Source organism: Hyperolius riggenbachi, chromosome 6 (assembly GCF_040937935.1).
Source record: "Hyperolius riggenbachi isolate aHypRig1 chromosome 6, aHypRig1.pri, whole genome shotgun sequence".
NCBI lineage: Eukaryota > Metazoa > Chordata > Amphibia > Anura > Hyperoliidae > Hyperolius > Hyperolius riggenbachi.
In genome coordinates, this window is record NC_090651.1 from 362,211,075 (window position 1) to 362,283,163 (window position 72,089).

The 72,089-nt window shown below is 45.5% G+C and overlaps 1 protein-coding gene across 1 annotated transcript; it reads right to left on the bottom strand.

The window, feature by feature from the left end:
* Window positions 1–16,944: 16,944 nt before the first annotated feature.
* Window positions 16,945–50,141, bottom strand: LOC137522268 (sacsin-like). Its single transcript, XM_068242297.1, is given in 13 exon segments — window positions 16,945–17,735; window positions 17,737–20,390; window positions 21,318–24,067; window positions 24,070–24,477; window positions 30,900–33,833; window positions 33,836–34,084; window positions 40,613–40,701; window positions 43,888–44,006; window positions 44,008–44,204; window positions 44,207–45,277; window positions 47,237–47,383; window positions 49,794–49,905; window positions 49,998–50,141. Coding segments are annotated over 13 exon segments (11,508 nt in total). The 3' UTR covers window positions 16,945–17,101.
* Between the last annotated feature and the right edge of the window lie 21,948 nt (window positions 50,142–72,089).

Sequence of the window (72,089 nt, forward strand, 5' to 3'; positions counted from 1 at the left end):
TCTCAGCCTTGGGTGCCGGAGGACCTTGTACTGGCTCTGAGTACATGTATATGTGTGCATATACAGTATATGTGTATGTATATGTACAGTATAAGATGTGCAATTGTCCCAGAGTTTAATGCACTATCACATACTTTTTTCCGGAGCCGGGAAAAAAGGGCGCAGGCCGCTAGTGGACAAAAAGGGCGCCGCCATTCACTCTCATAATAAATAACGTTTAATGGGCGCCGGGCAGGAAAAAAGGGCGCAGGACATAAATAACATTTACAAATGGCGCCAGGAGATTTTTAATAATTTATAAGTGTGCTTGTGGTGATTTACGTTTATAAAATGCACCCGTGCAGAATAACGTTTATAAAAATACTAAACATATTTATCTTATTTAACTAATTAAAACATTATTTAAAGTTTTATCCCTTACTGTTTGTAAAACATTATTATTCACAAAATAAAGCGATCAGTATGTAACGTAAATTGCTAAATATTTTTTGCATCCACAATTAGTAAAACATTATTATCCACATAATAAAGGGGGGTCTTAGGTTTAGGCACCAACAGGGGGGTCTTAGGTTTAGGCACCAACAGGGGGGTCTTAGGTTCAGGCACCAACAGGGGGGTCTTAGGTTTAGGCACCAACAGGGGGGTCTTAGGTTTAGGCACCAACAGGGGGGTCTTAGGTTTAGGCACCAACAGGGGGGTCTTAGGTTTAGGCACCAACAGGGGGGTCTTAGGTTCAGGCACCAACAGGGGGGTCTTAGGTTTAGGCACCAACAGGGGGGTCTTAGGCACCAACAGGGGGGCCTTAGGTTTAGGCACCAACAGGGGGGTCTTAGGTTTAGGCACCAACAGGGGGGTCTTAGGTTTAGGCACCAACAGGGGGGTCTTAGGTTTAGCAACCAACTGGGGGGTCTTAGGTTTAGGCACCAACAGGGGGGTCTAGGGTTTAGGGGTAGGTACAGGGAGGGTTACTTAGGCACCAACAGGGGGGGGTCTTAGGTTTAGGCACCAACAGGGGGGTCTTAGGTTTAGGCACCAATAGGGGGGTCTAGGGGTTAGGGATAGGTACAGGGAGGGTTCTGTGTAAGAGTAGGCTTAGGTATAGTTTTTGTAAAATTTTAGTAATAATATCTATATATATAATAGACTAAGTGCCTCAACCTTCAAACAAGAAGAAGAAGTACTTTGCATGAGAAAATTTATGCGTGATCAAACACCAAGTTTAAGGCCTCTTTTCCACGGACTGTTGAGCTGTGTGCTCAGCAAGCAGTTACCAGGCAGCAGTGAGCAGATACCAGGCAGCAACAAGCAGTTACCAGGCAGCAACAAGCAGTTACCAGGCAGCAGCAAGCAGTTATCAGTCAGCAGTGAGCAGATACCAGGCAGCAACAAGCAGTTACCAGGCAGCAGCAAGCAGTTGCCAGGCAGCAGCAAGCAGTTATCAGGCAGCAACAAGCAGTTACCAGGCAGCAGCAAGCAGTTACCAGGCAGCAGCAAGCAGTTACCAGGCAGCAGTGAGCAGATACCAGGCAGCAACAAGCAGTTACCAGGCAGCAACAAGCAGTTACCAGGCAGCAACAAGCAGTTACCAGGCAGCAGCAAGCAGTTACCAGGCAGCAGTGAACAGATACCAGGCAGCAGCAAGCAGTTACCAGGCAGCAGCAAGCAGTTACCAGGCAGCAGCAAGCAGTTACCGGGCAGCAGTGAGCAGTTGTGAGAGTTTGAGAGCCATTTCACTGCCTATTCACAGTCCATGGAAAAGAGGCCTTACCCTAGCAAGTCTGACATTGCAAATCTGGCCTAATTGGCTATTCATGAGGCAATGCTCATGCAAATGCATGCACAAACCAATACCACAAAGCAGTCACCCTGCTACATGCTACATTAGCACTATTCGGCTTAGTGCACACCAGAGCGGTTCGGCAGCGTTTTGCGATCCACTTGCGGCTGTGGATACGCTTGGGTAATGTATTTCAATGGGCTGGTGCACACCAGAGCGAGAGGCGTTTTGCTGAAACGCATACTTTTTTTGGATTTCGGATGCGTTTCTGCCTCAATGTTAAGTATAGGAAAAACGCAAACCGCTCTGAAAAATGGCAGTTCAGAGCGGTTTTGCAGGCGTTTTTGTTACAGAAGCTGTTCAGTAACAGCTTTACTGTAACAATATATGAAATCTACTACACCAAAAACGCTTTACAAAACCGCAAAATGCTAGGTGAAATGCTACAGAAAAATAAGAAAAAGCGTTTCAAAATCTGCTAGCATTTTGCGGATCTGCTAGCAGTTTTTGGTGTGCTCCAGGCCTCCAGGAGCGCCACGGGGAGGATTCCCAATGCCCCCTTTTTATACAACTGGGGGGACCGCTCTCTCACTGCCTGGAAACCACAGCGGCACCCCGGAGGGGGAGGCTGGGTGGCGTGGACGCCCCCCCCCCAAGTTTGGCCAGCGCCGGGGAGAGCCGTCTGCACCCACCTCCCAATATTAAAAACAGGCACTTACCTTAACGTCCATTGCGTTCTGCTACATGCGCATTAATTTGGGGGCACCACATGAGAAAGGAGAGAAGCATGGGTCACCCCGAGCTTTAGAGCTCAGGGCTGGCTCACATACAGCACTCCAGAGGGGGGGGGGGGGGGGGAGGACAGGCGCACTCACTCCAGGGTTCACACCACCGGAGCAAGCCATCCACCACCTGCCTCCAAAGGATACAAACTGCACAAAATCCTTTCCATGAGAAAATTAATGCGCATGTAGCAGAACCCAATGGATGTTAAGGTAAGTGGCTGTTTTTAATATTAGGAGGTGGGTGCGGACGGCTCTCCCCGGCGCTGGCCACGCTTGGGGGGGGCGGCTGCGCCACCCAGCCTCCCACTCCGGGGTGCCGCTGTGGTTCCCAGGCAGTGAGAGAGCATTTTGCAGTATTGGTTTTTTGACCCTGCATAGTTTGGCATGCGAAAGCAAATGCATATTTGCATGAGCATTGCCTCATGAATAGCCAATTAGGCCGGATTTGCAAAGCCAGACTTGCTAGGGTTAAACTTGGTGTTTGAGCACGCATACATTTTCTCATGGAAAGCCTACTTCTTCTTGCTTCAAGGTTGAGGCACGTACTCTATTAGATAGATAGATGCGGCGTATGCTACGACGCGGGTTGGCTAGTTACTAATGTTTTACAACACTTATTACGAATGTAGTCATATATATATCATCGTTATAAATAATATTTTCAGATTTTATTATAAGAACAAACCATAAATGAAGATTATTCACAATAATATACAATTATAACAATTAAACATATATTATTGTTTTTTTAATAAACGTAATTATAAGTTTAACTTTTGAAACAGGGAAGATTAACGTTTTCACAATTTCCGATTTTATAAACATTATTCAATGATTTATAATTTTGTTAAACTTTATTTGTAAACGAAATATAGCACACTATTTTTATAAACCCTATTAATGATTCATTATTATTTAGAGTTTACACCCCGCGCCCTTTTTGTCCGGGCGCCCTTTTTGTACGTACGCGCTAGCAGCACCCATTGTGCTATCCTGTTTTGCATGGTAAGTATTTAGTTATGCATATGTTTTGCATCTGTCTGATTGCTGAGTGTGTATTTGAGCTATATAAGCGGTGCATATGAGGTGATGAGTCATTCAGTTGCAGCCCATGTTGGTGAGCGCTTGCTTTGTTTTCTGCTTAGCTACAGTATAGTTTAGGTTTGGGAATAGGATTACTGTGTTATTGTGTAGTTAGTACTGTAGTACTGCAGTCAGTGCTAGTAGTTGTTAGAGTAGTAGTACTACTGTGTTAGCTTACTATAGAACTGCTGTGCTGTGAGCAGTGCCAGTGTGACAGTTAGTGTGCACTAGTGTCTTCTCCACTGCTGTCTGACTGTCACTCGGCACGTGGCACTTTGCACGTGGCACTTTGCACGTGACTCTTTGCACATGCCAAGTGCAAAGTGCCACATGCAAAGTACCAAGTGCAAAGTGCCACGTGAAAAGTGCCAAGTGCAAAGTGCCACGTTCAGCATGCTCCTGGCAGACGTTACACCTGCTGCTGCTGCATTGCCCTGCTCCTGCTGCCTTTGCTGCTCCCACCACCAGGGTGACACAGGCCACTGCTGCTGTGCTGATACCACCTATATTTAACCCAAAACACAATTGCTGCATAATTTTTTGGAGGTGTCTGGGCTGAAAACAGCCATGTCCCAGATGTGCACAATGTGGACACAATGTGGGCTGCACGACCGCTGTCTGGAACCTAGTCCTGATGTTCATTGACAGCCATTTTTTTCGGGGGGGGGGGGGGGGGGGGGGAGGAGGGTGATTTTTAAGTCTCCACACCATCAATTTGTGTTTCCCTTTAAAAAAACATGATGCTACATGCCTCATTTACCGTTAAAAACGTTTTAAAAGCAATATAAAGGCCACTTACGGTTTCCCTATCCAGATTTCCAAATCCGCCCGGATAACCCGGATACTGAGATTTTATTCAGATACCCAAAAGTTCGGAGCCGGATATCTGGATCCAGATCAATTCGGATTTTGAAAAGGGATATTTGAGCACCCTTGTATGTATCGTGTAGTGCATGTATAGGGCCAATTTAGGGGGAAGCCAATCAACTTATCTGTATGTTTTTGGGATGTGGGAGGAAACCAGAGTGCCTGGACGAAACCCACACGGACACAGGGAGAACATACAAACTCCTTACAGATGTTGCCCTGGCTGGGAATCGAACCAGGAATCCGGCACTGCAAGGCGAGAGCGCTAACCACTATGCCACTATTTCCTTTTAAAAAATACCAGTTGCCTATGTCATTCAGACACTTCTGATGACAAAAAGAGCAGCAGGCCACTGGCCTTATTGGCATCAGAAGTGTCTGAATCACATACCTGAAACGAGCATGCAGCTAATCCAGTCATCATCTAACGTGTACAAGGCTTTACCCAACACTTTAGCAGCAGAGGAAATGTCATTTACAGTCCTGGATTCTTAAAGAGACACTGAAACGACATTAAAAATTGCTTTGTAACTTATAATCAACATGGGCATGTGTGCTCCTGCTAAAACGCCGCTATCCCGCGGCTGAACGAGGGGTCTTTACCCCCCAAATCCCCCCCCCCCCCCCCCTGCAAAATCCACGACCAACTTGGTCGTAGATTTTGCTGTTCATGGAGGCAGAGCTAATGGCTGTAGCTCTGCCTCCATGCGCGTCTATCAGCGGCGGATCTCCGCCTCTCCCCGCCCCTCTCTGTGAAGGAAGACTGAGAGGGGCGTGGAGAGGCGGAGATATGTGCTGATAGACGCGCTGAGTGGCAGGGCTGCGGTCATTAGCCCTGCCTCAACAGGAAGCGCTGCCTGGGAACAACGGAGGGGATTTGGGGGGGTAAAGACCTCTCATTCAGCCGTGGGATAGCGGCGTTTTAGCAGGGGCAACCATGCCCATGTTGATTATAAGGTAAAAAGCGATTTTTTAATGTCGCTTCAGAGTCTCTTTAAAGGGATCCTTAAAGTGTACCAGAGCTGAGATAAACTAAAAGTTTTATACATACCTGGGGCTTCCTCCAGCCCCATGTGCACAGATCGCTCCCAGTCCTCAGTCTTCTGTACCGCCGCAGGTACCGGGTCCCGTCACTTCAGTCAGTCGCGGCAAGTCTGCTCAAAAGAAGTGCGTCCTCTACGTATCTCTCTGGCAGCCGCCGGTAGCTCCACAGATTTCCAATAGACTCATGCTGAAATCATGTGACAATCCGTATACAGTGCATAGGCATCTAACATGCGGGTCAATTCTGGTGCTCGATTCTGCGCCCAAACGTTTTGCCCGCTAGTTTCTCTTATCTTCCACTCGTTTTTCACCCTGTGCTCCACGAAACACATTATCGTTCAAGTGTTTATTAAAGTTTATTTTGGTGTTGCCCCTTCTTTTAGAGGTAAGTTAGTCATCTTTTCTTACTATTTATTATATTGATTGTTAGTTTTGGAGTGCCTCCTCTCTCCCAGTTATAGCCTAAACAGCCCTTCAGTTTATTGGGGGTTTTCACTTGTTTTTGTTTTGTGGTTGCTGGTTTTGCAACCTACATATGTGAGTATTCTTGACTAATCTCTACTATTTTAAGGTATCATCCTGACATACTACACCATAAGGGGCTCCTGTCCTGGTGTCTCTGATTTTTTTTTGTATCCACTAGATGGTTCTTGGACTCCTCTGGACACCATACACCCCTTGATGCGGAACATGGCTGCATTTCTACACCCACAGGAGCACTGCTACAGCCGGTTCTATGCTGCCGGTGGCAGACTTGTGAGGATGCGCAACCCCCCCGCCCCTTCCGATTTGGAATGATTGCATAGGAAACCGGGTATAGGTGCCCCCAGTATAGCTAGCCAGGTATCAGTGCCACCAGTATAGCTAGGCAGGTATCGGTGCCCCCAGTATAGCTAGCCAGGTATCGGTGCCACCAGTATAGCTAGGCAGGTATCGTGCCCCCAGTATAGTTAGCCAGGTATCGGTGCCCCCAGTATAGTTAACCAGGTAGAGGTGGCACCAGTATAGCTAGCCAGGTATCGGTGCCACCAGTATAGCTAGGCAGGTATCGTGCCCCCAGTATAGTTAGCCAGGTATCGGTGCCCCCAGTATAGTTAGCCAGGTATCGGTGCCCCCAGTATAGTTAACCAGGTAGAGGTGGCACCAGTATAGCTAGCCAGGTATCGGTGCCACCAGTATAGCTAGGCAGGTATCGTGCCCCCAGTATAGTTAGCCAGGTATCGGTGCCCCCATTATAGTTAACCAGGTAGAGGTGGCACCAGTATAGCTAGCCAGGTATCGGTGCCACCAGTATAGCTAGGCAGGTATCGTGCCCCCAGTATAGTTAGCCAGGTATCGGTGCCCCCATTATAGTTAACCAGGTAGAGGTGGCACCAGTATAGGAAGCCAGGTATAGGTGCCTCCAGTAAAGGAAGCTAGGAATGGATTCCCTCAGTATAGATAGCCTGGTGTAGGTGCATTCAGTATAAATAGCTTGGTATAAGTGCCCCCAATATAGGTAGCAGATCTAGGAGGGGAGCTGACATAATTCTTACCTCCCTCTCCATGGACCCCCTTTCTGCCCCCCTGAAGAGCTGACGCACTGGTGTGCTTTGTAATTAACTTGCCTGCTCACTCACTCCATGCGGTGTCCCTGCTGGCAGCGTCTCCTCTCTACTTCCGGTTTCCCTGCATGACATGTGATTATGCGCATCATACAGAGATCGGACGGACAGAGAGGAGACAGCTTCTGGCGGGGACACATCGTATAGAGCCAGTGAGCAGGTGAGTTAATTACAACCCGGACCACTGCACCAGCTTTGCAGGAGGGACAGGAGAGGCACACAGAGGGAGGGAGGAATGATGTCGGCCCCTCTCCCCACTTCTGGCAGGCACCCCAACCCCACAGAAGGGAAATGAGCAGTAGCCAGAGAGGGAGGGGAAATGCAGCCCTGACGCAGGTTTGCCTTCTAAGGAAGAGCCGTCACCTGGCGTCATGGGCGGCCCGGGGCTGGCCATAACAGCAGATCCAACAAGCCCTTGCTTAGAAGGTCCCAGACAGTGGCGCTTCTAGCCACAGCTATTCCAGGCCCGTGTCTGGAGCGCCACCAGAATGAAATGGTCTTTTGCCCCTGACTGCATTCTCCTCTCCCACCTCACGTGTTTAATTAACTCGGCCAGCAAGTTAGAGTAGAGGATGTGGAAGTCATGGACATGCATTTGAGAAAGTTGGTGACTCGGCATAGGGAAGGGAAAGACAAGCCACCCTGTACTGTGCCCAGCCCAGGTGGTACAGACAGGTACCTATAATTAAGCCGCCAGGAGATTTGGGTACAGGGTGAAGCAGAAAAACATCTCACCCTGCTCCTGCAGAGGTCCCAGCGGCGTTAATTACTATTTCCCCTCCAGGCCGCCATGGACTCATGCGGTAAGATGTCATTTCAGATTCCAGCTATTGCTGGTGGCTGAATTATGCCACTTTTAAAAGTAGTTAAAAGACGGCGCCCAAATTTCTGCTACTATAGCAGTAATTCCTATTATGGCCTATGGCGGCGCCGAAATCTCCGGTGCCGTTTTCCTTTGCTTCAGTACAGACAGCTGTGTGATGGGCTGCTGGCATTACTGCCTCTCTTCTGCCATTAGTGAGTCGCTCAGAAATATACGGGGTGGAGGGAGCCGGGAGGAGAAATGGGCACCAGCTGCAACAGACTGGGGTATAGGTAAGTTAGGAGAGGGCAGTGTGCGATTGGAGGGGGTTATGGTGCTTGGGTATAGAGGGGGGGGGGGGGGGCAGGTGATATATAACAGGAGAAAAACCCATTGCTTCTAGGTACACATGTTGTATACTACTATACTATCCCACCTCTAGTTTCTTCCCTATTTGTTACATTGTAAGCTGGCAAGGGCAGGGCTCTCTCACCCTTTTGTGTGTTGGAATTTGTTATACATTTTATTCATCATGTTACATTTGTCTGCCAGTTCTGTATCTTGTACCAGGGTCTATATTTGGTGTATACCATTGTCTAGATTATTATGTACCCCATGTACAGTGCCTAAACTATGCTGGCACTTTATAAGCCAATAATAATGGGGAGGATGTTAGGCATTAAAACCATCTGCATTTTACCACCCACTGCAACATAAGATCCAACTTAAAGAGGAACTCCAGTGAAAATAATGTAATAAAAAAGCGTGCTTCATTTTTACAATAATTATGTATAAATGATTTAGTCAGTGTTTGCCCATTGTAAAATCTTTCCTCTCCCTGATTTACATTGTGACATTTATCACATGGTGACATTTTTACTGTTGGCAGGTAATGTAGCTGCTGCATGCTTTTTTGGCAGTTGGAAACAGTTGTAAACAGCTATTTCCCACAATGCAAAGAGGTTCACAGACAGGAAACTGCCAGGAGTACCACGGTCCTCAGAGTTTCTTGTGGGAGGGGTTTCACCACAATATCAGTCATACCTGGTGGTCTGTTTGTGAAAAAGAATAGTTTTGTCATGTAAAAGGGGGTATCAGCTACTGATTGGGATAAAGTTCAATTTTTGGTTACGATTTCTCTTTAAAAGCGGGAATGACTCCATAAAAATCAATTTCAACAGCAACTGGTCTGAGTGTATTAAGTGATAAAGATGCTAATCCTGCATTCAAAACTTTCTGCTGTTATGGTTTGGAGTTATCACATACTTAAGGAGCACTGGCCCTTTAGTAGTCAGTGCCAAACAGTTGCATGCTGGGGGTTCTTTTTATCTATAATATATTCATTTCCCTGCATGCTGCTTATCTGAAACTTGATCCTCTGCTCACTTGTGTTTACAAGCAAGGCTGAGGTGACACAGCGATTGGAGGAGAAAAGAAAAAAAGTAAAGGGCAGAAATAACATCAGGATTTAGCCTAAATTGTGGGCAAAAGACATGGCCCCCACCAGGAACAGAATTCTCGTCATTTACTATATAACATTCACTGAAATCAAAACGTGGACAGTACAATACATGTGTTATGTAAGTAGATCAAGTATTTATCTACTTCTATATGTGTTTTTTTCCCCTGGCATAGTATGGCTGATCGTACCGCTTTAAGTTGACAATCATAACACGTAACTATCACCACCATGATCTTGGGGGGGTCCAGGACCAGTCAACCATAAACATTTACTTTAAAGGACACCCAAAGCGAAAATAAACTGATTAAATAAACGATTGTATCTATCTTCCTTCTCCTAAAAATTACTTTTTAAGATATGCCACAGTTTTATTTTATGTTTAAATCTACTTTTTAAGTTTTAACTGGTTTTATTGTTTTTCCTCAATGACATGTTCATTGAAGTATGCCAGAGCTAATATATATATATATGAACTATTGATCCTCGAGAGGTATGAAATGCGTTGCCGGAGCATAATAAATTCTTATTGTCACATTCGGCTGTCTTTATTGAGATAAGCCACCCCACACTTTTCTCATTTTGGGATCAGTGAATAATGGTGCACAGCGCCTATGCATAAAAATGGCGCCGCATTAAAAAGATACGCTTATCGCTATTTATCGTTAGTACTGCATAATAATGGCGCACAGGGAAAAAAAGAATAAAAACGGTACACACTAACGTTATTTATCAATAGTGGCACACACTAATGTTATTTATCAATAGTGACACACACTAACGTTATTTATCAATAGTGGCACACACTAATGTTATTTATCAATAGTGGCACACACTAATGTTATTTATCAATAGTGACACACACTAATGTTATTTATCAATAGTGGCACACACTAACGTTATTTATCAATAGCGCCCTACATAAGCCAGACTGCAGACGTTATTTAACTGCAAAACTGTGAATGGATTTAATGTAACACTGTCAAGGTTAGGGTTAGGTACAGGGAGAGTTCTGTGTGAGAGTAGGGTTAGGTATAGTTACAGTACAATATACACCACCGGCGGTGGTTAGGGTTAGGCACCACCAGGGGGGTGGTTAGGATTAGGCACCACCAGGGGGGTCTTAGGGTTAGGCACCACCAGGGGGTGGTTAGGGTTAGGCACTACCAGGGGGGGTCTTAGGGTTAGGCACCACCAGGGGGGGTCTTAGGGGTAGGCACCACCAGGGGGTGGTTAGGGTTAGACACCACCGGGGGGGTTTAGGGGTTAGGGATAGGTACAGAGAGGGTTCTGTGTGTTAACGCTAAATAACGATAAGGCTTTAACGTTAAAGAGACACTGAAGCGAAAAAAAAATATGATATAGTGAATTGGTTGTGTACTATGAATAATTACTAGAAGATTAGCAGCAAACAAAATATTCTCATACTTTTATTTTCAGGTATATAGTGTTTTTTCTAACATTGCATCATTCTATAATATGTGCAGATTACACAACACTCAGCATTCAAAATGAGTCTTTCTGAGCAGTCTGTGAAGTAATGACCTCTCATCTAGCAGAGGAAAAGTAAATAGTCCAGGAACAGTTGAGATAATAAAAGTCAGATAACAGCCTTCTCCATGACTAACTTAGTCGGAGAGCTTAATGGCTTGTTTGCATAGAGATAACAACTGGAGTTTCTCAACTCTTCCTGTACTGGAAACAATTACACTGATGTATCTGATCTTAATGTTTTATTTCGTAGCTGTGCTACACATATAAATCATAATATCATCATTTTTTTTTCTCTTCAGTGTCTCTTTAAATAGCGATAAGCGGCAAACGGATTAGCGGCAACACTGTGCGCCATTATTCAAAGGCGCCATTTTCAGATGGATGCTCTCATTTTATCCTGTTTCTAATCCAATGATATTATAACCTGGGCACCTCTCTACCATTATAATGTGCCTCACACCCCCATCGCATCATTGGAGGGGACCCATCCTTTCTGGTACCACATGGTGGACGCCACTGTGATTCCCAGTTGGGCTTTTTACACAAGAGAGCAAATGCATCCAGCCCCATAGGTACCCCCGAGTGGAGTTGGGTTCATTGTCTCCACCTGCCTTAAAGAGAACCCGAGGTGGATCTTCAGGGGGCAGATGGGACACAATGTCCTCTGCCTAATGACATGGCTCTGTGTCCCCCAACCACCGCTCTCTGCCCTCCTAACTCTGAGGTAAACACAGGGGAGAGGTATTCCCTGTTCAAAACACCCACCAGGGGCGTTCCTGCAGGGTTTCCTGCAGCTCTCCTGGCCACGCCCCCTGCCACTCCCCGCACACTATGTATGAGAGACACAATCTCTCCTTACAACTCAGCCCCGTGGATCAGGTAGCCTACTTTTTTTTTTTTTTCTTCATTTTTGAGCCCACCTCGAGCTTTCTTTAAGTGGTTGGTTACCCATTCTACAAAGGTAAGTTACCTTTGAGAGTAGCCCTTTCTAACTACACTCACTATTAGTTGCAGACACAGAACATTTATATTGCGCTTTTCTCCTGGTGAACTTAAAGTGCCAGAGCTGCAGCCAATAGGGCACGCTCAGTAGGCAATAGCAGTGTTCGGGTGTCTTGCCCAAGGACTCCTTACCGAATAGGTGCTTGGTTAGTGAACAGGAAGAGCCGAAATTGGAACCCAGGTCTCCTGTGTCAGAGGCAGAGCCCTTACCCGTACACTATCCAACCATCAGCCATTAACGAGCTGCACCATTTGGGCTTCCGTTGACTCTGTGTCCTTTTTTCCCTGGGATATCAATACACCCCCACTTTTCTGTGCTGTATGCAGAAGGTTGATGAGATGCTAATCATTCTAGCTTGCATGCAAATGTAATGCACATTGTAGGCGGCTTAGAATTGGGCCAATCAAATCCACTTCCTGCTGTTTTTTGATTGGCTCGATTCCGAGCCTGATGTAAGCTGCCATGCAAGCCACAATTGTTTGCATCTCATTCATCATCTCAACTGCAGGGAAATCATTGGATAATGTGTGTATGAAGAGAGGGATCAGCGGTGTTCCAGGTGTTTATGTATTCATAAAGCTTTAGCTGCTTTTCCAGATGCTGTGCAGGAACAGATGCCAATTTGTATCCATCTTCCAGTATATTGTTTTACCCATTCTTGTTTCACTGGAATGGCCCAGAAGTAGGCCGTCCTGTTATTTATATATTTATATAGCTCTGACATCTTCTGCAGCACATTACAGAGTACATAGTCATGTCACTGACCATCCTCAGAGGAGCTCACAATCTAATCCCACCATAGTCATAGTCTAATGTCCTACCATATTATTATTATATATTTATATAGCACTGACATCTTCTGCAGCACATTACAGAGTACACCGTCATGTCACTGACCGTCCTCAGAGGAGCTCACAATCTAATCCTACCATAGTCATAGTCTAATGCCCTACCATATTATTATTATGTATTTATATAGCACTGACATCATCTGCAGCACATTACAGAGTACATAGTCATGTCACTGACCGTCCTCAGAGGAGCTCACAATCTAATCCTACCATAGTCATAGTCTAATGCCCTACCATATTATTAGTATATATTTATATAGCACTGACATCATCTGCAGCACATTACAGAGTACATAGTCATGTCACTGACCGTCCTCAGAGGAGCTCACAATCTAATCCTACCATAGTCATAGTCTAATGTCCTACCATATTATTATTATGTATTTATATAGCACTGACATCATCTGCAGCACATTACAGAGTACATAGTCATGTCACTGACCGTCCTCAGAGGAACTCACAATCTAATCCTACCATAGTCATAGTCTAATGCCCTACCATATTATTATTATGTATTTATATAGCTCTGACATCTTCTGCAGCACATTACAGAGTACATAGTCATGTCACTGACCGTCCTCAGAGGAGCTCACAATCTAATCCTACCATAGTCATAGTCTAATGTCCTACCATATTATTATTATGTATTTATATAGCACTGACATCATCTGCAGCACATTACAGAGTACATAGTCATGTCACTGACCGTCCTCAGAGGAGCTCACAATCTAATCCTACCATAGTCATAGTCTAATGTCCTACCATATTATTATTATGTATTTATATAGCACTGACATCATCTGCAGCACATTACAGAGTACATAGTCATGTCACTGACTGTCCTCAGAGGAGCTCACAATCTAATCCTACCATAGTCATAGTCTAATGTCCTACCATATTATTATTATATATTTATATAGCACTGACATCATCTGCAGCACATTACAGAGTACATAGTCATGTCACTGACCGTCCTCAGAGGAGCTCACAATCTAATCCTACCATAGTCATAGTCTAATGTCCTACCATATTATTATTATATATTTATATAGCACTGACATCTTCTGCAGCACATTACAGAGTACATAGTCATGTCACTGACTGTCCTCAGAGGAGCTCACAATCTAATCCTACCATAGTCATAGTCTAATGTCCTACCATATTATTATTATATATTTATATAGCACTGACATCTTCTGCAGCACATTACAGAGTATATAGTCATGTCACTGACTGTCCTCAGAGGAGCTCACAATCTAATCCTACCATAGTCATAGTCTAATGTCCTACCATATTATTATTATATATTTATATAGCACTGACATCTTCTGCAGCACATTACAGAGTACATAGTCATGTCACTGACTGTCCTCAGAGGAGCTCACAATCTAATCCTACCATAGTCATAGTCTAATGTCCTACCATATTATTATTATGTATTTATATAGCACTGACATCATCTGCAGCACATTACAGAGTACATAGTCATGTCACTGACCGTCCTCAGAGGAGCTCACAATCTAATCCTACCATAGTCATAGTCTAATGTCCTACCATATTATTATTATTATGTATTTATATAGCACTGACATCATCTGCAGCACATTACAGAGTACATAGTCATGTCACTGACCGTCCTCAGAGGAGCTCACAATCTAATCCTACCATAGTCATAGTCTAATGTCCTACCTTATTATTATTATATATTTATATAGCACTGACATCTTCTGCAGCACATTACAGAGTACATAGTCATGTCACTGACTGTCCTCAGAGGAGCTCACAATCTAATCCTACCATAGTCATAGTCTAATGTCCTACTATATTATTATTATATATTTATATAGCACTGACATCTTCTGCAGCACATTACAGAATACATAGTCATGTCACTGACCGTCCTCAGAGGAGCACACACTCTAATCCCACCATAGGCATAGTCTAATGTCCTACCATATTATTATTATATATTTATATAGCACTGACATCTTCTGCAGCACATTACAGAATACATAGTCATATCACTGACTGTCCTCAGAGGAGCTCACACTCTAATCCTACCATAGCCAAAATCTAATGTCCTACCATAGTCAGTCACTGTCTAATTTTCCTTTCGTAGTTTTAGGTCACTTTTGGCGAGTCCGGTGACCCTATCTGTATGTCCTTGGCATGTGTGAGTAAACCAGGGTGCCCAGAGGAATCCCACACAAACACGGGGAGGACACGCAAGCTCCATGGAGATAGTGTACTGGCCCAGACTGAACCCTAATGCTGCAAAACAAGAGTGCTAGTAACCTGTATGCCACGGTGCAGGAACAGCTGCTGAAGGATAACAATACAATTAAGAGACGCTCTGCGCAGAAATGGAGAGCGGGCTCACACTAAGGATGACAAAGCATGGTTTTGCACAAGTACATTTATTCACACAACACGTTTCGCCGGACGCAGCCAGATAACTCAGATTCTTAACAAGACATTCAGGGAATTCAGTTTCACAAAATAACACCTCAAAGCACATCCCGAGAGGCACACGGTGGCTGCCATATTTATTCCCTGTTAAAGAGGACCTGAACTCTTGCACTGGACAGGAGGAAAACAAAGAGAAATGCACCCTGTATGTATTTACAGAGTTTAGCCTTTCTTATTCCCCCTCATATGTGAATAATCACAAGTGTAATTTGATCTCAGCTGCATCAGCAGGAAGTAGACACACTGCAGATTTATTGCAGGATATGTATCAGCTGTAATAAAGAAATTTTTTTTCTTTAAGGGGATGTTGCTTACCTTTTAGAGCCAAGATGAAGTTCTAGATTCAGGTCCGCTTTAAACAATATCAGTTGCCAGGTGGTCCTGCTGATCTCTTTGGCTGCAGTACTGTGTGAATCACACCCCTGAAACAAGCATGTGGCTAATCCACTCAGAATCACCTGATCTGCTGCATGCTTGTTCAAGGACTATGGCTTGTATTACACAGGGCGACTTTTTCTCAAAGTCAGCAGCTCCATTCAGCAGAAAAAGTCGCCCTGTGTAATACAATGTAACTATGGGAAGATGGATATCATTTTAAAGCTCTCTTTCTCCTCTTTCTGACAACTCCTAAATCGTCACCCTACGCCTTTTAGTTTTCTCTATTTTCGCAATCGAAATCGCAGCCACGGCAATTTCAATCGCGAAAATAGCGAAAACTAAAAGGCGTAGGGTGGCGATTTATATATCATTGGAAAAAGGAGAAAAAGAGCTTTAAAATTATATGCATCTTTCAATAGTTTCTGCACTGCTCGGAGTCCCTTTAAAGTACTAGAGACAGAGGATCAGCAGGACGCCAGGCAACCTGCTTAATATAAAATGAAATAAACATGTCAGCCTCCATATTCTTCATTAACATATAACATCCGAGAAACTACAAAAACAGTTAATAATATCAGTTATCTTGAGTACTTCCTTGCTCTCTTGGGGCTTAAAGTGGGTTTATACTCTGAAAACTAAAATTTCAGTAACTGCTCTTCGGTACATAAAAGAACATTTGAAAGCATTCCCTGTGTGTAAAAAAATCTTTACTTTCACTGCCAGAGAAGTACAGGCTTGCTTATCTCCGGCTAATCGGCAAATGTAATCATAGCTGGCTGAAGCTCTCAGTCACTTCAGCAGAAAAGGGGGGTGGGGAGAATCAGAGTGAAGACACCGGGCGGTACTGTTTATATTTTCTGATGACCAGAGATAAGCAAGCCTGTACTGCTCTCTGCAGTGACACTACACATTTTTACTCACAGAGAATGCTTGGAAAGGTTTTCAAATGTTCTTTTATGTAGAGTAGTTACTGAAATTTTAGTAAAAATGCTGTCATTTTGGTTATCGGTCATGAGGTATGAAAAAACTATGGGAAAAAAGTTAAGGCTGTAGATACACTATGAACTCTTTCTGGGTGCTTTTCTGACCATCAGCGCTTTCTGAGCATTTTTTTTTAACGCTCCTGTTGACTTGCATTAAAATCACGGTTAAATATCAGCAATCGTGATTTTCCAAAAGATCGTGATTGTGGCAATTTTACTGCAAGTTAATGGGAGCGTTTAAAAAAAAAAAAAAAACACTCAGAAAGAGCTGGTGGTCAGAAAAGCACTCAGAAAGTGCTAACAGTGTGTCTACAGCCTAACAGTCATTTTGTAATTTAATCTCATTAAACATTTTCAGTTTTTTTTTCATCTCGTAACTAGCTGTGCGGTCTTAAAGGATCTAGATGCTTAAATTGCATTTTTATTTTTATTTTTTGCAATGCATGAAGTTAGTGCATTTCAGTGTTTCCTTCAGTGCTCTAGGGCAAGATATCTTGATCTTTTAGGAAAAAACATAATCCTTTATCTTCTGCAAAATGCGGTCTGCAAGTGTAAGAACTTCCACTATTTTGTCTGAAGGAAAACTTCCATTGGGAATTTGGGGTGGAGGGAAACTGCTCGGATATTGGGTTCTCTGGTCATCTACACCATGTCTTGTGATTTGTAATACCTGATCAAGAAGACCTTGAAGACCTTCACTGTAGGAAGATACCTTTTCAGCTAAGGTGGCTAGGCCTTCATTCCTGTCGACATTTTCCCCCTTCATATACTGTGCTGCAATGAGAGCCTTTTTCATAGCTTGGTGCACTTTGTAAAATACCCATTCTGTTTGTCGGTCAATATCATTCTCGGCAGCATCCAAATCGGATTTGGCTTGCCTCAGTCACCTCTCGGCCTCTTGAGGTTTTGGTTGAGCTGTGCGGCTATAGCCCAAATAGCCATAATGGTGCGTAGCTTTTCTTGGAGAGCTTTGTCTGTATTGTTTGTGTTGGAAAGCTTCTTGATCCCATTTTACCCAAAATGTAGTAACTCCTCCCGATTTGTTGGAATGATGACTGGATGTTGTGCAAAGTTGAATGCCCTCACCAGCTTCCATTTCTATAACCTTCTGCTGAGAATATTTGAAAATCTCTGTTTTCCTCGTGACCTAGGTTTCTGTCTGGGTGGTACGTTAAGTAGATTCGTCTTGTGGCTTTTACCCTTTCAGTTCGAGGCAGTTGCTGTATTCTGATTAGATCCTGGTCAATTTCCGCTTTAATTTTTTCGAAAGAATTTGTGTGCCATCTTTCAGAACTTTGCTGTGGCGTTCCTATGCTATTATGTGGGATAAGAGCTTTTGAATCAAAGTTTGCAGACCTTTTAAATTGATATAAATCAAATACACTAACATCAATTAATTTTTCTTGACCAATGTCTATGCGATACACCTCATCTTCTTCTTCAGGAACCTTGTAGCCCACATAGTCCCCTACTTTAAATGTATTGGCATTATTCATTTCTAAGCTGTCATACCACTCTTTGTCAATCACTTCTCCAGGTTTTTTGGAGGAGTTTTTGCTTTCCTCCTTATTGATCCATACGTCATTATCCTTCAGTACTTCCTGTATCTCATGAGGATTATCACAAGCAAGCATTTGTTCAATTATATTTCTTGATTTTTTTGTTAATATATTACCAATTAAGTTGTTAATTTGGCTTGCAAGAGTTTTCAGTACCTGAATAAACTTGTAGTTCTTTTTTAAATCAGTGTGTTGGACGTAAATCTCACAACAGCAGTCTCCTTGTTTTAGAGCAAAAACTGGTCTCTTCATAATGGAACCCTTCACTGTTTCATCTTTATACACAAGACTCGTTAGGAGTTTACAACAACATATGACCTCTAGTTTTCCAAAGATATTGGAGCAAATTTGCTCGCCTTCCTCCTGGCTAATCTTACCATTGCTCTGGCTCCGCAGAAGGCAAACCAGGCCATCAAGAAAAGATGGAGAATGAAGATGTTCCTCTAGAGTTCTTTTGACCACGCACTCTTCAAGCGCACACCTTTCAAAATCGTGGATAGCCTCAACTGTAATGTCAGAAAGCAAATTTGGGCGAATCTCCACAGGTAATAGTTGGAGAAGGTGTTTTGTTTTATATAGGTCAAAATCAAGGTGTAGAAATAATAATTCAGATGCAATATTCCATTCCTTAATTTCCCCCTCAGGTTGACAGTCATTTAGGATCAAACTGGAGGACATATAGAGTTTGCCATTAATTGCTGGAAGATACAGAGGTCTGAGATTCTGAAGATGTTGTTTTGGCACTTTGCTTTCCAGAAGCCTGAAAAATTGCTCTATAGCTTCAGAGACAGTCTTTTGGAGATTAGGATGCAAAGACTCTTTGTCTTCCGTGTCCGCATGAATAGATAAAAGAACGTTTGCAAAGTGAATCACGGAGGCCTCTGCCTCAACTCCTACTTTTTGAAACAGATTACTGTAACATGCCAGCAGTGGAGGCAATTTGTAAAGATATGGTCGAAAAACATCAGAATTTTGAAGGTTAAATACAATTTGTCTGGGTATGGCAAGGTCATTATCATCTACTAAAACAAATGAAACATTCTTGAGGGAATTGGGATCCACATCCGCAATGTGATTCTGAAGAAACCTGTAAGTTTTTTTTAAGACCTTCTGCCTGCTCGTTTTTAATTGTTTGTTGTCACATAGAGTTTTACAAACGTTTCTCACGTTTTCAGTTACTCGAGGAATGGGTGGTTCTGGAAGGACTCCACAGTTGTGCAGAATAAGCCATTGTTCTTTAGTATATATGTTTTTTTCTATTAGTGGCATAGTGGTCCAAACCAGATACTGATAACCGTTACATTTTAGCAGTGATCCCTGGAGAGGAATGGTCATAATGTTTTGAGTACATGAAGGATGTAAAGCTTCTAAATGTTCTTCAACCTTCGATGGGAAGACAAATGCAATTTTTCCAACCCTGGTTGTGAAACTGGAACTTAATTTGTCTAAATTCATAGATAGCAAATAATCAAATAACTCCTCAGCTCTTGCGGACAGAGTTTCAGTTGAGCATCTACTTTTTGCATCCTCCTGTATCACAGTGGCAAATTCGATAAAATCATCTTCTGTAAGCTGGTTTTTCATGCCGAGCTCGTGCAGTAGGGTGCGCAACGGTGTTTTGTGCAACTTACACATTTCCCAAAAATCGCTAGGGATGAAATAGTCCTGAAGTCCAAATGAGTTGAACAGATTTACAGCATCGTCATAAAAATATGAGGCGTGTTGCAGTTGTCCTTGTTTGCTTCTGATAAGCTTAACTGGTCTGAGAAAGGATAAAATGTAGTTTTCTTTCTCTCCAAACCCTTCAAACTTTTGCAGATCTAAAACTAACTTTAGAACTGCCAACAACTGATTTTCACTGAGGTACTGTACTCTTGGGAGGAGGAATTCAGTAAGCAGTTCAAGGTCACCAATTAGTGGAATGTTTAAGAATTTACAAGCTTGTCTGTTAAGGCTGGCATCTTTAAGGAATATGGTTTGCGAATCAATTTCAGAAAGTTTCAGAGCTTCCATGTCCAACCTTGAGCCAAGCAGATATTTTGTCTGATACTCATTCAAGCTCTGTTTTTTTCCATCATGTCCTTCAAACAGGGGTAAACACTGCAGGTTGTTTATAGATTTTGGCGTTCTTTGTTTATTAAGCTTTGATAAGATCCATTTTAGAAATACAATACAATACAATACAATAACATTTGTAAAGCGCTTTTCTCCCATAGGACTCAAAGCACATAGCTGTGTCTCAGATTAATACAGGGTTTCAGGCTGGGTTGTGTTACAGAGGAGATAGTCAGATGTTCATGAATGCCAGACTGAAAAGGTAGGTTTTCAGTTTAGACTTAAATGTTTCCAGGGATGGGGCTGTCCTGATTGGGTGTGGCAGGGAGTTCCAAAGTGTAGGGGCAGCATGACAAAAGGCTCTGTCTCCAAAGGTTTTGAGGTGGACTCTGGGGGTGACCAAGGTGTTACGTCCTTTTGATCTAAGATTGTGGGGGGTGTGATGTAGTTGCAACAAGTCCTTCAGGTATCCAGGGCCCAGATTGTGCAAGGATTTGAATGTCAGTAAGCCAATCTTAAACAGAATTCTCCATTTTATCGGTAGCCAGTGGAGTGAGCTCAGGGTTGGTGTTATGTGGCAATGGCGGGGTTGGCTCGTTAACAGCCTTGCGGCGGCATTCTGTACTAATTGAAGGCGGCGTAAGTCTTTCTTATGCAGGCCTGTGTAGAGGACGTTGCAGTAGTCTAACCTTGATGTGACGAAGGCATGAACTAGGGTTGGAAGATCCTCTGAAGGAATTAGGTGTTTAATCCTTGCGATATTCCTTAGGTGAAAGAAGGAATGTTTCACAACAGCTGAGATTTGATTCCTGAAGCTTAATTTCCCATCAATCAGTACTCCCAGGCTGCGCACACAGTCTGAGTTGTTCAGGTCTGAGCTCCCTATCCTTAGCGGTGTTGGTTGAGACTGGAGCTGCTTTGCTGTTGAGCCCTGGCCCTCGATAACAAGAACCTCAGATTTGTCAGCATTAAGTTTTAGCCAATTATTATTCATCCACTCCTGAAGCTCAGCTAAGCATGCGTTTATTTGTGGAGTAGGGTCTGTGATGCCAGGTTTGAATGACAAATATAGCTGGGTGTCATCAGCATAGAAATGATATGTCAGGCCATGTTTTTGTATGATTTCTCCAAGTGGCAGCATGTATATGGTGAACAGTAAAGGGGAAACACATCATGCTCAAGATCATCCATCAGCTCCCAATGAAGAAGATCTCTTCTGGAGCTCAGATGTTGAAGAACAACTTCAACATCTTCGGTGTTCAGTAGATAGGGCTGCAAGTAAAAAAGTATTATAGCAGGAAATAAATGGCATTTTAACATGGCAAATCCCAATTTCAAGAAATATTCAGCAACACCGCTTTGACTTGGAAGCAATATATTTTCTATATGAGCAAATGAAAGGATTTTGGGTTCTTTTTCATAATAACACACAGGTAAAACTGCCCAGTGATCGTACAAAGAGATAATGGACTCAAAAAGTTCAACCTTTTCATCTTGTTCCTTCTTGCTTATCTCACTTTCAAAGTATTTCCATAAATTTTCCAGCCACCCGGCCTTCTCAGTGGTAAGGATAGGGCAAGGTTTAGTTGAAGACATGTTATGCAATTCACCCAAGTAATTCTTTACAAAAGCAGCAGAATTTGTGATAGTTAGCATTTTCAAAAAGCCAAGTTGGATCAATAAAGAGTGAATTGATTGTATTGTAGCAAACTGGCTGCTGTGATCAGGGAAAAGCTCATAGTATATTGATGAAAATTTTGGATTACTTCTGTCAAAGATGTTGAGCATTCCGTCTATGGTAACTAGTAAAGGAACTCCTTGCAAATCAGTTACTGTCTTGGCTGACATTCCTTTCAGGCAGTATTCTACAAGGACCCTGCAGGTTTCCTCATCTCTGAGAAGAGTCTTGCACACAGAAGTAGGAAATTCTTGACCATGAGGGACTAGCGGAGCATGTCTCATGAACTCACACAAGGACTGAGGACTTAGTTCCTGAACAGGTACTCCAGCTGATTTAAATTCCTTGCATAGAAAATTGGAGAACCCTCCAAATGCTAAGTGCATGTTAATCCTTTGCAAGGCAGATCCAATAGATTCATATTCTTCATTAGTAAGGAAGAAAGGTTCTTCTGTGAGGTTGGTCTTACCAACACTTGTCCACTCAACATGAATACATGTTTTCTTTACAAGCTTCCCTTGAATTTCCTGTTCCTTGCAAATTGGAACCACTTGCATTTTCTTGTCAAATATAGTCAAATATACCTTCCTAACTAATGTTTGCCACTGAGGAGACACAGACTTTGTCACCTTTGGAAAAAAATGTAAACATGTGGTCAAAAAAAGCTTGCAGGAGTCTAAATTCTGGAACTTGAGTGGTTCCCCTTGCTGCTTTGTAAATATTTTACACAGATATCCGAGAAGACAGCTGTACTGTGGAGCTAAAACATCTGAAAACAAAAATGTGTTCCACTCAGTCTTTGGGCTGTTCCCATCCTCTTGGCAGATGCCTCTCCGTGCTGAATCCACAACAAAATTGGCATTGACATGTACGGGAAGACCAGTTTCAAATGGAAGAGGCAAGGTACAGAAAGCTCTTCCATGTATATAATGGCTGAGACAGGCAGCTACCGCACCATGGGGGACAACTGTTTGATGCAAACGGCCTGAAATTGTCTTCAAATTGTCCAAGCTTTTCTTGCCTTCTGTACCCATTTGCTTAAGTACAAGCCAGTGGCTACCCTTACTTGAGTTGCTGTGTGCAATATCTATAGTGTAAGGTACTTGAAAGAGTGAGGTCTCCAACAAATGCTCTTTCTTCCTAGAAAACTCATGGAGTCTTTGTTGAAAGGAAGACAGCATTTCTTCATCCTTACAATCTATTTTACATTCAACTGAAAAGTTTTCAATAAAGTCACCACTAGGTCTAATTTCAGAAAAACGTATCCTTCTAATGTTGTTCAAGAAGAGGATCATGTTTTCTGCCTCTTGACTCAGTTCCTCACACATGCTTCTGATGTCCTGTACTGATGAAGTTTCATTACTTATTTTTGACCTCAAGACAGTATTCGCCATCCTTAGTGGTAGTCGGAATAGTGTGCCTTCTTGCAGATCAAATTTAGAAGGTAAAAAGATGTTGTACACATCCTCAAATGTGTCCTCGAATTCATTGTTCACAGTAAACAGGTTACCTGGACTGGCTTCGTTAGAGATGTCCAAAAACAAAATATTAGGGTCAAAGACGCCCAAGGTGTTGTCACCAGTCACAAAAGATGGGCAATCAGTTATGTGGTACACAGAATTGAAGCCAAGTCCAAACTTTCCAGTGTTGTCTAAACGGTCCTCTTTGCTACCTATGCCCAGCTGCTGAATTCCATCAATATCTTTTGACTCAAACTTCTTATTGTTGTAAATGCACAGAGCTGGACCTTGCAGTGGATGCCATTCTTCTCCGAAAGTTCTCGTAGTGGGATGGGTTCTGCAATCCAGTACAAAGTGTATTTCAGTCGCCTCAGAATCATCTGCATTCTGAATAAGTTCCTTCAAAATGTCTTTTTTTGAAGAGTACTCTTTTATAATGTTCTTGATTCTGGTGGTAAGTTGTTCCTTTGCACCAAACTGTGAAACCCAGTTGGAGAGATTGGAAATTTTTAGATTCTGAAGTATATGATGGGTTTTTGGTGTAACACCAAATTTTGATACCACCTCTCGTGGAATTCTATCATGGCAAAAATATTGGTCTTCATTATAGGGAATCCAGGGCGTGTCATAGTAAAATATATCACTCACATGACGCAATATGCCTTGCTTGTCAGGTATATATATAAGCTTTGCTACAGATGGTTCATATGATGCAAATCCAGACTTTCTAAGCTGTGATTTATCAAGTTAATGGCAAGTTGTAATTCTCGAACCGAAAGTTCTTGTTCTCCAATCTGATTAGCCATCTGGCTGAGAACAGAAAAGTAATCTTGGGCTGAAAATTCTTTCCGTACTCCAATACAAGCCCAGAGTTCATCAAATGGTTCGTAATCTTTTGGAAGTTTGTGCAAATAAGGGTGCGCATTAAAAGGAATTTGATGGGCGACTACCTTAAGTGAAACAAATTCTTCATCCACATAAACAAAATTCATAGCGGCAGCTTCCCTCTTTATCTCCAGATAACGAAGGTTTTTGCGATTTGACATTTGAAAGGGAAGGCCAGAGGACACAGGCAGGGGAAGTGTAAGGAAACGCGGAAATGCCGCCGTCTCTCGAGGTGAGGCGGCTGTTTCCGCGTCCAGCATGGCGTCACAACGCGGAAAAAACGCCGCATGCCGCATAGGCAGTGCGGCGGAATCCGCATTGGTAACGGCGGAATCCGCATCAGAGGCGGCCCCCGCACTAGATACATTGCAAGACATTACTGGTGTGGCTGGGACTGATAGTCCACCAAGATTCAGACTTACACGTGCGCGAGCACAGAGGCAAAGTTTAAATAGCTGTTAGAAGGGAGTCGGCTGATCAGCTGGGTCAGCTGACAAATTCCACTGCTCTCATTGGACCAGCAATTAGGGAGGTCCTGGAAAGGTCCTAGAGTATATATACTGCTGGATGTTCACTTGCTCTTTGTCTGGCGTGCGATCACATATGTGGGAGCACCCAGATCCGTAGTCAGATCCGCAAGTGTGCCGGGACCAGCTGGAGCTGTAATCCTACACTTAGCTAGATTCTGTTGATAGCTAAAGTACTAGTTTGATTGTGATTATCTGTTATGACTTTTGCCTGCCTTGACTATCCTCCTGAACTCTGATCTTGTACCTCGATATTTCTGATACTCTGTTGCCGAACCCCGGCTCGTTCCTTGACTCTGCTTCTGCCTCCTGATTTTGTACCCCGATATATCTGATACCCCGTTGCTGAACCCTGCCTGTACTTTGACTCCGCCTTTGCCTCCTGATCTTGTACTTTATCTGTCCGTGTGTGTACGACCTGGCTTGTCCGACCTCGAGAACCGACCTTACTGTTAGAGGCGGTTCCTCGCTCTGTTAGTAATCCTTCCTCCTGAAGGTTACTTCCAGTCTGTCCTTCCTACTGTCAGTCTGACTCCTCCCGTCTTGGAGAGCTCAGGTCTGCGGAAGGAATCTGTGCAGTACTCCTTGCTGCACTGAGGCCTAGTCCTCTAAGTGTTACTGTTACACCTAACACTACACTCTACTCAGGCGAACAGAGGTTAGTTTGTATATCGGATTATCGGTGAGACTGCAGATCACTTATAATCTGGTATATATCTGTATTTCCGGTGATACTGCAGATCACCGGTAATCAGATACTCTCTGCGCCCACCGATCGTTACAGAACGCCAGACCATAAAACAGATGGAACGCGCTGATCCTCTGACTGTGCTTGCCACTTCGGTGGATAGCATTCATCAAGCACTGGGCCAGCACAAAGCTTTGATTGATTCCCTATCGGGCTCTGTGCGAACCCTTCAGATGTCAGTTGATTCAGTGCGATCCCCTCCTAGTGATGACATACGTATGCCTGTACCTGATAAATTTTCCGGCCACAAGTCTGACTTCCGGAATTTCAGGAGTAGAGTGTTGTCATACTTTGAGTTGAGACCCCGATCCTCGGGGACTGAGACCCAACGGGTCATTTTTATTAAAACACTGTTAACTGGGGATTCCCAATCCTTGGCATACAACCTGTCTCCCACAGATACAGCTCTGACCTAAGTAGAGGAATTTTTGAAGGCTATGGCCGTGATATACGACGACCCTGACCTTGCAGCAACTTCTGAGCGGAAGCTCAAACTTTTGCGGCAAGGCAGAGGGTCAGTCGAGGATTACGCGGCAAAATTTCGTAGGTGGTCTGTTACCACCAGATTTGACAATTTTGCTCTGATGGATTATTTTCTGTCTGGGTTGTCGGAGGAGGTCTCTGACTTGATGTTAACCTTACCCGAGCCCAAGACAGTCGATGAGGCCATATCATCAGCCATCCGAGTCGATCGTCGACTACGCCATCAGAGGCAGACTAGGGGCAGTCACCGGGTCAGGGTGACTTCATATGTGGCACCTTCTGCTACATCCGCAGTAACAGCATCTCCGCCTGTGTCACCCTCTCCGGCCTTACCTCCACCCGAACCAATGCAAATTGGTCGATCTAAACTGACCCAGGTGGAACGTAGGCGGAGAATAACAGAACAACTGTGCCTGTATTGTGCAGAAGCAGGGCATAGGGTGCGAAACTGCCCTAACAAGTCGGGAAACGGGTCTGCCTAGGAGTAGTGGGGGGTGACACCCTAGGCACACCATTCTCACCCCAAAAAGAGAAGAAGTTACTTCTCCCCTGTACTATTACATGGGATAATAAGTCTGTAGCCACTGAGGCTTTTATTGATTCCGGCTCAGCGGCCAATTTTATGAACCTTGAATTTGCTCAGGAGTTGGGTATTCCTCTCACTCCAGTAAGTCCCCCCATTCAGGTCACGGCAGTAGACGATTCCCCTCTGCAACGGGATCGTCCCCTGTCATAGACTCCGCAGGTGAAGGTCACGATAGGGGTACTGCATGGGGAACAACTACAGTTTTTCGTTTTACATATGTCAACCTCCACCATTATCCTAGGCATGCCTTGGTTACAAGCCCACTCTCCACAAATCGACTGGGCTACGGGCCAAGTAACCAGATGGTCCGATCATTGCCATCAGCAGTGTCTGGGGAAGGTGACATTGGGTCAGACCAAGGTTTACGTGGAGGGTGTTCCCGAGGTATATTCCGATTTTTCTGATGTTTTTTGTCCCAAGTCTGCTGATCAATTACCTCCTCATCGCCCGTTCGATTGCCCCATTGATCTCCGTGCTGGTTGTATGCCCCCTAGGGGTCACCTGTATAACTTGTCCGGTCCCGAGAAGTTGGCTATGCAGGAATACATTCGTGACAACTTGGCCAAGGGGTTTATTCGGCCCTCTCGGTCACCTGCTGGGGCCGGTTTCTTTTTCGTTAAGAAGAAAGACGGGGGTCTTCGACCTTGTATCGATTACCGAGGTCTCAATAAAATCACGGTGAAGAATCGCTATCCGTTACCATTGATAGACGACTTATTCACGCAGGTCACTACTGCTAAGATCTTTTCTAAGTTAGATCTGAGGGGGGCATACAACCTAATCCGCATTAGAAGGGGCGATGAATGGAAGACGGCCTTTAACACACCCGACGGGCATTACGAGTACTTAGTGATGCCCTTCGGGTTGTGCAATGCGCCAGCCGTCTTCCAGGAACTAATCAATGAGGTATTCCGGGAGGTATTGGGTAGATTCGTACTGGTATACCTCGATGATATACTAATTTACTCCAATAACCTCTCCGAGCACAGGGTCCACGTGAAATTTGTCCTAAACAAATTAAGACAGAATAGGCTCTACGCTAAGGTGGAAAAGTGTATATTTGAAGTGACCACGGTCACGTTTCTGGGATACGTAATTTCCACCTCGGGCCTCTCAATGGATCCTGCCAAGGTCACAGCCGTGTTGGAGTGGCCACAGCCAGTGGGGTTGAAGGCCCTGCAGAGATTTTTAGGGTTCGCGAACTATTACAGGAGGTTCATTAAGGGATACTCCACGTTAGTTGCCCCCCTTACCAGTCTCACGAAAAAAGGGGCGGATACCAACCACTGGTCTCCTGAAGCCGTGGCGGCATTTGCGCTATTGAAAAAATTATTTTGCTCAGCACCAATTTTGAGGCATGTTGACACGTCCTTTCCCTTCATTGTGGAGGTTGATGCCTCAGAAGTTGGGGTGGGGGCGGTGCTGTCTCAACGGTCTGGGTTGCAGGGCAGATTACACCCATGTGCTTATTTTTCCGGCAGGTTTTCACCTGCAGAAAAAAATTATGATATAGGCAACCGGGAACTTCTGGCTATTAAGTTGGCATTTGAGGAGTGGCGCCACTGGTTAGAGGGGGCAGAGCACACGATCACTGTTTACACTGACCACAAGAACTTGGAATACATCGAGGGGGCTAAGAGGCTGAGTCCCCGTCAGGCCCGGTGGTCCTTATTTTTTACGAGATTCAGGTTTATAATCACGTACACTCCAGGCTCAAAAACGTCAAAGCAGATGCCCTCTCCAGGTGTTTTGAACCTGAGACAGCACAGCCCCCCGCTCCTGAATCCATCATCCCGCAGAAACTGGTGTTAGCCGCCACGGAGACTTGGGAGGATTGGACAGAGATTTTGGGTCCCTTTCAGCGGGATGTTCCTGAGGGGAAACCCGAAGGGGTCTTGTTTATCCCACTGCCATTCCGGTTACAAGTTCTGCAACTCTTTCACACCCACAAGAATGCTGGTCATCCTGGAGCGACCAGAACGCAGGATCTGATTGCCAGGTGTGCTTGGTGGCCTTCCTTGGCAACAGATTGCAAGGAGTTTGTTAAGGAGTGTGCGGTATGTGCCAGGAGTAAACCCTCCCGGCTGGCACCTGTAGGAAGGTTGCAGCCTTTGCCCACCCCGAGTGAGCCATGGACCCACCTGTCCATGGATTTTGTGGGGGAATTGCCCAGGTCTGAAGGCATGTCTGTTATTTGGGTGGTAGTCGACCGGTTTAGCAAGATGGCCCATTTTGTGCCCCTGAAAGGACTCCCCTCGGCTCAAGAATTGGCCGAATTGTTTATCATTCACGTCTTCCGGCTGCATGGCATTCCGGAAGACATTGTGTCTGATAGGGGAGTCCAGTTTGTGTCTGGATTCTGGAGGGCATTTTGTCACCAAATGGGCATGAAATTGTCGTTCTCGTCAGGCTACCTCCCACAGACGAATGGGCAGACAGAACGCATTAACCAATCTCTGGAGCAATTCCTGAGATGTTACGTTGCGGAGGCACAAAGTGACTGGGTGATATTTTTGCCCTTCGCGGAATTCGCCCAAAATAATTTAAAGAATTCCTCGTCTGGGTTTTCCCCATTCCAGATTGTAACAGGGAGGTCACCCAAATTCTCCCCTTTTCCAGTTGTCTCGTCCCCATTTCCTGCACTGGAGGATTGGCAGAGGTCACTCAGGGACAATTGGGGAATTGTTAAGGGGAATTTGCAGAAGGCGTTCCAGAGTCAGAAGGGTCAAGCAGATAAGAGACGGTCCGTGGAATGGAAGTTTCAGCCAGGGGATCTAGTCTGGGTGTCCACACGTCACTTGACCCTGAAGCAGCCATCTGCCAAACTGGGTCCCAGGTTTGTGGGCCCATTTTCCGTGACCAAAAAGATTAACAATGTTACGTATACAATTTACCTTCCCACCAGCATACGGGGGGTAAAGTCCTTCCACGTGTCCCTTCTTAAACCTGCAGTCCAGGTGGGTCCTACTCCTCCTCCTCCCGTGTTGGTAGATACCCAACCCGAATATGAAGTGGAAAAAATATTAGATTCTCGCAAGGTACAAAACTCGGTACAGTACCTCGTACATTGGAAAGGGTATGGCATCGAGGAGAGGCAATGGGTACCTGGGAACCGTATGCATGCGGATGAGTTGGTGAGGGCGTTTCATGCCTTACACCCCGAGAAACCTGGTGGGAGTTGTCCGGAGTCCACTCCTCGGGGGGGGGGGGGGGGTACTGTAAGGAAACGCGGAAAGGCCGCCGTCTCTCGAGGTGAGGCGTCTGTTTCCGCGTCCAGCATGGCGTCACAACGCGGAAAGAACGCCGCATGCCGCATAGGCAGTGCGGCGGAATCCGCATTGGTAATGGCGGAATCCGCATCAGAGGCGGCCCCCGCACTAGATACATTGCAAGACATTACTGGTGTGGCTGGGACTGATAGTCCACCAAGATTCAGACTTACACGCGCGCAAGCACAGAGGCAAAGTTTAAATAGCTGTTAGAAGGGAGTCGGCTGATCAGCTGGGTCAGCTGACAAATTCCACTGCTCTCATTGGACCAGCAATTAGGGAGGTCCTGGAAAGGTCCTAGAGTATATATACTGCTGGTTGTTCACTTGCTCTTTGTCTGGCGTGCGATCACATATGTGGGAGCACCCAGATCCGTAGTCAGATCCGCAAGTGTGCCGGGACCAGCTGGAGCTGTAATCCTACACTTAGCTAGATTCTGTTGATAGCTAAAGTACTAGTTTGATTGTGATTATCTGTTATGACTTTTGCCTGCCTTGACTATCCTCCTGAACTCTGATCTTGTACCTCGATATTTCTGATACTCTGTTGCCGAACCCCGGCTCGTTCCTTGACTCTGCTTCTGCCTCCTGATTTTGTACCCCGATATATCTGATACCCCGTTGCTGAACCCTGCCTGTACTTTGACTCCGCCTTTGCCTCCTGATCTTGTACTTTATCTGTCCATGTGTGTACGACCTGGCTTGTCCAACCTCGAGAACCGACCTTACTGTTAGAGGCGGTTCCTCGCTCTGTTAGTAATCCTTCCTCCTGAAGGTTACTTCCAGTCTGTCCTTCCTACTGTCAGTCTGACTCCTCCCGTCTTGGAGAGCTCAGGTCTGCGGAAGGAATCTGTGCAGTACTCCTTGCTGCACTGAGGCCTAGTCCTCTAAGTGTTACTGTTACACCTAACACTACACTCTACTCAGGCGAACAGAGGTTAGTTTGTATATCGGATTATCGGTGAGACTGCAGATCACTTATAATCTGGTATATATCTGTATTTCCGGTGATACTGCAGATCACCGGTAATCAGATACTCTCTGCGCCCACCGATCGTTACAGGAAGGTAACAGAACACCATGCCTTGGAATTCTTCCAAAGCGGGGGTCCATTTCTCATAATTGGGACATTTCTTTAGAGGAAGGGCAATTCCGGCAACTGGCAAACTGAAGATATTTTTATCTTCTACAAACATCTGGTATGATTCATTGACACCAAGACTGGATTGCGTTAGATAATACTTGCTCTCAATGGCTGTAATTTGTTCAGTCAGTTTTATGATATTTGAAGTGGTAAAGTCCAAGATTAGTAGCGGTGTTTCAAGCTTCTTAGATGTTTCAATCTGTTCTTTTTGCAAGGACACCTCCAGGGGCACAGCCAGTGTTTGGACTATTTCTTTTTGAACGTGCACTTTTATAATCTTCTCTTTAGGGTCACAACCATCAGAAAGGACATTTAATTCTACTTCCCTCACATGTTTTAAGAAAATGAGAAGTGTGTCAGCAAAAGCCTCAAAATCATTCATGAGCGTATAGATTTGTTCTTCGCTGAAGGCTTGGTGACAGATTTTTGAGTCATTAGCTTCTTTTTCAGTCCGGAATGGCAAGCGAATAAGAGTTCCATCAAAGAAGAAAGGTTGTTCAAATTCACAGCCAAACACACCGAGGAAAGGCTGGAATTGGTCAGGAAAGGCATGAAGAGGTTTAGAATTTTTTTGGAGATCCAACTTCATTCCTGGGTTATTGCTTAGAATGTGTTTCTGTAAGTGATTGACATTGGGATCAAATACGAGTATGGTGGACCTACTTAGAATTGCAGGCACATCCGTAATATGGTAGACAGTGTTAAAACCCAAGCCAAATTTTCCAATTTTGTGGGCCTGTGTTTCTTTAGTGGCTGCACCAATTTGCGTAATGTTTATAAAGTCCTTCTGTGTGAATGTGCTGTTGTTGTAAGACCACAGTGCAGGTCCATGACAGCTAGCCATGCCTGGATCTATGAGAGTTTGTCGATTATCCAAGTTCTGTCTCATATCCACCAAAAATTTGCACTCTGTTGCATCTGCATCTTCTGAATTTTGTATGAGTTCTTTAAAAATCTCTGCGAGTTCACTGTATTCCCGAAGGATGTTTCTAATGCGAAGAGTCACTGGTTCAGATGGTCCCCATGGCTCAAAAAACTCTGGCTTTAATACCTTAGTGCTCAGAAGCTGAACCTTCAAAAATCTTGCCGTTGCCACAGAAACTTCTTCATGTACAATAGATTAGTCCATGTCATTAGCAAAGGTACTTGATAAATTCTGTTTATCAATATCACAAAACAAAGTTTTGGACAGTGGCTCTAATGCAAATCCATGGCTTCGAGACTGAACTGGTATAGGAAGGTCATCTGCTCCATCTACAGAATTTGCTTTCATCCAGTCCAAGATCAGAACTGCAAGTTTTAAGTCTTTGTATGTTCCAAGGCCTGAAGAAACACCTTGTAGGCGCTCTTTTAATTTGTACAGCACTTCAACTACCTCTTGGTTTGACAAGGTTTTCTTTACACCACATCTTGTGAAGAGAGGCTGGTAGGCTAGGTAACTCGAAGGAATACTTTTGGCAAAGGAGCTGAGATCCAAGCCATCAGGATAGGACATAACAATCTCAAGTGGGGACGAAAAGCCATTTCCATTCCATATTAGGAGTTCAGAGAGAAGATGATCATGGAACTGGGAAAGATTATCTTGCATGTAAGCATATACCTTCTGCAGCTTCCGTTCAAAGGAGTTTTCTTTTGCACCATTTTTGTACTGTTTACAAAGAGCTTTAAGATGTTCAATTACTTTTGTAGGAGGTGGCTGCTTACTTAAGCCAAGAGTGGCATTTGACTTTTCTGAGAAGTCACTTGTAAAAGCCATTGAAAATCCAACAATGTCACGATACACAACAGTTCTCACATTTACTGGTTGGCTGAAAACCAACTGTGAATTGTAATTCTTAGCTGGAACCCAGGGAAGGTTGCAGAGTTTCTGTAAGCTGTGAGGAGGAAATCGAGATAAAACACTAGTTTCATTGCAAACTTTGACCAGTGCTTTGGCCTTTGCAGCAGAGTGTCGAGATCCATTTTTCCTTACAGTTTCAGCAATTTGTAGAACCTCATCAGGTGTAAGATCCTCTATGGAGCCCTTTAGCCCCAACTGCTTCAGTGAAGCCAACACAGAATCTTCATGATAATCTGAGGGTGGGAATTTTTCAAGTGCAAGCAGCTCCTTTAGAATGTCTATTTTTGGATCAAAAAGAGCACACGGTTGGGTAAAATGACCATTGGAAGGTATGAAGTTCAGATCTCTGCATAGGTTCTTCAGCTGGCCACTCTGAGTAAAAAGCACTTGTCCATTTCTCAGTATCCACAACATGGCACTTTCGGCTTTGTTTGGAAGAGCAGCATATTTTTTATTTTGGATTGCGGTCACGGTCATCAAAGCCACATCTGCCGCATTCAGCAGTCTGATTTGCATTTGCTGGAGCATCCTTCGGTCGGATTCATCTCTGCATTTTATTACTATGTTCGGCAAAATCAGGTCATGAGGGACAGCTGGGACAGTGTCCTTCTGGATGGCATCTAAACCACGTGCAGCCACCTGTTTGGGGTTTGTAGCTGCAATAGATGGGGCACTGCAGAAGATTGGTAGTTTGTGCAGAATATCCAGCTCTGAGGGCGTGAAGGAGTAGGCTTGAGAAAGGACTTCACAAAGCAGCTTTATATGTTCTTCAGGAGCCTCCATGAATACTTTTGAGATCTGATTTACATCCAAGTGGGTGAAAGCTTTCAGGATATTATTTGATGTTGGTGCCAGAAGGTACAGGTCCAGGTTTTTATGCCACAACCAAGAGTTCTTATGTCGTAGGACAGTACAGCCGGCTTTCTCCAGGATTGCCGAGATGCAGTCAGCCAGGCTGTGGCGGTCGCAGTTTTGTAGAAGTAATGTTGTCTTTCTTTTTTAAGCTGAATTTCAGAAGAACTTTCATCCACCAGATTTAAGGGCACAATGGGCTGCTGTTCAAAGGAGTCCAGTGTAGGATATCGTTGGAGGAAGGTCCACAGTGCAGTAATCCATTGTAGTGGTGGATGGTCCCGATTTTGTGGATACCAGGTGACTTTATCAGGACAAAGAAGCCAACTTCCTGGAAGAGCTTCACGTAGCCGTCTACATACTACATCTTCGTTTAAGCATACCAGGTTCTTGAAGGTTTCTGGGGAAGAAAAGAAAAATCAGGATATTATGGTCTTATTAAGGCTTCACTATTAACTGCCTAGTAAAGAAATACAGCCAAATTTAATGGACATTTTGCATAACAAACCAGTTCTGCGTCCACTTGTACAGAATTATACCCTCACATCTCAAAATACACTTTAGATCTGTATTATCCCTTCAACCAACCTCCTCTATGGTCATACAGAATGACAAATAGCAAAAATGGTTAATACAATGTAATTTTGTGTAGATGCAAAGCTTATGTTAATTTTATGCAAATGCATGCAGCTTGAGATGGAACAAACCAAATGCCATAGCTGGTGATGCTGATACCATCTATATTTAACCCAAAACACAATTGCTGCGTAATTTTTTGGAGGTGTCTGGGCTGAAAACGGTCATGTCCCAGTTGTGCGGTCGGACTTTGGACACAATTTGGGCTGCACGACCGCTGACTGGAACCTAGTCCTGATGTTAATTGACAGCCATTTTTTTATTTTAACTCCCCACATAATAGTTTAGTGTTTCCAAACATGATGCTACATGTCTCATTTACCCTAAAAAAATTTTTTAGAAGCAATTTAAAGGCCACTTCCGGTTTTCCTATCCGGATATCTGAATCCGTGCGGATATCCCGGATAATGTGTTTAGATATCCGCGGATACCAAAAAGTTCAGATTCGGATATCGGATTCGGATCCGGATATCTGGGTATCCGGATCCGAAATCAATTCGGATTTTGAAAAGGGGTATCCGAGCAGCACTGATTGGAAGCCTCTTAAAGTAAACCTGAGACAGGCAAAGTAAGAGATTTTATACTTGCCAGGGGCTTCCTCTAGCCCCACGAGCACCAACGCGTCCCTCGCCCTCCTCCTCAGTGGTTCCGTTCACCCGATATTGATCCCGGTAATCTGTCTCAGCCGCACCAGTCAGCTCTTCTGTGCATGCGCAGAGGGGCCGACTGGCACAGCTGAGCCAGGTTACCACGTGAACGAAGGCACCCGGGAGGATGGCGAGGGATACATCAGTGCTCATGGGGCTGGAGGAAGCCGTGGATAAGTATAAAATCTCTTACTTTGCCTGTCTCAGGTACATTTTAAGGATCCAGGAGGAAAAGTATTTAACTTTTCCCTTTTGGAAAGTCATAGGTTTGCTTCAATATTAATAGAAATGTTAAATCATCTCAAAATTATGAGCATTTCACTGACCATCTCCATTAAAGGAAACCTGAAGTGTGAAGGGTATGGAGGCTGCCATATCTATTTTCTTTTAAAATTATACCAGCTGCCTGTCTTCATGCTGATCTCTTTGGCTGCTGTAATGTCTGAATCACACACCTGAAAAAGGCATGCAGCTAATCCAGCCACACTTCAGTAAAACATCTGACCTGCATGCTTGGCATATCTATGGCATACATGTCAAACTCTGGCCTGCAGGCCAAATCTGTCCTGCAGAGCCATTACATTTGGCCGCAGGTGGTTTTCCCACTTTGCATTATGTTTGGCCAACTCTTTGGCCCACCATTGAAGCTATATTGGGGTAAAGCCTTAGATCACCAGGGAAACCATATGGGGGAGGGAGGGGGAAAGCACTAGATGCCAAGGAGCTGTTTTGGGGGAGGGGGAGGTCTCTGGATACCAGGTAACTGTTTAGAGGTGTGAGTGAGGACCACTAGACACTAGGAAACTATTGAGGGTAACCACTAGACACCAGGGAATTGTATAGGGGAGGGGGCCACTAGACACCAGAGAACTATGTAAAAGTGGGATGGAAGGGGCCACTAGACACCAGGGAACTGTATGGGGGGGAGCATTAGACAACAGAGAATGTTTTAAGAGATAGAGGTAACCACTAGACATTGAGGTTGGCCCTTGTGACCTTGTCCTAGTGTTCAGTTTCGGCCCACTTTGTATTTGAGTTTGACATCCCAGGTCTATGGCTACAAGTATTCGAGAGAGAGATCAGTAGGACAACCAGGCAATCTGCATAGTTTAAAAGGAAATAAACAATGGCAGCCTTTTCACGTCAGGTGTCCTTTTGGACCAATTCTACTCAGAATGTATATTTTGGTATTGGATGATCATAATAATAGGTTAATATATGCAAGCTGTCCACTCTCCAGAAATAATAAACATCTTCCCATGGTGGGGGCAAGCACCCAACACCTTCAAAAAAGCACTCAAAACCCACTTCTTCAAGGAGGCCTAAATCAACTCAACACTGCCCTAACCCTCTCTGCCAAGAACTTCTTGATGCACCCCCTCCTTTCGTGTCACCACCCCCTCCCTCTAGACTGTAAGCCTTTGGCAGGGCCCTCACCCCTTGTGTATCATACTTGACGGTGTGCGCTTTACCCAGAATGATGGAACTTATGGTATTTTTACCACTACCACTCCAGTGTATGATCTGGCATTGTATTACTATTTGCATTGTGTTGTGTATCTTATTGCTTGTTACTATTGTTGTATCTATTGTCTATTATCTGTATTGTGCTGTCACCCCTGTTATTGTCTGTAATCCTATTTATTGTACAGCGCTGCGTAATATGTTGGCGCTATATAAATCCAATACATAATAATAATCTTCACAGGTAATTAATCGTGCAAGGCCATGACAAAAGACTAAGGCTGCTTTCACAGTGGGACGTTACAGGCGCACGTTAGAGCAGCCTGTAACGCAGCCCAACTCACAGTAATGAAAAATCAATGGGCTGTTCACAGTGCCCACGTTGCGTTACGTTGTAACGCAAGACGTCAAGACAACGTACTGCATGCAGTACTTTAGACGCGGCTAAGCCGCGTTAGACTGTTTGCACATGCTCAGTAATGTTGGGGAGGAGCGGAGAGCGGCCAGGCACGTGGCTAATTAATATTCACTGCACTTTGTGACGTGTGCAGTGTTTACTTCCTGGAGCGGCCGCTCTGTGCGGCGATTGGCTGGCGGGACAACGTGATGCCGCATGCGTCCAAGAGTACGCATCACGGCATCACGGACGCCAGAGTGAGCTGCACAACGCGGCTCACTCTGACGTCCACATCAAAGAGCACCAGGCGTTGCGTTAGGGGCACGTTATGCGACCATAACATCCCCTAAAACGCAACGTCCTGGTGTGTAAGTAGCCTAAAGGGTCAGTCAATGTAGTTCTCCTGGAATGAAGAACCTACTGCTAGGGATTTTACATGCACAACCTCAATTTAGTAGAAACCCACTGATGTATGGTGGCAATCGTTTACAGCCCTCATCTGGGTCATATCATACCATAGTGAGGTCTATGAACTCAACGCAATGTCATCTTCCTAACATGTGCATTGCCAAAGAAAGCTATAGTGGGCCTCAAGAGAATAAGATTGGCAACAACTGCACCTTCTGTCATGTATCAAGCACATTTTTATCCCATCAAAAAAAAAGTTGACATAAAACCATTTAAAGGGCAACTGAAGCAAGAGGGATATGGAGGCTGCCATATTTATTTCCTTTTAAGCAATACCGGTTGCCTGGCTATCCTGCTAATCCTCTGCCTCTAATATTTTTAGCCATAAACCCTAAACAAGCATGCAGCAGATCAGGTGTTTCTGACATTGTCATATTTTGACAAGATTAGCTGCATGCTTGTTTCTGGCATTATTCAGACACTACTGCATCCTAATAGAGCAGCAGGACAACCAGGCAACTGGTATTGTATAAAAAGAAATAAAAATGGCAGCCTCCATATATTTCTCACTTCAGTTGTCCTTTAACCATTTATGCAGCGTCGGCGTGAGCTTCACGTCCGCAGCGGCAGGTGCTAGAGCTGCAGGGACGCGCTAGTCACGTTCCCTGCAGTCTGGGGGGTCTGCAGGCAATCGTGTGGACAGATGCCCGTGATTGCACTGCTGCTGCTAGCAGGGGGGATTGGCTGCCAAGTCCCCTGTGCCAATCCGAGCAAGTCCGCCGAGAATAAACTGTTTTTGTTCAAAAACAGTGTTTATTCTTACATAGAGCAGCCGCGTTATCTCCCACCGCTGATTTCTGCTGCCCGATCATTAAGTTTATGAATGGAAACAATGTTTCCATTCATAATCTCCCCACCGCCACTGTGATCGGAGGCTTCCGATGGAAGCCTACGTCACTTCCCCTAGTTACAATGTAACAATACATTGTATCCTATGTAGCATACAAAGTACGCTAATAGGATTTTTTTTTTCTCAGCGGGGACATCTTGTGGCCAAATAGTAAAGTACACCTACTGACTTTAGGGAATAAAAAAGAAAAATATTTATGACAAGAGGGCGTATAATTATGAAATAATGGACTAAAAATGAGTGATGGATGTAAAACTGAAAACATGCACCTTTATTTCCAAATAAAATATTGTCACCATACATTATACTAGGGATATAATTTTAACGTTGCAATAACCCGGGATAAATGGCAAAATAAAATGTGTGGGGTTTAATTATGGTAGCATAAATTATTTTAAAACTATAATGGCTAAAAAATGAAAAACAATGATTTTTTTTAATTTTTTTTCTTATTATTCCCATCATAATGCATTTAGAATAAAATAATTATTAGCATAATGTACGACCCAAAGAAAGCCTAATTGGTGGCAGAACAAACAAGGTATAGATCATTTAGTTGTGATAAGTAGTGATAAAGTTATTGGGGAATGAATGGGAGAAGTGCTGACAGGTGAAAATTCCTCTCGTCCATAAGGTGCAAAATACATACGGGCTGAAATGGTTAAAGTGGAACTTTATCCCAGGATTGAACTTCATGCCAATCAGTACCCCCTAATCCACAATAAATCTTCACCTCTTCTCAAATAGATCATCAAGGAGGGTTGTGTGACTGATAGTGACTGAAACCCCTCCCATGGTGTCTACTAAGGGCCATGGCCCAAGGGGCCATTCTTAGGCAAAGGCATTCCAGGCCATTGCAATGAGTGCTATTTGTCCTGGGGAAACCATGCCCCTGAATTCCCCCGTGCCACCTCTACCCCTGCTGTCCCTTTGTGCCTCCTGTCTCCCTGTGCCACCTCTGCCCTCCTGCGCTTCCCTCTGTCCCCCATTGTGATGTTTTCTGTTCCCTTTTGTGACTCCCTCTGCTCTCTTCAGTGTGCCTCCTTTTGTCCTCCTGTGCCTCTTTCTGTACAATATACAATACAATAACATTTGTAAAGCGCTTTTCTCCCATAGGAATCAAAGTGCATAGTTGTGTCTCAGATTAATACAGTGCTGCAGGCTGGGTTGTGTTATAGAGGAAATAATCAGGTGTTCATGAATGCCAGACTGAAGAGGTAGGTTTTCAGTTTAGACTTAAATGCTTCCAGGGATGGAGCTGTCCACTCCTGATTGGGAATGGCAGGGAGTTCCAAAGTGTAGGGGCAGCATGACAAAAGGCTCGGTCTCCAAAGGTTTTGAGGTGGACTCTGGGGGTGACCAAGGTATTACATCCTTTTGATCTGAGATTGTGAGGGATGTGATGCACCTGTCCCTTTCTGTCCCTTTGCACTGCCTTTCCCCCCTGAGCATCCCTCTGTACACCCTTTGTGCCTCCTTCTGCCCCCTTTGTGCCCCCTTCTGTCCCCTTTGTGCCCCCTTCTGTCCCCTTTGTGCCCCCTATTTTCTGCATTTATGCCTAATTTTCCCCTGTAAAATGCCTTTAAAATTAAACAATGCTTAGAAACAAAAAATATTACGTAAAGACAGCCTAGATTATCCTGAAAAAAGCAATATACATAACTTTGATGGCACAAGTTATTAAACATGGTATTGCTGTGACAACAAATGCCAAAACTGGGGTAAAAACTCTGAAACCTGAAGTGGTTAAATTTGTATGCAGGATGAAATGATTTGCACCCAATTAACTGCCTCTACCCAGCAACAGCCCTAAAGGTGACTCTATAGTGCAGCATCAGGCCGCTGGTGGTAACACAGGCATGAATGATGCTTCCGTTATACAAGCAGATACCTCTAACAAACGCATGTCAAACTCTGGCCCATGGGCCAAATCTGGCCTGCAGAGCCATGAAATTTGTCCCACAAGTAGCTTCCCCACTGTGCATAGCTTGGCCCACTCTAAACCACCAGGGAAGCTATGTTGAGAGTGAAGGCCTAAATAACTGGGAAGCCATATAGGGGAGGGAGGGGAAAGCACAAGACACCAGGAAACTGTATGGGGGGGGGGGAGTACCACTAAACACCAGGGAACTGTATGGGGGGGGGCATTATACACAAGGGAACTTTATGAAGGAGGGACGTGGCCGCTATTCATTGAGGTTGGCCGCCGACCTGGTCCCAGTGTTCATTTGTGGCCCACTTTGTATTTGACACCCCCACTTTAATATCCCATTAGCCACCTCTTCTCCAGTGGCCTTCAGACCAGGAGGAAATAAGCAAGCCAGGTTCACTTGAGGGGATTTGGTCAGGAGGTCTCACCACAAGGGTGACAGGAATGTTAAAATCCAACACACAACATTGCTACATTCACACAAAACCCAAAGTAGGCATTTAAGTTTTGTATTTAAACAATGCAAATATCCTTACTGGCTTTTCCAAGATCTGTGAAGAACAGGCGGAGATCAGCGGGCAGATCTTCAGGAATAAACCTATGTGCAAGTCCAGGTAATAAGACTCTGTGTACAAAAACAAAACAACAGAAAAACAAAATGTTAGTGACTATGAAACATAATGCACCCCTTTTGCATAAGCCACACACTTCCTTACATCCCACTGTCACGCCCTGGTCTCAACCACTGAGGGGGTGGAGACTCAATGGGACTGCACTGCTGAAGTGGCAAGATCACGTAGTATGCCGCCAAGCCACTATAGCATCGCCTTAAAGGACAACTGAAGTGAGAACAGTATGGAGGCTGCCATATTATTTCCTTTTACACAATGCCAGTTGCCTGGCAGCCCTGCTGATCTATGTGGCTACATCTGACAATAATGTCAGAAACACCTGATCTGCTGCATGCTTGTTCAGGGTCTATGGTTAAAAGTATTAGAGGCAGAGGATCCGCAGGACAGCCAGGCAACTGGTATTGCTTAAAGCAGGGCTGTGGAGTTGGAGTTGGAGTCGGATGTCAAGGAGTCGGAGTCAAGGAGTCGGGGCAAGTTTTGGCACCCGGAGTTGAGTTGATTTCATAAACTGAGGAGTCAGATGATTTTTGTACAAAATCCACATCCCTGTTAAGTATTAGACTAAGGAGTCGGAGTCGAGGTAGGAGCCATTTTGGGTACTCGGAGTCGTGGTTTCATAAACTGAGGAGTCAGATGATTTTTGTACAAAATCCACAGCCCTGTTAAGTATTAGACTAAGGAGTCGGAGCCATTTTGGGTACCCGGAGTGGGAGTTGGAGTCGTGGTTTCATAAACTGAGGAGTCGGAGTCAAAAGATTTTTGTACTGACTCCACAGCCCTGGCTTAAAGGGCAATAAAAATGGCAGTCTCCTTATACCTCTTGTTACAGTTGTCTTTTAATTACGTTTGCTTAAAACTCCAGGTGAAGGATGGTTTTAGCTTTGGATAGTGGGAAAAGGAATTGCAACCAATTTGGGATTTGCATGCTGTTTCTGTCCCTATTGATACTTTCCCTCACTTCAGATGGGGACTGAAGAAGCATCAATTAGAAAAGAAAAAAAAAATATAGATAGATAGAGAGAGAGAGAGAGAGAGAGAGAGAGAGAGAGATTGATTTCCTTTTAAGCAATACTCGTTGCCTGGCAGCCCTGCTAAGCTATTTGCCTCCAGCAGTGTGAATCACATCAGAAGAAAGCATGCAGCTAATCTTGTCAGATCTGACAATGTCAGAATCACCTGATCTGCTGCATGCTTGGTCAGGGGCTATGGCTGAAAGTATTAGAGGCAGAGGATCTGCAGGTTAGCCGGGCAACTGGTATTGCTTAAAAGGAAATAAATATGACAGCCTCCATATACTTCTCACTACAGTTCCCCTTTAATACAAACAGGAATTAGGCACTTTTACTTAGCTGGGGTTTCTTCTAGTCCCCTGTAGTCCATCAGCTACCTCCCCATCCCCCCAGGCCTCTCAATTGTGCCGCTGTCAGCACCAGTAAAAACCATAACTGGGCCAGTTGGCAACTACTGCTCACACCACCCAACCGCACTCCATTTAACGGGAGCGTTCTGCATATGCACAGTTTTTTTTTTTAAGACTGCTCCCGGCTACGGAACCGTGATTAGCGGGTGCACGGGCGGGACCATGCTAGCTCAGTAGCCGTAACCCAACTGTATTGCGGACTTTACAGTAGCAGAACGGAGGGGACTGAACAGACACGGAGGGAGCAAACGGACTACAGGGGGCTCAGGGCCGGTTTAAGCAACAATGGGGCCCCAGGGCAAAATAAACCTGGGGGGCCCCCCCAACATATACCCCGGAACAAAAATCGGCATTAGGGGACCTTTTTTTGCAGCTGGTATAGTCAGGGTGTGAAGTCCCAATCGGTCAGAGCTCTACATTCTGGCTATCCCAGCCTGCATGGGGGACAAGGGGTTAAAAAGTTTCAGGAGGGGGGACCCCACATAATAAAAAAAAAAAATTCCCACACTCTAAACATAAAAAAAAATTGGGAAAATAGGAAAAAATGCCAGGAATCTTCATACAGCCATATTGCAACTGTATAGCGATCCCTGGCCAAAGCATTGCGGCTGCGTATGGACCCCCTGGAAACCCCGTCAGGAAATGTATTGCTCTTTCTTTTTATACATGTAAAATTACACTACCGTTAGGGTTGCTACTAAAAGTGACATTTACCGCATTTAAAACTATACTTTTTTCCTTCTAAACTTTAAAATCGATTTTCTCAAAAACTATAAGGTCTTTTTGAAAAATTGTTTTTTCCTCTTATTCCTAATGATCTCCTTAACATATCCTGCAAATTTAGGGTTTCTAGCATTTAAGGTGGATTTGTTATTAACCATTAAAGTCGGCAGGTTTTTAAATGTGTTTTTTTTTTCCTTTGAAACTTTAAAATCGATTTTCTCAAAAACTATAAGGCCGATTTGAAAATTTTTTTTTCTTCTTGTAGCCACTGGGGGCCCCTACAAGCTCTGGGGCCCTGGGGCAGCTACCTCCTCTGCCTTAATGGTAGCGCCGGCCCTGAGGGGGCTGGAGGAAGCCACGGGTAAGTGTAAATCATTTTGCGAGAGTGCAATCTTTTTTCAGACCATCTAAAACTAAAATATGAAGACAGGCAGGGGTGTAACTAGGCCCCACCGGGCCCACCTGCAGAAATTCTGAGCTCCCCCCCCGGTCCCGTTCGGGGGCCATTTTGGGGGCTGGAGGGGTCGCAGCATGAGGGGAAAGCCATGGCCTTGCTTGGCGGGGAGGGAGGACGTTCCCCCCCTCCCCCCTCACCTCAGGGCTCTCCCCTCCAGCTTAATTTACTGTCTGGGCAGCGGCAGCTACATACCTTCCGTGCTCTCCAGCGAGACTTCCTGTATAAACAGGAAGTCGTGTCAGAGACTAGAGAAAGGAACACACGCTGGAGCGCACAGAAGGTATGTAGCTGCCGCTGCCCAGACACTGCCCGCCGCTGCCCAGACAGTAATTTAAGCTGGAGGTGAGCGCAGAGGGGAGAGTCCCGAGGTGAGGGAGGGGGGAGGACCTTCCCCCCTCCTCGCCGACTATGGGCATGGCTTTCCCCTCATGTTGCGTCCCCTCCAGCCCCCCAAAACGGCCCCGAGCAGGCCCTATTGTTACACCAGTGAAGACAGGCTTTCAATGGCTACAGATTAAAACAACTTTTTCACCAACAAAATACCCTAGGACTACAAGACCAGAGATGGAAGAAGCTTACCTAGGAAAGTCTTCACTGTCTATGTAAATCATGCTGTCCTCTGCATTTTGGAAACTCGTGAAGGATCCATCTGCTAAGGGTACTAGTTGAAGATTCAGCAGCTCGGTGTACTGTCCATCCATCGCTGATGATATACTTCAGAATGGATTGCTTTTTTTCTTGTGAGAACGGATGCCACATGTTGCTGTTGCGCAACTTCTGCCTCACCAAATGTGGAGAAACAGGATTTGGTTTTGAGGCTAGCTGGAGGGTTGAGTAGACATGTCTTGGAACTTTAACTAGTGGAACTTTCAGTAACAGAAGAAGCTCCTCTAAACCAGCATGGTGGTCTTCATGTTCAGAAAAATCGCCTCTTTTGCAGTTATCCAGTAAGACTGGTCAGCTGTTTGAAAAAGGCTTTCTTTCACCAAGTTCATGGCTATTTTATTTACAAGAGTATGCCATTTGTGTTTATGTTGTGTCTTTTCTGGGTCCGGCCAAATGCTTTGTGCCACTTCTGCTGGAATTTTGGACAACTTGACAAGAGCAACCACATTACGGACTGCATGTGTATATAGCAGAGGCAAAACCTGTTCCACCAGGATATGGTTCCACTTGGCAGCTTCATCATGTTGCTGGTCTACTTCAAGCCACTTCAAGCTTCTCCTGTCATCAGTAAGATCAAAACACCCATTTATTAATAAGGGTAGACCAGTCCGATTCTCCTCTTTGTCTGGAAGGGGCAAAATGCAACTTAACCGACCTCCATACAAGTCCATATTGGTCTCAGATAAGGGGTATGCCAGGTCAAGTGATGGTTTGTTGCAGAGTTTGATGCTCAACTCTGTCAAGTCTGGAAATAAGTCATCTTGGACAGCACAAGAGGTCACCAACCACTTACTTTCTTCCTCTTCACTTCCACAACGTGTAAGTGTAGTAACTTTCAGGTGTGTTTTAACATCCAGCCCAGCTGTAGTGCTTTCATGGGTCTCTTCAATAGAAACAACAGTGCTTAAGAGTGGTGTTAGCACTCCTTCCTTGTCAATTTTCTTCAGAGACACTCTAGTCACGTTACGGAGGAAAAGAAGGCTGATGCTGGCATCTTTTATGAAAGACTCAAACAGCTCTTGGACCCTCTCTGAACTGTAAATGTTTTCTGAAATTTCAGAAGGATCTAATCGAAGAGGGAAACGAAAGAGGGTTCCCCTGAAATGTCCGGAGTGGCGAATTTCCTCCCAGGAGCCCACGTCAAGGGACTCCAAGGCCTTTTGGAAAGGTTGAAATTGATCTGAAAGTTCCTCTATCTCACGGCCATCTTTCTCAATGTTCCACAGACAACCTCCTCTGTGCAAGATCTCTTCCTGGGGGTCCAGAAAGCCAAAATTGTTTCCACTGAAGATGGCTGGGTAATCTGGTAGGAAACAGGACATATACGAATGTGAGAAGGCGTTGCAGGAAATTAATTCACTACAGGAAGCTGTTAATAAACTGTTCATATGCAGAAAAAATTAAATATAGTCAGTGGGATGCTAATTATTTCTGTTAGCATGCAAATTCGATGCAAAGTGGGTTATGGCCAATCAGAGGCACTTTCTGCCGATACTGATGACTGGTCCAATTTCAAGCCACATATCATTTGCATGAAAGCCACAATTCATAGCATATCACGGGCCATTGTTAAAAGCAAGTACAAAGATACTACGGCTCCAATAAGCTTTTTTTCCTGCATTTTCTGCCAGGAGATATGTTTTCACCTTGTCTAAAGAGTAACTTCTCAGCACTTAGCAATTAAAAAAGTACTAAAGAGTAGGCAAACAAGTACTCTAATACCAAACGTATTTTAAGTATTTTAAGCCTGACACACAAATTTTGATTGGCCAATCATTGGCCACATTTGACCATTTCCATGTAGTTTGAAAGTGTACCTATACAATCTCCTCATAGTATACAAAATCGGTTGGCCCTTATGCTACATGGTGGTGGCAAAATTGATCAGTCATTGGCCAATCACTATTGGATTGAATACAAACACATTTTCCTTCTTTTTATTACCCATACAGTTATCGTATATATTTGTTTTTGTGCACAAGTAATATCGTATGTTTCCAAACTACAAGTATAGTTTATTTGCTCTTAAAGCTGCTATTGCATAGCTGCTATTTTTAAATATCTAGTATCAAAGTATCTAGTGATCATTTCTCACTTCGCTCTGCTTCTGCTATGTGTGTAATAGAGAGAGATTGGTCTCTTGGTTGAATCTGCCCATCATCGCTAGATGTATGGCTACCTTTAGTTATTATAGCTGCACTACACCTCCATCTATACTAAAGAAGGAGGGGCTAGATTCTCGGCTGAGGCGGTCTTTAAACTCAGCCAGGGCAGAGGATAATCTAACGTGTGCATATAGCAATACACAAATTGTCTACTATTGAAGGCTAATTAGCAATACACAAAGGTCTACTATTGGAGGCTAATTAGCAATACACAAAGGTCTACTATTGGAGGCTAATAGGGAAGGTGCTAGACATCTCACTCTGACACTGACAGCAGGAAAGCTGCCAGATCACCCCTCTCAATATGATGATAGTGGGGGAAGCACTTGTAGAAAGCAAGTTCATTCTCCTCTAAAGATGGTTGGTAGAAGGACGTCAACTCTGCAAACGGGTAACCACCTTAAAGAAAACCTGTAATGAGAAAAACCTCCCCTGGGGGGTACTCACCTGGGGTGGGGAAAGCCTCTGGATCCTATTGAGGCTTCCCCCATCCTCCTCGGTCAAATGGTGGCGGAGATAAAGCTCCCCGAACAGTGGGGATGTAAATATTTACCTTCCCGGCTCAAGTGCAGGTGCAGTATTGGCTCTCCGCTCGGAGATAGGTGGAAATAGCCGATCGCTGTCGGGCCGCTCTACTGCGCAGGCGCAAGTCTCCTGCGCCTGCGCAGTAGAGCGGACCCGACGGAGATCAGCTATTTCTGCCTATCTCCGTGTGGAGAGCTACAACAGTGCCTCCGCTGGAGCCAGGAAAAGTAAATAAATCAGCGCTTATCAGGCTTGTGGAGGGAGGATTGCCGGACACTTCGGGGGAGCCAGCGCTGGATTGCCTGCAGCTACAGGGGAGTGGGAAGCCTCATTGGGACCCTGAGGCTTCCCCCCGAGGTGAGTACCCCCCAGGGGAACTTTTTTTGTTCCAAGTTCTCCTTAACAGTTCACAGCAAGGACAAGCACAGCATGTTGTGAACAGATTAGTGGTCAAGGATGAACGGTCGGTCCCTAGTTTATTGAGATTTTTGGATTGGTCTACTGCTGGATCCATATCACACATGTACCAACTTGTGCTTACTCTGATACGCTCAACCTCACTTCATACCGACCTGTAATATGGTACACGGAGTTGAACCCAAGTCCAAATCTTCCCACCGTGTCCGGATCTTTGCACTTGATGCTGTTACCGGGCCTCTGGATCCCGTCCCAGTCTTGGTCAGAGAACACCTCATTGTTGTAGGCCAGAAGAGCTGGACCTGGAAGAGCAGAAAGCTACATGAGCAAAGAATAGAAGGTATCAAAGCCAACTTGGTTAATATATGTTTTTTGTTTTTGTTTTCTTCTTAAAAGAGATCGGACTCCTGTTCTTTAGATTATAACCTACACTTCAAGTGAACATGTATAATTAAAGTAAAACAAGTTAGATACTTACCTACAGAGAGGGAAGGCTCTGGATCCTTCAGAGCCTTCCCTATTCTCTGTTGGTGGAATTGTTCCAGTGCTGTTCCCTGTTCAACAGTGCCGCCGCTAGGAGCCCTCAGAAGCAATCGTGTTCCTGAGCTTCCAAAAACAGGTGGTTTCCTACAGCGCATGCACGTGAGTAGTACGGAGCTGACAGTCTTTGGAAGCACTCAGCGACAATAAGCACACTGGGCTTATTTAGCTTGGAAAAAAGGCAACTGAGCAGTGACCTGATTAACATGCATAAATACATCACAGGGCAATACAAACGCTTGGCAGATGAGCTTTTTGTTCCTAGAGTTGTACCAACAGACAAGCGGAAGTAGTTATGGCAAACTCTATATCTGCATTTAAAGAGGGCTTGGATGCTTTCCTTGCATTGAAGGGCATCCATGGCTATAATAGGTAAATCCCAGAAGATTTGATCCAGGGACTTATCTGACTGCCATCTGGAGTAAAGAAGGAATTTTTCCCTTTTAAAGAGACACTGAAGCGAAAATAGATCTCACTTAAGAGCTTATATTCAGCAGGGGCATGTGTGCCCCTGCTAAAACGCTGCTATCCCGCGGCTGAACGGGGGTCCCTTACCTCCCAAATTCCCCCCTGCAAAATCCACGACCAACTTGGTCGTAGATTTTGCTGCTGTTGAGGCAGGGCTAACAGTCGCAGCCTCTCAGCGTGTCTATCAGCGGCGCATCGCCGCCTCTCCCCCGCCCCTCTCAGTGAAGGAAGACTGAGAGGGGCGGGGAAGAGGTGGAGATTAGCCCTGCTGCCTCACCAGGAAGAGATCCCCGGGCACCACGAGGGGATTTGGGAGGTAAGGGACCCCCGTTTAGCCGCGTGATAGCGGCGTTTTAGCAGGGGCACACTTGCCCCTGCTGAATATAAGCTCTGAAGCGAGTTTTATTCTCGCTTCAGAGTTTCTTTAAGGCTAATTGGTACAGGCCTTGTAAGTTTTTTTTGCCTTCCCATAGATCAATTGGGATATGTGCTGGTTCAGGACAGTTTATTTTATTTTTTTCTTTCTGGTTTAACTTGATGGCTGGATGTCTTCTTTTAGGCCTCTTTCACAGTGCAACGCTAGAGTCACACTTTAAAAAATGTTTCAACACGGTCTAACGCACAGCAATACTAAGTCTGTGCAACATTCACAGTGCACACATTGCGTTTGTGTGTAACGTGTAGCATTATTAGAAAGTGCTGCATGCTGTGTGTTATACGCGTTATTAGCTGCGTTGGACTGTTTGCACATGCTCAGTAATGACTTGGAAGCATACTTTTCATTGTCGGTATGCCTACTGTATGCGACGATAACGGGGCATAGAGTTGCTGTGCGACTTTTTTGGGGCGTTGCATTGTGAGTTTGCGTTGTGACTTTAACGTCGCATCAAAACGCAACATCCTCCTGTGAAAGTAGCCTTAACCAAACTGTGTTACTATGTATATAGTAGGTTCCTCAAGGGAGGCTCAGAGTACTAGACAGGTGCCTGAGCAAAAAACACTCATCCCTCATTTCTCTTTGCTTCCAGGTCTTCATGCGAGTCCTGTCCAGCTCTGTGTACTCTCTCTTCTTTTTTTTAAAGCACCATCGATTTTCAAAATCACCCTAAAAGCGATTGTCCAATGATTCCCTATGAGAGTGTTCACATCTGAGTGGTTTGATTCTGATCAGCTCACCAAAGCGATGCCTGGGCCATTTTCGGGGCGATTTGCCTCACTAGAAGGTATAGGGAAATCACAAAGCGCTTGAAAAAATTTTTTGTATAGTGATTTTCCAGCGCGTACATTTTATTTATTTATTTCCGGGTGAAAGAGTTCACTTCCTGACTGACGTCAGAAGTGCAAAAAAAAAAAAATTGCTTTGCAAAAGCGCTTACAAAAGTGCACGAAAAAAATTGAAAAAAAGAAAGAAAAAAAATCAATGGCATCAGCGATTTGGATTTTAGATGTGAAGAAGCCCTTACCAGGCTACTGAACTCCAATCTATTAGGCTGGGTACACATTTTAGCATGCAAAATCAGTCTTTTTTTTTTTTTTTTTGCTTTTCTCCTGTGGGATCTCCCTCCACTACAAAATCTACTGCACATTGATTGCATTGCATTGTACTGCAGTCTATTCATTACCAATGACATTTTTTAAATCGATTGAACGAGGATTGGGTTTGTGTGCGCCTAGCTTTACCCGTCTGTGGATCACGACTCTTACCTTGGACAACCTGGAGTTTCTTGGAGTAGAGGGAGTCCTTCCCATACTCTCGCTCATCATAGATGAAAATGACCTCGCTGGCCTTAGCGTCGTCCGCGTTCTGGATCAGCTCCTAATGTGGACGGTGAAGAAAACGCCATCTTTACTTCTGTAAAATCAGTTTATTTCATCTACACAATATTACGACATGCAGCAGCCCCACACATGTGACAAACCAATGCAGAACGATACAAACCGATTGTACTGTAGCTCTCCCTGTAAGGGCAGTTCTAGAACCTCTGGCAATCTGACTGCTGCACCATCTGCAAGGTTAAAGGACGCCAGAGCCTGGGATATGGAGGCCGCCATATTCCTTTCCTTTTACCTTTCTAATCCTTGGTCGGACTGAAGATGATGATACAGGATTCAATTTCTTAATTTTATTTTTTTTATAAGATTTTGACCTATTAAATTATTTATCAAACTTACCATACACCATATCATTTTCAAAACAATCAGCCTGATTTTTCCAACACAATCGATCAGATTTTTAGCAAAAAAAAAAAAAATGTTTTTCAGTTGATAAAAAAAAAAAAATCAAACTATTTGCTTGTATCGTATATGAGCACCTTTAGTCCGACATCGGCCTTTACCTTCATATAGGAATGACAATGCATAGGAGTTAGGAAAACTCACGGAGAAGCATGTGATCAGTTTGATCAGCTGATAGATTTGTAAGGTTCTGATTTGCTGTGATGGCTTCCTGGTTTACCGCAAGATCAGGACCAGCCAATCAGAGCCTTACAACTCTATCAGCTGTATCAAACTGATCACATGCTTCTCCGTGAGCTCTCCTAAGCATTGTCATCCCTACCTTCAAAGGTCCAATGTCAATCATAGTCAGACATAGGAAAACTGGGTGCCACTAGATGGCACTGTTGCCAGAAAAATACCAGCACAGCGTCAGCCTTTTCAAATCAAAGTGTCAGACTAAGAGCCCATTTACACTTAAAGCGGTATCGTCACCATAAAAATCAAATTTCAACAGCAACTGGTCCGAGCGTATTAAGTGATAAAGATGCTAAGCCTGCATTCAAAACTTTTTCTGCTGTTATTATTTGGAGTTATCACATACTTAAGGAACACTGGCCCTTTAGTAGTCGTGCCAAAGAATTGCATGCTGGGGGTTCCTTTTATCTATAATCTATTCCTCCTCTTACCCTTATTTCCCTGCTAGCTGCTTATCTGAAACACGATCCCCTGCTCACTTGTGTTTACAAGCAAGGCTGAGGCGACTCAGCGATTGGAGGAGACAAGAAAAAAAGTAAAGGGCAGAAATGACATCACGAGTTAGCCTTAACTGTGGGCAAAAGACATGGCCCCCACCAGGGACAGAATTCTCGTCATTTACTATATAACATTCACTGAAATCAAAACGTGGACAGTATAATACATGTGTTATGTAAGTAGCTCAAGTATTTATCTACTTATATATGTGTTTTTTTTCCCTGGCATAGTATGGCTGATCCTACTGCTTTAATCAGTTCGTGCGCGTTCGTGCGCGTTAGTATGCGTCTTTTCCATAGCAGTGCATTGGGGAGAAGATTTCAGTTAAAACGTGTTAAAGAGGAACTCCAGTGAAAATAATGTAATAAAAATAGTGCTTCATTTTTACAATAATTATGTATAAATGATTTAGTCAGTGTTTGCCCATTGTAAAATATTTTGAATCCCTGAATTATATTCTGACATTTACACATGGTGACATTTTTACTGCTGGCAGGTGATGTAGCTGCTGCTTGCTGTGTTGGCAGTTGGAAACAGCTGTAAACAGCTATTTACCACAATGCAACAGGGTTCACAGACAGGAAACTGCCAAGAGTACGTACTCAGAATTTCTTTGTGGGAGGGGTTTCATAACAATATCAGCCATACAGCGCCCGATGGTCTGTTTGTGAAAAAGAATAGATTTCTCATGTAAAAGGGGGTATCAGCTACTGATTGGGATAAAGTTCAATTCTTGGTCAGGCTAGGTTTCCACTTGTGCGTTTTGTGTCAGTTTTTCTGCTCAGAAAATTTGCATAGATTTTAAAACTAATGTTAGTCAATGCAGCTGTTTCCACTCTATGCGAATTTTCGTACGCATTCATACGCGTCAAAAAATCTGAGGTCCTGTATCATTTTTTCGGACATCGCGTACGATTCGCGTACAATGCTTTGTATAGGCAATGCGAATTTTCACGTTACTTGCCCGAAAATTCGCATTAGATCCATAGTTACAGGAAGTTGTCAGCAGTCATGACTAAGCTGTTACTAGGCAGATTATGCATATGTAACTAATGCGAATTTTCGCGTACGAAAATTTGCATAAAAACGCGTACAAATTTACATGCGATTTTTCACCAATCAGAAAAATCTTATACGATTTTTTGCAGGCGAAAATGTAACGCTACAGTGGAAACGTAGCCTCAGAGTTTCTCTTTAAAGAGGAACTCCAGTGAAAATATTGTAGTAAAAAATGTGCTTCATTTTTACCATAATTATGTATAAATGATTTAGTCAGTGTTTGCCCATTGTAAAATCTTTTAAATCCCTGATTTACATTCTGACATTTATGACATGGTGACATTTTTACTGTGGGCAGGTTATGTAGCTGCTCCTAGCTGTTTTGGCTGTTAGAGACAGCTGTAAGCAGCTATTTCCTGTCTGTGAACCTTGTTACATTGTAACAAACTGCCAAAAGTACCGCGGTACTCAGAGCTTCTTGTGGGAGGGGTTTCAGCACAAAATCAGTCATACAGCGCCCCCTGATGGTCTGTTTGTGAAAAGCATTATATTTCTCATGTAAAAGGGTGTATCAGCTACTGATTGGGATAAAGTTCAAACTCTAGATTGGAGTTTCTCTTTAAGTGTGAAAGGTGCCATAGGAAAACATGGGCATTACTTTGAAAATCAGTTTTCTTTCAGTTATAACGGAGCCTAACTGATTAAGTGTAAAAGGGCCCTCTGACACTCCCATTGCTGCCGGTGTAATGTCTGATTGTGCTGCCCAGAAGCTCCCTTCCACACTGAGTAGCACGCATGCTCAGTGTGAAGTTAATTCTGCTGCAGGTGATAAAATACTAAATATCTCCGCTTCCAGACATCCTACACTCCCCAAATTTTCAAAGTAGGGAGGGGACCTCCTGAAAGACCTCTATGCTAAATTGCAGCCCCCGAGCTCCACTGGTTCAGGAGATAGATTAACAGAAACCCATCTCGGAGACCAGCGGGGCTCGGAGGCTGCAATTTGGCATAGAGGTAGTTCTGTGTGACATGGCTGTCCCCTCCCCTCCCCCTACCCTGAAAATGTGGGCAGTGTAGGATGTAAGTAAGCGGAGATATTTAGTATTTACCACAAGCAGCATAATTAAATAGGAAATGTGGCTGCACAGTCTCCTATTGCGCATGCGGGGCAGCGCAAATTAACAGGCAACGCAATCAGACACAACACCGGCCACATCCAGAGTTTGTGCTTGCTTTCGAGGCACTTCTACCCGACCTAGACAGGCACGGCATCCCCCTATGTGGCTCTATGTCAGAGCAGCACCACACATTAACAGAATTACAATGTCACATGTCCAACGGCGCCCCCCCCCCACCCTGATGCCAGGTGGGCAAGGCGGGACGGACCCTAGATCATACCTCCCAACTGTCCTTCTCTGGGAGCCCTGCCCCTCTGTCCCTCTTTCCCCCTCATTTGTCCCTCTTTCAGGACTTTGTCCCTCTTTCTATGTAAATATATATATTTCTCTACTAAAAAATGTGTTTGATTGACTCTAAACATTATTCCCATCCTATAAATTGATATGTTTCTAATTGTAAAATGTTACTATCAAGGAAAATAAACCAGGATAGAAAGGACCAGTGTGGTTTGAATTATAAAACAACATATTTTCTTATGAAATCTTTATGGTATGCGTGACTAGGGGCGTGCTGGGGCGTGATCAGGGGTGTGGTAGGGGTGTGGCTTAAGTGTCCCTCTTTCACATCTCAAAAAGTTGGGAGGTATGCTTCAGATCGCTGTCACTGCATTATTATTATGATTGGCTCTGATCACTGACCCATTTTACCCCCTCCACGTAGTTGAAGGGTCGACAGATATCGAATACTATGAAAAGGTTGTGTAGATAAAACCCTCATACTTCATGGAGGTGACCAGTCAGTGATTGGCAGAGGAGGATCATTCACAAGGCAGTTATATGCCTAGGGCCTGGAGAGAGTCTAAGGGCCTGGTGGAGGCTAGTGTTGGGCGAACATCTAGATGTTCGGGTTCGCGAACGTTCGCCGAACATCGCCGCGATGTTCGGGTGTTCGCGCCGAACATAATGGAAGTCAATGGGGACCCGAACTTTCGTGCTTTGTAAAGCTTCCTTACATGCTACATACCCCAAATTAGCAGGGTATGTGCACCTTGGGAGTGGGTACAAGAGGAAAAAAAATATTTGAAAAAGAGCTTATAGTTTTTGAGAAAATTGATTGTAAAGTTTCAAAGGAAAAACTGTCTTTTTAATGTGGAAAATGTCATGTTTCTTTGCACAGGTAACATGCTTTTCGTCGCCATGCAGTCATAAATGTAATACAGAGAAGAGGTTCCAGGAAAAGGGACCGGTAACGCTAACCCAGCAGCAGCAGCACACGTGATGGAACAGGAGCAGGCGCAGGAGGAGAAGGCCATGCTTTTTGAGACACAACAACCCAGGCCTTGCATGAGGACAAGAAGCGTGCGGATAGCATGCTTTTTACCGCCATGCAGTCATAAATGTAATAAAGATAAGAGGTTCAATAAACAGGGACCGGGCGACAACGCTAACCCAGCAGCAGCAGACGTGATGGAACAGGAGGAGGCGCAGGAGGAGAAGGCCACGCTTTCAGGTGCAACTCAGGCCTTGCATGAGGACAAAAAAATGTGTGCGCAAAGCAATGCAATGAGTAGTTTTCAGGACACAATGGGCTATTCGGAGGAGCTATTCCCACCCCTACAATCTTCTACCTGTGAAAGGTCAATGGAACAGCCACAAATGTTGTGCCCGGATTCACAACCTTTTTCTGTGGAAAATGCACCTCGCACTGAAATGCAAGGCGAGGCCGAGGATGAACATGACGTCAACAACTCAACATGACGCAAAATGGGGGCGGAACAGAAAGCTGCTTTCTATGTTTTGAAGGCCTTAATTGCCTCCGGTGGCCAGTTAGATGCATCATTCATCACACCCAAATCCCAGAGCAATGTGTGCAGGAATTTGAATCGCAGGAGGTGTACCGAGATCATCTGGACAAGTGACAAGTGACCAAGTGACAAGTGACAAAGTGAAAAGTGACAAAGTGACCAGTGACAAAGTGACAAAGTGACAAAATGACAAAGTGACAAAATGACAAAGTGACAAGTGACAAAGTGACAAGTGACAAAGTGACAAGTGACAAAGTGACAAAATGACAAAATGACAAAGTGACAAGTGACAAGTGACAAAGTGACAAAATGACAAAGTGACAAAGTGACAAAGTGACCAGTGACAAAGTGACAACTGAGAGGTTGTTCTGGGGAGCTCCACTGCACTCAGTCGCATATGAGGAGAGGTCTCGTCGGGACTGCTGATCCTCCTCAGCTTGCTCAAAGCCTTGAGGGTTCCTGAAGATCCTCTGCTTGGAGTTCGCCGGGGTTCAGCTTGGTGTCGGGGTCGGCGGCGTCCTCCTCACTCCAACGTGGCAGATCTTCTGTTGAAGGAAAAAAAAACAAACAATGTTAAAAGTCCAGTACCGCTTCTGAAGGACTCACCAAGAGATGCTAGCGCACCATCGCTCTCTGGGTGATGTCCCTCCCTACGCGCTGGAATTCTACGCTGCACATGCGCAATGCTGAGGAGCGAGGCAGCGGCAAGAGGACCTGAATGGGTGGCACAGCAGATTGCGGAGAGGACGGAGGGCGCAGCCAGCGAACAAGCCGGGCGGGTCAGTGCACGCATCTCCAGGCCGCCGGAGCGGCTGAGTCCCAGCGCTTCCCCCGCAGGTCAGAGGAGAGGAGGTAGCCCGGGACAAGCTACTACAGCCCCCCCAGCAAGGAAGAATAGCGCGGCTGGGAGCAAAGTAGCTGGGAGTAAACGACCACAAGGAGACCAGGAGGTGGCGGGCCCAAGCGGTATGGGGCCTAGTGGCGGCAAACAGCGCAGAGGTAACCCCAAGCAGAGCGGAGCAGCAGCTTCAAACAGGCGAAGTGGTCTGAAGGATACTAGGGGAAACAAGGCGGCAGAGGGGAGGCGGCAGCGTGAGGCTGATGCCCCTACACCCAGGCAGTCCAAGCGATCAAAGAAGGACTCCAATCCGGGGTCTGGGAAGAAGGTGACAGCTGCTAAGGGGAAGCAAGCTTGCAGACCAAGGTCCAGTAGCTCTGATAGCAGCATACGGAGTGCGGCTGCTGGGCATGGCAGGTCATCTTCTCCGTCACCACCTCGTCAGGAAACAGCATCGGGTAGCAGAGGACGGTCTGGGCGCAATGGATCACTTCGTGGTCAGTCGGCTCGAGACGGGGACCGCCAATCTGAGGGGTCTGGTGAGAGGCGACTGGAAAGTGAAAGGCGCAGGAGTAACAACAGGGCCGCTTCCCCTGCGGTCGCTGCTTCCGGGAGATCGGATGGAAATGGTGGTCGGTTCGAGGCGGCAAGGCCAAGAGGGTCGGCTGATCGGGACCCACGTCCGGTGCAGCCAGGTGAGAGCAACCTTGTTGGAAATGTTGTAAATGATGATAACAGGGGTGATGTGCTAGTGAGGGGGGGGGAGAGTGCTAGTGGGGCGAGTAGCAGTGGGGGATCACTGTCTGTAGCACAGTCAGCAGTTACTACAGGTTTAGGGGACAGCTCATCATCGGCATTATCCCTCATTAATACCCTGCTTGTCGGCATCAGAGATGCCTTACAGGGGCCTAGTCGGACCCAGGTGGCCTCTGAGCAGTCACCTGTGGCAGCATGGATTCCTTCGGGTGTGGGAGGGTCCACAGCATTAGTGCCAGCTGGTGGGGTTACGCAGCCTGGGGGGAATGTGGTTACCAACGCGGTGGTCACTGCCCCGGCGCAGAATGCCCCAAAGGATAAGGAAATGGATACGGTGCGGCTGGCAGACGCAGCAAAAGGGGAGGTTTATCTTTGCTTTTCTGGACCGTTGGGTTTGCATTTAAAACAGGAAGTTAGGGAAAAAATTTGGAAGGGTGAGTATATCGAGATCTTCTCGTTACTGCAATTGGGTAAGTTTAACTTGGATCGGGTCAAGCCCGACGAGAGTAAAAAAGAGGAGGAGGAACGTAGGAGGTACCGACTCATTCCCCGGACGTTCCAAAACTGGTCACAGGCTTTTTCCATATATGCCAGTGTACTGGGGAGAAGCAACCCGAATGTTGCTCGTCCCTTTTTTGTTACCAGGAATGTATAGCGGAGGCCCACAGGTTATACGGAGGTTCAGCATGGCTGCGCTATGATGAACATTTTAGGCAGTGTAAAGCGATTCGCCCAACGATCAGGTGGGATCAGAAAGACATAGGCATGTGGATGCAGTTGATGATCCCCGGGACTAAGAGCAATCAGCCCTTTCAGGGAGCTGCCGGCAGCTCAGGGTCAGCTGGGCAGCCGGCTAATAAGAAGCCAGGAGTGTGCTGGAAGTTTAATGAGGGGGCATGCAGATTCGGAAGTTCGTGCAGGTTCAAGCATGAATGCTCATCCTGTGGTGGAAGCCATGCCCTTACCAGGTGCTATAAGCAAAACAAAGGTCGTTCCGCAGATGCTGCAAACAAAAGGGAGGACTCCAGTGATGGTGGAAAGGATGGAGCGATATCTAAGTAGGTATCCGGATGCGGCAGATGCGGATTTTCTGCGTAAGGGTTTTGCGGAGGGTTTTCATATTCCTAGTTCAGGTGTTCCAGGTTCTCATCCGCCATATCGCAATTTAAAGTCTGTTATGTTACGCCCAGAGGTTGTTTCTGCCAAATTACAGAAGGAGGTGGAGTTGGGCCGCATGGCAGGCCCTTTTTCAGAATCCCCGATTACTGACTTGGTGGTATCTCCACTAGGTTTAGTCCCAAAAAAGGACCCAGGATCGTACAGGCTGATTCATCATCTTTCTCATCCGAGAGGTTTTTCGGTCAATGACGGTATAGATCCCGAGGCTTCATCGGTTGTTTATACGTCATTTGACTCAGCAGTCCGGCTGGTCAAAAGGACAGGTAAAGGGGCTTTGCTGGCTAAAGCTGATGTGGAAGCAGCCTTTCGGTTGCTTCCTGTGCATCCAGATAGTTTTCGCTTGCTGGGCTGCTTTTGGGAGTCACACCTGTACGTAGACTGCTGCCTCCCGATGGGGTGCTCCATATCCTGTTCTTACTTCGAGCGCTTTAGTTCGTTTGTAGAATGGGTGGTCAAAGAAGTGTCAGGGTTAAAGTCAGTCATTCATTATTTGGATGACTTTCTTTTTATCGGGGGGCAGGCTCTAGCTGAATGCGCTTACCTGCTGGCCTCCATGCGCCAGGTGTGTGCGCAGTTTGGCATACCCTTAGCAGAAGAAAAGACCGAAGGCCCACAGACTACAATCAAGTTTTTGGGGATTGTCATCGACTCGGTCGCCATGGAGTGCAGGCTGCCTGGTGATAAGGTGGATGACTTGCGTCTCACTATTACCAGGACGCTCGGTTCAAAAAAGATCACCTTGCGAGAGCTTCAGTCGCTTCTCGGTAAGCTGAACTTTGCGTGCAGAATTATGCCCATGGGGCGTATTTTCTGCCGACGTTTGGCAAGGGCTACAGCAGGCGTTGCGTCCCCGCACTATAGGATCCGGTTGGTGGCAGAGCACAAGGAGGACTTGCGTATGTGGTTGGTATTCCTGGCTGACTTTAATGGCCGTTCTATGTGGATGGAGGAAGCTCTCGCAAACCATGACTTGGAGTTATTTACGGACGCCGCAGGATCTCTGGGCTTCGGTGCGTTCTTCTCGGGTAAGTGGTGCGCCGAGGCCTGGCCTGAAACATGGGAACCGTTAGGCCTGACGAAAAATTTGATACTGTTAGAATTATTCCCTATCTTGGTGGCGGTTGAGCTGTGGGGACCTTTGTTGAGGAATAGGAGAATCCGATTTAATTGCGACAATATGGGTGTGGTGCAGGCAATCAATAGTTTGACGGCATCATCACCTCCGGTGGTGAGAGTACTGCGTCAGTTGGTGTTAAGATGTTTGAGATTCAACATGTTGATGTTTGCAGTCCATTTGCCTGGAGTAGAGAATGAAGTGGCTGACGCTCTTTCTCGATTCCAATGGCAGAGATTTTGGACCCTCGTCCCGGGAGCAGAACGGCAGGGGGCTTCCTGCCCTCCGGCCTTATGGAAGATACCCGTGGGACAATAGGAGTTTGGATTTCTCAATCATTGTCAGCATCAACCTGGGCAGCGTATTCAGCGGTGTGGACGCAATGGGAGGAGTCGTGGCGACAAGTTGGAGGTTGCCAAGCAGATGAGGAAAGGTTGTTTTTGTTGCTGAAATTCATGGCGGAAAAAGGGGTTGCGGGGATCACCCCGGGGGTAATAGCAAAAAATTTGGCTGCATTATCGTTTTATTTCAAAGTTCAGGGTTTAACTGATGTTACTAAAGATTTCAGAGTTCGCATGGCATTGAGAGGTTTGAGGAGACAAGTAGTAGCCCCCAAGGATACTAGGCGCCCAGTTACATTTGGCCTGTTGATTTCAATTTTGGGGAAGCTGGGAGAGATATGTAGTTCCCCATACGAGGTTTTGTTATTTAGTGCTGCTTTTGTATTGGCATTTTTCGGGGCTTTCAGGGTGAGTGAATTAGTGAGCCCCAATAAAAGAGGGGTGGGTGGCTTCTTGGAAGGGGATGTGGCATGGTCGGAGACAGGAGTGGAGGTGCAGTTGCGTAGATCAAAGATAGATCAGTTAGGCGGGGGCCGGAAGATCACGTTGTTCCCCGTGGAAGGATCAGTGGGTTGTCCAGTGGCGGTGGTGGGTCAGTTTTTGAGGGTGCGCCCCCGGACGGGTGGTTCATGGCTGTGTCACGCAGATGGGGTGCCATTGACAAAATACCAGTTTGTGGCGGTGTTTAGGAAAACATTGAGCAGCTTGGGCCTTGTTGCGGCCGAGTTTGCATCGCACTCATTTAGGATAGGAGCGGCCACGGAGGCGGCCAGATGGGGGCTTCGAGATGATCAGATTAAGAGCATAGGAAGATGGGAATCAGCTAGATTCCAGTTGTACGTCAGGCCACAGTTGGTATGATGGGTCAGCGAAGGGGAGGTAAACTAGTGTTAGGTATTATGTTAGTTGTTCAGTTTTTGTTTATTTCAGATAACCCAGCTCCTCCAATCTTGGTTTGGATTTTCGGCCACTCATATGTCGCATGGGGTGCACGCAGAGCCGCTGTGCGGCCGGACGGCCGGCAGTTGGGTATCCCGAGAGCGACTGCAACTGTCCGGTGGATCGGAATTCCAGGCATGCAATGGGCCAAGGTATTGCCAGAACTGCAGAGATTCGTGGCCCTGGACAGGGCCCCTGAGGTACTGGTTCTCCATGTCGGTGGGAATGATCTGGCCTCAAGGACCACGAGGCAGATTATACAAGATATAAAATGTGATTTCATGAGGATGCGGTCGACTTTCCCACGAACAATTATAGTGTGGTCTGAGATTATTGGCAGAAGCCATTGGAGGTTGGCTCGGTCCGTTGACAAAATTAATCGAGCTCGCAAGAAGCTGAACAGGGAGGTGTCCCGGTTTGTGGTTAGGAATGGGGGGGTGGCAGTGAGACACGAAGATTTAGAGGAGGATTTAGATTTGTTTCTGAGGCGTGATGGAGTACACCTCAACGCCATAGGTACAGATTTGTGGTCCCTGGCTTTAGAGGGTGGTATTCAGCGGGGGCTCCGTTTGTGGGCTGCACAAGGGTGAGGTTTCTCCCTTGTTTGTGGTGGCGGGGCAGGGAGCCCGGAGGACGGTGGTTAATTATTGGAGGAATTCACGCGGGTGAATTTCTCAGGGTATCCGTCATCTGAAAGAGGTTAGTAAGGGTATGCAGCTGTCCCTGAGCCGGAGTTTGCGGCTGGGGGCCGGTTATATATATAGTTGCATTACCTACGTTTGTTAGCTTCCGGGGTTCCTTGTCCTGCAAGGTTTATACTTCTTAGGTTATTAAGAATTGTTTTATATTAAAATATTGTTCAATAAATTGGGCTGCATTGGCCTATTTTCTCCACGTCAATGGTAGTCCTTTGTATTTTTGTGAGGAAGTTTGGTGAGTGGGTAAAGGTTTGGGGACAGGTAATGGGATATTCCCAGATCAAGAAGGGCCTGGATAGGCGAGAGCAGGAGCTGAGGAAGGCCTCCCATGATAGGGATAGACCTTCTGTCAGGAAAGGAAGGGGTTAATTTCTGGGTGGGCTTGGCCAGGCGACCTGAGTCAGAGGGAAGGCGGGTCGGACAGCAGTGGCTGAGGACAGGAAGGGTGTCAGCGGAAGGGGAGGAGCCAGAACGAGAGGAGATCACAGGAGAAAGTTCCCTCCCACCCTCCCTTAGTTAGAAAGTTTTAGTTGGTTGTCATTGCAGCTGGCGGGGCAGGGAGCCCGGAGGACGGTGGTTAATTATTGGAGGAATTCACGCGGGTGAATTTCTCAGGGTATCCGTCATCTGAAAGAGGTTAGTAAGGGTATGCAGCTGTCCCTGAGCCGGAGTTTGCGGCTGGGGGCCGGTTATATATATAGTTGCATTACCTACGTTTGTTAGCTTCCGGGGTTCCTTGTCCTGCAAGGTTTATACTTCTTAGGTTATTAAGAATTGTTTTATATTAAAATATTGTTCAATAAATTGGGCTGCATTGGCCTATTTTCTCCACGTCAATGGTAGTCCTTTGTATTTTTGTGAGGAAGTTTGGTGAGTGGGTAAAGGTTTGGGGACAGGTAATGGGATATTCCCAGATCATGAGTCTGACCCACCCACCACCTCTGCCACCCCAACATCCCCAGACACAGACCCCTCATCGTCCTCAACATTAAAGAGACTCTGTAACAAATTGTTTATCTTTATTTCTTCTATGCTATAAGTTCCTATGCCTTTTCTAATGTGGTCTGGCTTACTGCAGCTTTTCCTAATTGCACAGTAGCTGTGTTATCTCTGTTATATGATCTAATCTTCTCTCTATAGTCGGCACAGTCAGGCTGAGGCAGTCAGACTGGAATGTGCAGGGCTGCTTGTGATTAGCTAGAAGCTGTACACACCCCCTGCAGGCTCTGTGTGACTAACACACTCTGCTTAGCTGAGCCTATTAGAAGCTGGTTAGTTTGTTTGTAAACACTGCCTAAAACTGGCAATTACAAGCCAGGTTTGCAGCAGAGAATGGCAGAAACAGCACAGAGGGGACCAGGAGCACATAATGAATAGAATGGTATGCTTTTTATTGTAAGAATTTCAGAGTACAGATTCTCTTTAACTTGGGATGCTGGCCTGAGCCAGACCTCCTCCTCCACATCAGGCCCCATCATCTCCTCAATGGAAGCCCTCATTAATCGCTCTGGCGACGGACCGATGGACACAACGTTCTGCTCCGGGGAGGGCTGCTGCTGACCACTGGCTGCTGGGGTGGATGTTATAGCTTGCGTGGGGCGTTGGCTGTTGCTGTTGTTGGGAGTGCTGCTCACAGCGGAGGTCTCTGGGGAACTCATGTTGAGCTCATATAGTGGTTGACGGTGAGTGGAGTATTACTGATCCCAGCAATATACACACTGACTGGCAGAGTACGCAATGCTATATAGTGTGGCTGAGCGGTGTACACAGAGTGGCAGTAAACACAATGCTATATAGTCTGGCTGAGCGAGCGGTGTACTACTGTTCCCAGCAGAATCAGAGTGTCAGTAAACAATGGTATATAGTCTGGCTGAGCGGTGTACACAGAGTGTCAGTAAACAATGGTATATAGTCTGGCTGAGCGGTGTACACAGAGTGTCAGTAAACAATGGTATATAGTCTGGCTGAGCGGTGTACACAGAGTGTCAGTAAACAATGGTATATAGTCTGGCTGAGCGGTGTACACAGAGTGTCATTAAACAATGGTATATAGTCTGGCTGAGCGGTGTACACAGAGTGGCAGTAAACACAATGCTATATATAGCGTGGTTGAGCGAGGTGCACAGTGGCAGTACACACAATGCTATATAGTCAGGCTAAGCCGTGTACACAGAGTGTCAGAAAACACAATGCTATATATAGCGTGGCTGAGCGAGGTGCACAGTGGCAGTACACACAATGCTATATAGCCAGGCTAAGCCGTGTACACAGAGTGTCAGAAAACACAATGCTATATATAGCGTTGCTGAGCGAGGTACACAGTAGCAGTAAACAATATATAGTGTGGCTGAACGAGCGGTGTACCACTATTCCCAGCAGACACAGAACAGTACACAGAATGCTATATAGTGTGGCTGAACGAGCGGTGTACTACTGTTCCCAACAGACACAGAACAGTACACAGAATGCTATATAGTGTGGCTGAACGAGCGGTGTACCACTATTCCCAGCAGACACAGAACAGTACACAGAATGCTATATAGTGTGGCTGAACGAGCGGTGTACTACTGTTCCCAGCAGACACAGAACAGTACACAGAATGCTATATAGTGTGGCTGAACGAGCGGTGTACCACTATTCCCAGCAGACACAGAACAGTACACAGAATGCTATATAGTGTGGCTGAACGAGCGGTGTACTACTGTTCCCAGCAGACACAGAACAGTACACAGAATGCTATATAGTGTGGCTGAACGAGCGGTGTACCACTATTCCCAGCAGACACAGAACAGTACACAGAATGCTATATAGTGTGGCTGAACGAGCGGTGTACCACTATTCCCAGCAGACACAGAACAGTACACAGAATGCTATATAGTGTGGCTGAACGAGCGGTGTACTACTGTTCCCAGCAGACACAGAACAGTACACAGAATGCTATATAGTGTGGCTGAACGAGCGGTGTACCACTATTCCCAGCAGACACAGAACAGTACACAGAATGCTATATAGTGTGGCTGAACGAGCGGTGTACCACTATTCCCAGCAGACACAGAACAGTACACAGAATGCTATATAGTGTGGCTGAACGAGCGGTGTACTACTGTTCCCAGCAGACACAGAACAGTACACAGAATGCTATATAGTGTGGCTGAACGAGCGGTGTACCACTATTCCCAGCAGACACAGAACAGTACACAGAATGCTATATAGTGTGGCTGAACGAGCGGTGTACTACTGTTCCCAGCAGTGACACACAATGACTGGGGGGGACCCTGGCTAGCGTGGCTGGAGCGCGAACTACCCTGCCTGCCTACCCAAAGCTAAACCCACAGACAAATGGCGGAGATATGACGTGGTTCGGGTATTTATTTACCCGAACCACGTGACCGTTCGGCCAATCAGAGCGCGTTCGGGTCCGAACCACGTGACCCGTTCGGCCAATCACAGCGCTAGCCGAACGTTCGGGGAACGTTCGGCCATGCGCTCTTAGTTCGGCCATGTGGCTGAACGGTTTGGCCGAGCACCGTCAGGTGTTCGGCCGAACTCGAACATCACCCGAACAGGGTGATGTTCTGCAGAACCCGAACAGTGGCGAACACTGTTCGCCCAACACTAGTGGAGGCTAGCCGCCACCAAATCTTAATAGAAAAAAAAGCAGGGTGACCATCAGCAAAAAGTGCTATCCTGCCTAGGGCTCCATTTCATCTTCAAGTACAAATGAAGTAAGCAGAATATGGACGCTGCCATATTTATTTCCTTTTAAACAATGCCAGTTGCCTGGCAGCCCTGCTGATCTATTTGGCTGCAGTAGTGTCTGAATGACACCTGTAACAAGCATACAGCTAATCTTGTTAGAGAATGTCAGAAACGTCTGATCTGCTGCATGCTTGTTCAGGGTCTAGGGCTGAATGTATTCGAGGCAGAGGACCAGCAGGACAGCCAGGCAACTAGTATTTTTTTTTTAAATCAAATAAATATGGCAGCCACTTTATTCCTCTCACTGCAGTTGTCCTTTAGGCTTCTTGCACACCAAGACGTTGTGTTAGGTGGCACGTTAAGGTCGCATAACGTGCACCTAACACAACGTATGGTGCTGCAAAAGCCGACGGTAGAGTGAGCCGCGTTAGGCTGCTCGATGCCCATAATATCTCCCAGAGTGGCGCTGATTGGCCAGCGGGACCACGTGATGCGGAGCGAGACACTCCGCATCACGTGGTCCCGCCGGCCAATCAGCGCCCGCCAGTGCAGTGAATATTAAGTAGCCATGTGCGCGGCTACTGTAGCTGGCTCTCCCCGCCTCCTCCGCCCCCCACTGCGCATGTGCAAACAGTCTAACGCGGCTATAGCCGCTCCAACGCCGTAGCATGCTGCACTTTGCACAGAACGTGCAGCGTTACATGTAACGCAACGTGGGCTGTGTGAACAGCCCACTTGTGTTACATTGCTGTGCGTTGGGGGAGCGTTACAGGCGCACTAACGTGCGCCTGTAACGTCTTGGTGTGCAAGCAGCCTTAATCAATTTCTAGTGATTGGCCAATCAAAATTGAATGTGTGTGCCAGGCTTTATACTTTTAGCCATAGCCCCTGAACAACCATGCAGATCAGAGGTTTCTGACTGAAGCCTGACTGGATTAGCTGCTTGCTTCCTTCAGGTGTGTGATTCAGATATTACTGCAGCCAAAGATCAGCAGCACAGCCAGCCAGGCAATTGGTATTGCTTAAAAGGTAATAAATATTGCAGCCTCAACATACCTCTCTTACCAGGTGTTAAAGGAATAATGTAGGGGGTCGGGGGAAAATTAGTTGTACTCACCCGGGCCTTCTAATGGTCCCCGCAGACATCCTGTGCCCGCGCAGCCACTCACCGATGCTCCAGCCCCGCCTCCGGTTCACTTCTGGAATTTCAGACTTTAAAGTCTGAAAACCACTGCGCCTGCGTTGCCGTGTCCTGGCTCCCGCTGATGTCACCAGGAGTGTACTGCGCAGGCACAGACCATACTGGGCCTGCACAGTGCGCTCCTGGTGACGTCAGCGGTAGCAAAGACACGGCAACGCAGGTGCAGTGGTTTTCAGACTTTAAAGTCTGAAATTCCAGAAGTGAACCGAAGGCGGGGACGGAGCATCGGTGAGTGGCTGCGCGGGCACAGGATGTCTGCGGGGACCATTAGAAGGCCTGGGTGAGTTCAACTAATTTCCCCCCGACCCCCTACAGTATTCCTTTAACCACTTGCCGACCGCACGCTTATACCGTGCGTCGGCAAAGTGGCAGCTGCAGGACCAGCGACGCAGTACTGCGTCACCAGCTGCAGGCTAATTAATCAGGAAGCAGCCGCTCGCGCGAGCGGCTGCTTCCTGTCAATTCACGGCGGGGGGCTCCGTGAATAGCCTGCGGGCCGCCGATGGCGGCTCGCAGGCTAAATGTAAACACAAGCGGAAATAATCCGCTTTGTTTACATTTGTACGGCGCTGCTGCGCAGCAGCGCCGTAAGGCAGATCGGCGATCCCCGGCCAATCAGCGGCCGGGGATCGCCTCCATGTGACAGGGGACGTCCTGTCACTGGCTGCACAGGACGGATAGCGTCCTGTGCAGCCTCGATCGCCGGGGGGGCAGCAGGTAGGAGAGGGAGGGGGGAATTTCGCCGCGGAGGGGGGCTTTGAGGTGCCCCCCCCGCAACACCCAGCAGGCAGAAGAGATCAGACCCCCCCAGCACATCATCCCCATAGGGGGGAAAAAAGGGGGACAATCTGATCTCTCTGCCTGCTACCTGATCTGTGCTGGGGGCTGCAGAGCCCACCCAGCACAGATCAGTAAAAACAGCGCTGGTCCTTAAGGGGGGGTAAAGGGTGGGTCATCAAGTGGTTAAGTTTAGGTCTGGGAGTGACCTTTTTGAGATCATTTGGGTCAATTACTTGCCTTCGTTATTTTGAATTAAAGGACACATGAATTTTACAGGAGAGGCTGGCGTATGTAAGTTATACTCAGTAGCGTAGCCAGGCCTGGATTTACCTCACAGGAGCCTATAGGCACAGGTGTCCTGGCACCCTAGACTCCGCCTTCCATGAACCTACAAACCCCCGCCGAACCGCAGTGCAAGTGTGCTGGCTGTCCCAGCTGTCACTCCTCCCTTACCCATCATAGGTAGCTACAGGTGCCCCTTAGTATTAGATAGCCAGAAGTACCCTCAATATTAAGTAGCTAGTGTTGCCCCCAAGTATTTGGCATCTAGTGGAACCCTGACTGAAGGGAGATATCGTCAGAGGAATGCTGAGAGCAAGATGAGTAACCTCTCTCTCATCAGGACTCTGCATAGGAAAGGAGGTGTTTGGGGAGAGGAGTAAGCCACCTCTCCCTCTCCAGGCGCCTGAAGGCACATGCCTACAGTGCCTTATGGTAAATCTAGCCCTGGGCATAGCTAAGGAGCTATGGGCCCCAGTGCAAATTTTACATTGGGCCCTCACAAGCACTCTACATAACCATTGATGTGGCGCACCAAACCTGCCCAGGATATGCACAGTATTAGAGGTGTAAGAAGGGGATGGGGAACAGTGTGTTAATGATTACTACTATTCAAAGTATCTATAGAAGTGATTATTACCAGCACAGGGCCAGTAAAGAGCTAATACTACGGTTGAGGGAGAGCCTCTTGGGGCCCCTCTGGCCCAAGGGCCCTGGTGTAGTCGCAACCTCTGCTACGCCACTGGTTATACCCGTTAGCACTGTACATATGCACACCACATCACTGCAGGGCAACACTTCTCCTGTACAGAGCCTGACAGCTACTCCAGCGTCACAAAAGCAGGACATTCACTGCAATAGATAAGCATGCCACAGACTTACATGGAGGCTGCCAGTTACCTCCACACCGGAAACCACACTGCAATAGCCTGCTGTAGAATAATAATAATAAAAAAAAAAAACGACAACAATAATAAAAATAAATGTAGCAATAATAAAATTCTGAGTTAATGCAAATTGTATGAAAATGTATTCAGCTGGGGAATGGATCACTTCCAACCCGCATACATTTGCACCAGTCATAAGGCAGAGCAGGAAATACTGACGTGACCAGAGGGAGGGCTGGAACCCACCAGAGCGATTTTCTGAGAGTTTAGGGATGTTTTCAAAACACTAGAGATTTCCCTAAACGCTCAGCTAATGTTAATGGATGGGCCAAATTGTGTTTATCGCAAACTCAGGACATGCAGCATTTTTAGCGTTTTGCGTTAGCGTTTCTGCAATGTAAAGTATATAAAAACGCTGGCATAATCGCTCGTCAAAACCTGCACAGAGTGATTTTGCTCGCGTTTTTACATTACTGCACACTGTAACAAAATTATAATTGAAAGGACCATTTAGAATTAAAACCGCTAATCGCTACACAATCGCTGGCAAAACGCTTACACTTTTTAAAATCGCTACCAAAATCGCCAGAAAACAATCATGAAATCGCTTACAAAATGCTCATTAAAATGCTAGCGATTGCGATTTGTAGTGGGTTCCAGGCCTAAAGCCACATATTGTGGTGCACCTTAATATTGCGCAGTAGAGCGGACCTGATCGTTCTCCTGCGCTATATTAAGGTGCACGCTTGAGCCGAGGAAAAAGAGGAGCCCCATCAGGTCCGCTTTACAGTAAGCGCTCCTCCTCTCAGTACATTGGATCAGTGACTCTGGGCATAAAGTCGCATTGTGACCTGGAATAGGAAGCCTGCAGGTCCCCTGTGTGCATGCGCAGGCTTCCTGGCTTCTTTCCCCGCCCTCTACCGCGCGTCATATTGCCGTGCACGCGAGGAGGAAGTCCATAAGCCTGTTCCGGGTCACAGCGCAACTTTAGAGGTGGCCACACATACCATACAATTCTTCAACTACTAGCCGACTGCGTCACGCCGATGGGCGTGGCCACGGCGGCAGCCCCAGGACCGCCTAACGCCGATCGGCCTAAAGTCCTGGGGCTCTGTTTTACAGAAGATCGCACGCAGCCTGCGCGTACATCTCCTGCTTGGAGGGCGGAGCTGAGCTCCGCCTTCAGTCTCCGAGCGCCGCTCGGGAGACTGTTAGATGGCGAAGCCGCCGTCTAATTACCGGTACAGAGATGCAATCTAAGGCAGCGCTCTACTGGGAACAGCTGTGTGACACGGCTGTCCCCTCCAATGGCTCAGAGGATGAAGCCTATGATAGCCAATCACAGTGATAAGCTGGCGGGGGGAGGGAGGGAGTGGTCACTGCACTTATAATAAAAAAAAGACACAATTTTAATAAAAAAATAAAATATTTCAAAAAAAAAAAACCAAACACCTGGGGTGCAATTAGACTCCACCAACAGAGAGCTCTGTTAATGGGCAGAAAAGTGGGGGTGGGGGGTGGGGGGGAAATCACTTGTGTGCTGTGCTGTGCGGCCCTGCAGCTTGGCCTTAAAGCTGCAGTGCCCTATTTTACAAAAAAAGGCCTGGTCTTTAGGGGGGTTTAACACTGTGGTTCTCAAGTGGTTATGTACGGTATCTTTCCAATTCAAGAATTGCAATCAATTTTTCTAACTGATTGTAAAATTTCAAAAATATGACCAATGTACCACACACCTATATTACATTTTTCCCCAATTATGAAAAAATAATTGAAAACTGAGAAAATTGCTTGGGTATATATATTAATACACCGAAGATCTACCACACACACACACACACACAATTCAGTGTTCATAAAAACTGATCAGAAAAATGTTACACTACCAACTGACTTTTATTGAATAAAATCGGGAAATCCAATTTCTTGCTTGAATTAAAAAAAAAAAAAAAAAAAGATTTCATTTTTTGGGGAAAGCCAATCATTTTTATTGAATTTCTGTAAAATCGGATCATTTTATTGTATCGTGTGCGTCCACCTTAGAGAGACACTGAAGCGGAAAAAAAAAATATGATATAGTGAATTGGTTGTGTACTATGAATAAATATTCTCATATTTTTATTTTCAGGTATATAGTGTTTTTTCTAACATTGCATCATTCTATAATATGTGCAGATTACACAACACTCAGCATTCAAAATGAGTCTTTCAGAGCAGTCTGTGAAGTAATGACCTCTCCTCTAGCAGAGAAAAAGTAAATAGTTCAGGAACAGTTGAGATAATAAAAGTCAGAAGACTTTGAAAGTCGTAGAGCTTAATGGCTTTTTGCATAGAGATAACAACTGAAGTTTCTTACCTCTTCCTGTACTGGAAACAATTAGACTGATGTATCTGATCTTAATGTTTTATTTCTTATCTGTACTACACATACAAATCATAATATCATAATTTCTTTTTCGCTTCAGTGTCTCTTTAAGTCAGAGTCACAGATCAAATGTAATTGATAGCGGCCAGCCCGGGAGCTTAGATAAGGGGCTAGTGAGTGTCTCCTCTTTACCAAGTAGCTGTGGGTATCCTTATATGCATCCCCCTGGTGTCTGCTCAGAGTCCCTTTAACAGTCAATACAGTACTAACATGTAAGAGGCCCAATGTCTGTTTTGCCCAGGGCCCCTATCTACCCAAATCCATCCCAGATTGTGCTGCCAGACTTGCCTATACACAAACACAGGCACTCATAGAAAGTACACAGAGTGCGAGTGTGGCAGCAACTTCATGCCATCAATTCCAAGCAAAGCCACTCACTTTAAGGATCTGCCCTCCGTCCGGGTACTTCCGCAGGATGTTCTGCAGCTGGATGAGGAAGGGCGGAGCTCTCTGGAAGAAATCTGCATACAGAGAGTGAGCGTCACTTAACTGTTAAGCCTTATAGTCATTATTTTAGGAGGGGGGGGGGGGAAGCAGCATGTTCAGTCCTATGGGAAAAAAGAGAGGCAGAAAAGAGGCAGTTTCCATGAATTGGGAGGGGGTGGAGTTCCTCTAAGGACAGTCAGTGACATGACTATGTACTCTGTAAAGTGCTGCAGAAGAGGTCAGTGCTATGTAAATACATAATAATAATATAATAGGACATTAGACTATGACTATGGTAGGATTAGAGTGTGAGCTCCTCTGAGGACAGTCAGTGACATGACGGTGTACTATGTAATGTGCTGCAGAAGATGTCAGTGCTATATAGATACATAATAATAATAATATGGCAGGACATTAGACTATGACTATGGTAGGGTAGTGTGAGCTCCTCTGAGGACAGTCAGTGACATGACTATATACTCTGTAAAGTGCTGCAGAAGATGTCAGTGCTATATAAATACATAATAATAATATGGCAGGACATTAGACTATGACTATGGTAGGATTAGATTGTGAGCTCCTCTGAGGACAGTCAGTGACATGACTATGTACTCTGTAAAGTGCTGCAGAAGATGTCAGTGCTATATCTATATATATAAAATCAGATGTATGTATGTGTGTGTGTGTGTGTATGTGCCGCGATCACGCGAAAACGGCTTGACCGATTTGAACGAAACTTGGTATACAGATCCCTTACTACCTGGGATGATATGTTCTGGGGGTCTCGCGGCCCCCCTGCACACCTGGGCGGAGCTACAAACTGCAAATCAGATTCCACCCATTCAAGTCAATGGAAAAAATGTAAACCGCTGCCATTCTCACAGTAATCAAGCCAGAGTCCCCACACTTGGCACAGTTGGTCACTTGGGGACCGAGGTTACAAATCCAGGAAAAGTGGGCGGAGCATAAAACAGCCAATCAAATTTCAGCCGTTCATTTTCAATGGGAAAATGTAAACTGCAGCCATTCTTAGACTGTTAATCACAGAGTTCTCAAACTTGACACAGTTGGTCACTGGGTGAATGTGATTAAGATTCAAGAAAATGGGTGGAGCCTACAACAGCCAATCAAAATTCACCTGTTGATTTTCAAGGGGAATATTTAAACTGCTGCTATTCTCACACTTTTAATGGCAGAGGCTTCAAACTTGCTACAGTCGGTCATTGGGTAACTGGGGTCCAAATTCACTAAAGGGGCGGGGCCACATACAGCCAATCAGATTTCCTTGGTGAATAAACTGCTTCCATTCACACATTTTTGATGCCAGGAACCTGACAGCTCACAAACTTGGTCATTGAGTGACTGTGTGTCAAGGTTACAAAAAGTGGGTGGAGCCAAAACAACTTTTACTGGGAAAATATAAACTGCAGCCATTCTTACACCGTTAATGGCAGGGTTCTCAAACTTTGCACAGTTGGTCATTGGGTGACAGATTAAGATTTTGGAAGGTGGGTGGAGCCTACAACAGCCAATAAAAATTCACCTTTTG